This window comes from Schistocerca gregaria, chromosome 5, assembly GCF_023897955.1.
Source record: "Schistocerca gregaria isolate iqSchGreg1 chromosome 5, iqSchGreg1.2, whole genome shotgun sequence".
NCBI classification, from domain to species: Eukaryota; Metazoa; Arthropoda; class Insecta; order Orthoptera; family Acrididae; genus Schistocerca; species Schistocerca gregaria.
The window spans coordinates 509552151-509624239 of record NC_064924.1 but is presented as its reverse complement, the minus strand read 5'-3'; the positions used below and the strand labels follow the sequence as shown (position 1 = coordinate 509624239).

The 72089-nt window shown below is 42.4% G+C and overlaps 1 protein-coding gene across 1 annotated transcript; it reads left to right on the top strand.

The window, feature by feature from the left end:
* Positions 1-26955: 26955 nt before the first annotated feature.
* Positions 26956-64173, top strand: LOC126273397 (translation initiation factor IF-2-like). Its single transcript, XM_049976950.1, has 3 exons — positions 26956-27128; positions 27385-27628; positions 63898-64173. The coding sequence occupies exons 1-3, from the start codon at positions 26956-26958 to the stop codon at positions 64171-64173; spliced, it is 693 nt and encodes a 230-aa protein (XP_049832907.1).
* Positions 64174-72089: the final 7916 nt, after the last annotated feature.

Below are 72089 nucleotides of genomic sequence, written 5' to 3'. Positions count from 1 at the left end.
ATTGATACTGTTATAAACAAGTCAAAGAAAGTGTTATCTCAAGACGAGATTTCCGTCCTTGCAAAAGGAGGAAATTACGCTACAACACCTGTGAAAGTACCACTGAAAGATATTATCGCGAATATAGAAGCAGGTATACGGAATATCCCTAAGGCAACCGCGAATGCAATTCGGATTGAAACCACTAGAGTTTTAAGCCACAGCAGACCTCTAGAAAGTAATTTAGCAAAACGTGAGAGGAAGCCTCTTAAGGATTTGAATGCAAATGAAGAAATTGTGGTTCTTCCTGCAGATAAAGGGAACGCTACTGTTGTTATGAATACAGAAGATTACCGAAGAAAAATTTTGTACCTTTTAACGTCAGGACAGTATAAAAAACTTGCGAGAGATCCTGCAGCCGGTGTACTCAGGAAAACTAATAATTTGATTAAGTCATCTACCTCTATCCAAAAAGAAGATAAAAGAACTTTGTTGAAAAGTGAAGCTATGTGTCCCCGATTGTATGGTGTACCTAAAATTCACAAAATAGATTTTCCTTTAAGACCCATAGTCAGTGCCATCAATTCTCCCACTTATGAAATAGCAAGATATTTAACAACTTGTTTACAACCATTTATTGGAAAAACAGACTCATATATAAAAGACTCGCGTCATTTTATTGAAAAACTAGAGGGACTAACTCTGGCCCATGAAGATATTCTTGTAAGTTTTGACATTGTGTCCTTATTCACAATGATTCCTGTTAACGAAGTTATGATTTTCATAGCGGATATTTTTCCAGAAGACTTGACTGTTCTTTTTAGACATTGTCTCACATCAAGTCAGTTCCAGTGGGATAATGAATTTTATGAACAACTTGATGGAGTAGCAATGGGTAATCCATTAGGCCCTGCGATTGCCAATCTTTACATGGAGAGATTTGAACAATCAGCTCTAGAAAAAGCTAATAACAAACCATCTCGTAGGTATCGATATGTAGATGACACATTTGTGGTTTGGCCCCATGGCAGAAAGGCCTTGGACGATTTCTTTGATTATTTAAATAAAATTCACCCAAAAATACAGTTTACCATGGAAATAGAAAAGGATAACAGAATATCTTTCTTGGATGTCTTAGTTATGAGACGGTCTAATAGAAGCTTGGAATATAAAGTTTTTCGGAAAGCAACACATACGGACAGATATTTACACAAACATTCTAATCATCATCCACAACAAAAAAGAGGTGTCATAAAAAGTCTTGTCGATCGAGCGCAACGGATATGTACACCTGAACATTTGGATGCTGAAGTGAGACGTCTGAAGCAGGCTTCCGAAAAAAGCGGCTACTCAAAAAAAAGAGATAAATAGAATTTGGCGTCCAAGGAACAGAAGACCAAATGATAAGAATGAACCACAACGACAGAAAAATACAGTAGTTCTCTCTTTTATTAAAAAAGTAACATATCGGATCGGTAAGATTTTACGAAAACATGACATAACACCGGTCTTTAAACCAACAAAGAAAATAAGTCAAGTACTACGATCTGTGAAGGATAAACGCCCTCCTCTGTCGACATGTGGTGTGTATAAAATTCCATGTACCTGTGGGAAAGTTTATATTGGTACTACCAAAAGAAGCGTAAATACGCGACTGAAAGAGCATAAAAGTCTTTGTCGACTTGGAAAAAGAGAAAAATCAGCTGTAGCGGAACATGCTCTTCAACCAGGAAACCACCAAGTGAAGTTTTCGGATACCGAAGTTTTATCTACAACGTTAAATTACTATCCACGCCTATACAGAGAAGCTATTGAAATTTATAAACATCACGATAATTTTAATAGGGAAGAGGAGGCTATGAAACTCAGCGATATATGGACAGTGGCTCTACAAAATTGCTAACAATTTTTATCTTGACAAGGTGGTAATCGATAGTCAACCTTATCTTTGCTATGGATTATCACTATTCATCACGTGTCACCTGAACCACGCCCCCCTTTCTCACTATATATAAGTCGCTCTCAGACACCCGGCCAGTCAGTCGCCAAGACTCAGCGGAGCAGCGCCTCTGAGGAAGTCCAGCGCAGTCCTGGACGAAACGTAAGGAGCAGAAAAAGTTCTTGGACCACGACCTCACATCCCGGAAAGTATATCAACAGCCATGTCACCCGGTCGTGAAAGCCTTCATTCACAACTATAAATGTTCTGTTCTAAAATCAGTAATTATTGTAGACGACAGATAATTATGCTGAATAAGGTTTCTCGTGAAAGGACATATCAAATAAGCGAGAAGTGATCTTACAATATTCAGTTAAAAATACAAACATAAACAAATCCTTATGAAATGGATTAATGTTACATTCAGAAAGCTACGAGAATGTAAAGAAAATCATCAAACCATATTTTAACTAGAGGTACACAAAAACTAAGTCAATTTCGTAGTCACAATACTTGAAATATTCACCATCTGAAAACAGTTCAGAGTTCAACATGATGATTTACAAATTATCACACACGATACAAAGTATGGTAATTCATGCGCTGTCTATTATCAATTCCACAATACAAGCGGTCAGAGTTAGATTCCTACACTTGAGCGCATTCAGACTTCTCGATATTTAAAGTCCCTTCAAAAGATAAAGTATCGTATTGGCCATTCCCAGTCCACAATCAATCACATACACAGTCAAATATCACTCGGTAACTGCACGTAGGTCTGTCTTCTTCCAGCACAAACACAAAAGTGTCCAAAACCGCTCCCATGAGCTCTTCGGTCTAGGGGGCACAGTATTCACTTAACTGCCACAGTTGTCCACCACTGTCTGCTTGGCTGAAGGCCGTCCCAGTCAAAAACACATCTAATGAAATTATGTGGCTCAACGAGGCCACTTCCCAGACCAAACTAACACATTGCCACAATATTAAAATAATAAACCTCGTACACATTTTTTATGCTCAGATCATTTACAATAAATACAAGCAATAGCTGGTTCATAAATAAATTAGCAAGCATTTTTGTGCAAATGTGCTCTCCGTAAATGACAACAGATTGTCGTTAAACATCTTTGAGCATTTATTATGCCTTTTTGACAAAAGCGTCTTTCGGTTCCGATTGCAGTTTTGGTGTCCACTAATTCATGCAACGGTCCACTTTTAAATTAGCACAGCTTTTATATCACTTGTAATCAGTCTCCAAATAAAGTTACTGTGAAAACAGTAAACTGTTCATTAAATAACTGCACACATATGACAATATGTGATATATTTATACTGTATTCATTTGCTGTGTAAATGCGAAGAATAAAAAGTTCTGACGAACATTTGCATAATAAAACGATATGAAAACGTAGTAAATCAAGAAATAAAATAGATACATAACTTTCAGACATGATGGCTATAGTGCAATGCTATCATATGAGATATCATAAGCTGAAATTGCATGAAGCGTTTGAAAGTTAGCTCAGAGGTTCATTGGGAAAATGTTTATTCGCTATGAAATATTAACTTCTGCAGTTTTAAAGATATTGAAATGTTGTTATGTTACTGGATGTGCCTAATTTTTCTGAGTTTGTAGATGTATTTAGATTTGCTGTAATACTTGACTGTGAATTATTATAGATTCATTGAGGGGTAAAAGAGCTTGTCTACCAGTCCGCCATTTCTTGGAGCATTGTCTCCTGCACAAAGGTCATGCGAGCAACTGCTGTCCAAATCCCCAGCTTTGGGATTTACCCATTTACGGCTAAGCGCTCCTTTTTTCTGCACGTGAGCCCACCTGCGGCCGCAACGCTATGCCCTTGTCCCGGCAAACTACAATCAACCAAGCAAGCACTGAGTTCCCGTCAGCCATAGGTGGACGAACAACTCGCCTACATACTCAAAACATTACAGTACGTACGCTGAGCAGTTGCATATTTTGAGAAAAAGCAAAGGACTGTCCGTAATGAAGTAGAAACTGTTGCTGCTTAAATATTCCGAAGAGAGACTTTCGAGGGAAAGAGAAGCTTGCAACTGGCAGAAGCGTTACTCTCACATAATTACCATTCCATCGGTAGGCCCCTTGGATATGGTGTCCATGGGCTGGATATCACTCTCTGGAGCCGCATGTGTGTGTTCAATCGAAACACATTCTGATTTATTCTACAATGTTTGACTTATTAGCGACGATCGCTTCTAGGTATTGATACTGTCGTAGAATGCCTATGGCTGGCGTCCAACAGTGCACTAACTCATCTTTCGATAAAACCTTCAGTGATGAAACTTCATCTGAGAAACGTAAGTGATGCTCACAAGTGAACGGAGCCACAAGAGGCTGGGGTCAAACAATTTCATTCCTTTTATAGCTTCGGTCCAAGAAAAGTGACGTAAGGAGTCATCCCTTCCACCGTGTCCTGATTCCACAGGCTTAAAGGACTCCACCGGCGTCCCTTTCTACAGAAACAGCGGCGGTAGACTTGCTTCTTAATCTTGATTAACAAAATAAAAATAGACGGCGTGGCAACGGAGACACATTTGTTAAGGATCTTGGCCCCGGTTTTTTAAACTGGAACAGAAGGAGATTCTGACGCGTCGAAAGATTTGATGATAGGTGACGTCACGGTGATACAGTCTGGGCTAAATAAAAGTGGCCTGTAGAATAGAGTTACAGGATACAAAGAAACAGAGCAGAGGAAAGGAAATTCAGGACTGGTCTGACTATAATAGATGTTGAAAGTGGCCACCATTCATCTCTTGGCACTTTTGGGTCTCGGTCTGCACGTTGTTGAAGGCGGATCGAAGCCTGACAGCTGGAGATGATGCAGTCTTATCTGAAATATTCTGTTGGAGTCCTTGAAGAGTATGAGGGTTGGTGCAGTACATCTTGGACGTTAGGGCTCCCCACAGAAAGTAATCGTGCACTGAAGGATCAGGTGACCTGGGTGGCCAGCTAGGGCCGCAACCAGATTGGCCACTGTGACAAATCTGTCAGGCGTGAATATTGTATAAATGTGCTCCAAGGTTCCGCCAGTTGCCGCATCTTGTTGGAAAAATCGGTAGGTATTTTCCCCCTCTGTTGATGCATACATTCAGGTCCAGTCGTATCCACTCGCCTGAGCCACTTTTATTTGCCCCCTCTGTATTATTGCCTTAACTAGTTTGACTCCGAGCCTAGGAGTACATTGTTATAAAAAAGGGTATTTATCTATGCGTCTGTATAAATGTTTCCTTACACGCTGTTGTTAAAATATATGTTACAGATAAAAAAGAAAGAGCGCCGCTGCAAAATCGCGAACAGATTGCCTGCATCTCGAGCGGTACAGCATGCGACTGTCGACAACTAAAAGATGATCCGGCGGCCATTCTTCATAGTAAACTAATATTCAAATGTGGTTGTAACAATTTAGATTTGCTTCAATGCTTTAAAAAGGTTTCGTGGCTGAATGCGAATTAATGGTTGACCTTTGGGTACTCATGGGTCCGGGTAGGTTCTGTTCATATTTGCCTGGATGTCCAGGCATAGTCGTGAGCTAGCTTGCACGGGTGATAAATCAGCCGTAGGCAGATTGGCTGACAGGAAATACTGTGGCTTCTCGGGTTTCTCCACCGGTTAAATACGGTAGAGCAGGTCCCGATTATCATCGTTAGATTTGGTGTTGAATACGTGACAGCACTGCTAATACAGAGACATCTTGTGAAGCAGCAGTACTGAAAGAGGCGTATACTAATTGCAAGATTATTGCGGCATTCTGCTGAAGTGTTGTATCTTGACGAAGTTGATAGTTTGATCCAAGGATTTGTTGAAATCGGTCTGCTATCTCAGAACATCTTATGGCTAGTGGTCCTGTCCCGTACCGTCTAAGGTGACCGAGTGGTTGCTAAATTTGTGTTATGGTTGTCTGCACTGAGCTAGATATTGACTCTTTCCCAGAAAATTTTATTTTAAAAAGGAATTTCGCTTTTTCCATACAGCGTTCACGTTGCGCGAAAGTTTTCATACACTCCTGGAAATGGAAAAAAGAACACATTGACACCGGTGTGTCAGACCCACCATACTTGCCCCGGACACTGCGAGAGGGCTGTACAAGCAATGATCACACGCACAGCACAGCGGACACACCAGGAACCGCGGTGTTGGCCGTCGAATGGCGCTAGCTGCGCAGCATTTGTGCACCGCCGCCGTCAGTGTCAGCCAGTTTGCCGTGGCATACGTAGCTCCATCGCAGCCTCTAACACTGGTAGCATGCCGCGACAGCGTGGACTTGAACCGTATGTGCAGTTGACGGACTTTGAGCGAGGGTGTATAGTGGGCATGCGGGAGGCCGGGTGGACGTACCGCCGAATTGCTCAACACGTGGGGTGTGAGGTCTTCACAGTACATCGATGTTGTCGCCAGTGGTCGGCAGAAGGTGCACGTGCCCGTCGACCTGGGACCGGACCGCAGCGACGCACGGATGCACGCCAAGACCGTAGGATCCTACGCAGTGCCGTAGGTGACCGCACCGCCACTTCCCAGCAAATTAGGTACACTGTTGCTCCTGGGGTATCGGCGAGGACCATTCGCAACCGTCTCCATGAAGCTGGGCTACGGTCCCGCACACCGTTAGGCCGTCTTCCGCTCACGCCCCAACATCGTGCAGCCCGCCTCCTGTGGTGTCGCGACAGGCGTGAATGGAGGGACGAATGGAGACGTGTCGTCTTCAGCGATGAGAGTCGCTTCTGCCTTGGTGCCAATGATGGTCGTATGCGTGTTTAGCGCCGTGCAGGTGAGCGCCACAATCAGGACTGCATACGACCGAGGCACACAGGGTCAACACCCGGCATCATGGTGTGGGGAGCGATCTCCTACACTGGCCGTACACCTCTGGTGATCGTCGAGGGGACACTGAATAGTGCACGGTACATCCAAACCGTCATCGAACCCATCGTTCTACCATTCCTAGACCGACAAGGGAACTTGCTGTTCCAACAGGACAATGCACGTCCGCATGTATCCCGTGCCACCCAACGTGCTCTAGAAGGTGTAAGTCAGTTATCCTGGCCGGCAAGATCTCCGGATCTGTCCCTCATTGAGCATGTTTGGGACTGGATGAAGCGTCGTCTAATGCGGTCTGCACGTCCAGCACGAACGCTGGTCTAACTGAGGCGCCAGGTGGAAATGGCATGGCAAGCCGTTCCACAGGACTACATCCAGCATCTCTAAGATCGTCTCCATGGGAGAATAGCAGCCTGCATTCCTGCGAAAGGTGGATATACACTGTACTAGTGCCGACATTGTGCATGCTCTGTTGCCTGTGTCTATGTGCCTGTGGTTCTGTCAGTGTGATCATGTGATGTATCTGACCCCAGGAATGTGTCAATAATGTTTCCCCTTCCTGGGACAATGAATTCACGGTGTTCTTATTTCAATTTCCAGGAGTGTAGATCTTTCTCTGAATCGTTCAGAATTGTACCGCAAACGAGCCATTAATGCGAGATTCGTGCAAAATTATCACATTATCTCTCAATTACAGAACTATTGTGACATGTGGCTATTCATTAAGGAAACGTTAGTGGGAAGCACTTGCCAACACTTGAAGAGGCAGAATATTGATATGGTTGTGTAACCTCAATGCCTAAAATGGAGGTGACGCCTAGATTTTTTGTTGTTGCATATTTTATCTTCATTATCTTTGATGTTTTAGGAGTTTAGCTTTGCTGGGCTCTTTCACAGCCGATGACAAACTGATGAAAAGAGCGAAAAAAGGATCAAATAAATATTTCATGGGTCAAAAAATTAAATATCACTTCTCATCTCCTCGTTTGAAGTAAACAGAATTGTCCCCTAATTAATATTGAGTCCACAAGAAAGAAATAAAAACGAAATAATATTTTAAAAGAGACATAAAGACATCACGAAGATATTAGTAATTTTATGTAAGCTGCATTAGAGGGCAATGCGCCAAAGATACAATTTACCTGTTTTACAGCATTCTGCGTGGTAACGATCATTTGCCTGTTATTTGAAAAAAGAAATGAAAATGGAAGTAATTAATTTGTGGAGATGAAATATCTAAATTCTGTTACAGTAATTTTTATATAAAATGCTTAAGAGTAATTTTCATGATAGGAAAAGAAACAAAGAGAAATAGTAGTTTGTAACTGATAAACAACAAAAAGAAGACTAATATTATATCTGTGCTTTGGAGGTTAACCAGATCTCTGCTTGGAGCTAGCAGATTTTACGCAATGAAAGAAAGAAGGCATATCGTTCGTAAACATATTTCGGTAAACTGCAAGTAACAGAATATTAGATATCTTAAAATTTGAGAAAATATTCACCATTTCAAGCAGGATACTGAATATTTTGTGAGTAATAACGAGAAATGATTACATTCTCTGTACAAGTCAGCGACATAGTGGATGTCCCACTGCCCTTACAGAATTGTACATCAGTTACTGATTCATGGTATAGTTGGAATACTTTATACGAAGACTATCCACGCTACATTAATAGTGTAGTAGAGCAAAGCGTTAAAAAGACGTGATTTACGATTTAATGAACAACTGTAGAACTACGTAACCATATGCTAGGTATTCACAGGCTGTAAGAGAAATTAAGAGATATTAAAAAACCAGTAATGTTTTTCAGGAATACTGAAGGCATTTGATAAGTTTATTCAAGTATTAACAAATGAATACATTATGGATTTTACCTATTAGTATGATAAAGGTGTTGTTTTGGTTTGAATTCTTGAGTCTGCATCGGATGAAATTCTAGACTTCATTTTAGAAATGTAAACTCGTACCCTTACATGTAAACCCTTAACGTTGCTTGGATCTTTGTATCACGCACAAGCCTACCTCAGTCAGATGCGAAATTGCGTAATGTTGCATGTATGTGATTAAAACAAATACAGAAAAGGAACCAAATATACTCGACACAAACAGAGGAACAGCTGTCCATTTACGTACACTATCGTTAAATGCTTGCGAAATGTTTCTAGACAGTAATACATTCAGCACAGTGCATAGAATGTCGTCAGCGTGTATTCAGATAATATTGAAGTGCTCCTACATTCTGTGAATAAGTTATTACTTTGTGGGACGGCACAGGGAGTTAGCACTGGTGCAGTGATAAATTTTAGAGGCACTCCAGTACTTATTTTGTTGAACACTGTCAAAGACATAGCTGAAAAAAGATTACTTCTACAATTCCATTTCGTATTATTCCGTTGGAATGCAATAACCATCAGGAAAACTGTTGTTGCATGCGTACCTTGGCATGATCTAGAACGACAAAGCTTTTGTAATCAGTGATCTTTCGTAATTTCTTAAACAAGTGAATGTACATATAATAACTTAACAGAAATCAGTCAGTTTGCGGTTCCTTACGATCATGGTGAAATATCCTGTCAGATGGTACTTCTTGCAAAATTAACATAAGAGTTCTTAACTAAAAGAGTAAATCATATTTTAATATGGATGATCAGTTCCACATCATTCCACAACAGATTCCTGAATTGAGAAGAGTGAAAGAGCAGGGAAAATTACTGAATATACCACCTGGAAGCGAAAGAACTACAGGAAATAGTGGCTGTCATTGAAGGAAGGAAAATGAGCCATGTAATGAAATTGGGTACAAATAAAATAAAGGTCCTTTAGCTATGAGAAAATAAAGAGTGAAGAAAATGCTAAATGGAGAAACATTAGAACATTAACAAGATTTAAATACCAAAGAATAAAACAGAAGGTGTCTGAAACTACAACACAGAAATTAAAAGCATGACAGCAATGGAGAAATAATCATTTTGTTAAAAAATTGTTCAAATGGCTCTGAGCACTATGGGACTCACCATCTTAGGTCATAAGTCCAATAGAACTACTTAAACCTAACTAACCTAAGGACATCAAACACACCCATGCCCGAGGCAGGATTCGAACCTGCGACCGTAGCAGTCCCGTGGTTCCGGACTGCAGCGCTAGAACCGCACGGCCACCGCGGCCGGCTAATCATTTTGTAAAGAAAAGTGAGTTTTCTACAGTAATGTGGACAAATAGCTAGGGAGTGACTTGTAGAGTGTTCTACACTGCGTGTTCTGCTGTATAGTAGTAAAACGTGGGCGATGGGGAAGAAAGACAGAACAAGGTTGCAGGCATTTGAGATGTGAACATGGCCGACAATGGAAAAAAGCTAGGATAGAAGGGGACAAAAATGTGGGGTACCGAGAAGAGTAGGAGAGCAAATACAATAAGCGAAAAAATTAAAAGAAGGGGAATGAACTGGATAGAGTACGTTTTACTGAAGGAGAGCGATGTATAAAAACAGTTTTAGAAGTATATATGCAAGTGAACAGGGGGTAGCGAATAAGGTACTTTAGGGGCCGGACGATGTGCTGCAAGCCTGCATATACCGCATAATTAAGGAGGAATAGATGTACCTCCTGAAACGGAGTCATAAGGGACCTGATAACATACAAGAAAAGTGAAGACGTTGATGATCCGCATATTGTCGTCAATTACTCCTTAAAATCGTCGTCTGCCATTATTCTCCGCTTTACACATAAGAAGGAGGTTTCAAAGTAGTAAGAGGTTCAGTCTTTGCTGCTTGACATGATGCTACAGTCAGTCTACAATGAAGAGCGATTGGAGAGTACCCTTCCTATTTACCCCATAACGTCACAACAAACACATACAGGCTATTCGCAAAGTTATAGAGACCATACCACAGCGCGCCTTTTAAATTAGTAGCGACACAGTGACCGGACATGTCCCGGTGGTGATTATTTATCACTAAATATGTTAACAATCCACCCCCTCCCTTGAACCATGGACCTTACCCATTGTGAGGTGGCTTGCGTGCTTAAGCGACACAGATAGCCGTTCCGCAGGTGCAACTACAACACAGAGATATTTGTTGAGAAGTCAGACAAACTTGTGACTCCTAAAGAGGGGCAGCAGCCTTTTCAGCAGTTGCAGGGTCAACAGTCTCTTGGATTACCTGGCCTTGTAACATCAACCAAAACGACCTTGTTGTGCTAGTACTGCGAACGGTTGAAAGCAAGGCGAAACTACAGTTGTAATTTATCCCTAGGGAATGCATCTCTACTGTATGTTTAAATGAGGATGACGTCCTCTTGGGTAAAATATTCCGGAGGTAAAAAATAGTCCCCCATTCGGATCGCCAGGAGGGGACTGTCCAGGAGGATGTCGCCATCAGGAGAAACAAAACTCGCATTATAAGGACCGGAGCGGGAAATGTTAAATCCCTTAATAGGGCAGGCAGGTTAGAAAATTTAAAAAGGGATATGGGTACATGAAGTCAGATATAGTGGGAACTGGTGGAATTCATTCGTAGGGGGAACAGGACTTCCGCTCAGTTGAATACAAGGCTACAAACACAAAGTCAAATAGGGGTAATGCAGTAGTAGGTTTAATAATAAGTAAGAAGATAGGAATGCGTGTACCTACTATTAACAGCATAGTGAACATATTATAATAGCCAAGATAGACATGGATCCCACACCTATCACGGTAGTACAAGTCTATAGGCCAACTAACTCTGCCTATGGTGAAGGGATAAGAGAAATGTACGATGAGATAGAAGAAATTATTCAGACAGATGAAGGAGACGAAAATTTGATTTTGATGGGAGACTGGAATTCAATAGTAGGAAAAGAAAGCGAAGGAAAAATAGTAGGTATTTACTGGGTGAAGAAATGCAGGAGGAAGCCGCCTGGTAGAATTTTGCAAACAGTATAATTTAATCATCGCTAACGTTCGGTTTAAGATCATAAAAGACGGCTGCACATGTGGAAGAGACCTGTGGACATGGGGAGATTTCAGATCTATTATACAATGGTTAGACAGAGATTTAGGAAAGAGATATTACACTGTAATACATTTCCAGGGGCAGAAGTGGACTCTGGCCACAGATTATTGGTTATGAACTGTACATTAAAACTGGAGAACATGGAAAAGGGTAGAAAATTAAGGAGATGGGACCTGGCTAATTTGAAAAAACCTGCGGTAGTAGAGAGTTTCAGAGGGAGCATTAGACAACAGCTGACTAGAACAGGAGTATTTGACGGATGGGTAGAGATGAAATATGAAGGAAGTAGAGGATCTAATAGGTAAAAAGACAAGTCCTAGTGGAAATAGTAGAGTCCTTCAATAACATAAGAGATACTGAGTTTAACTGATGAAAGGTGAAAATTTAAAAAGCAACAAATGAAACAGGTGTAAGGGAGTAAAAACTTCTAAACAATGAAACTGACAGGAAGTGCAAAATGGCTAAGTGGGAATGTCTAGACCACAAATGTAGAGATTTAGAAGCCTATTTCATTACGGGAGTGATAGGTACGGCGTATAGAAAGATTAAAGATGCCTTTGGGGAAAAGAAAAGTAGCTGTGTGAGTATGGAGAGCTCAGATGGAAAACCAATAATAAACAAAGAGGGAAAACTAAAAGATGGAAGTAGTAATAGAAGGTCAGTACAAGGGAAATGGAAATGAAGGCAGTACTATAGAAAGGAAAGAGGACTGCAAGAAGACATTAATTGAGCACTGAAAGAAATAAGTGGCAACAAGGCCTCCACCCCACCCTTACAGCAAAGCTGTACGTCGACGATGTTCTACCACAAGTTTTGTTGCCTTTCATGGCAAGCCATCCTGGGCTTACATTTCAGCAAGATAACGTCCATCCTCACTTTTTGATAGTTTCTACTCCTCGTTGTGTCCATGCTTGCTGTATCCTACCTTGGTCAGCAAGGTTTCAGGATCTCTTCCCGATTCAGAACGTTTGGAGTATTATCTACAGGTCCCTCCAAACAGCTCTGGGTATTGACGAACTAACGCAACAACTGGACAGAGTTTGACACGACACGTCCCCTCCTCACCTCCCCCCTCCCCCATTCATTAACTATGGACTTTGTGTTGGTGGGGTTGCTTGTGTGTCTCAGCAATACAGGCAGCCTTTCTGTAGGTAGAACCACAACAAAGGGGTGTCTGTCGAGAGACTAGACAAACATGTGGTTCCTGAAGAGGGGAAGCAGCCTTTTCAGTAGTTTCAGGAGCAGCAGTATGAGTGATTGATGATCTGGCCTTGTAACATTAACTAAAGTGGATTTGGTGTGATAATACTCTGAATGGCTGGAAGCAATGGGAAACTACAGCCATAATTTTTCCGATGACATGTAACTCTACGATGTGGTTAAATGATGATAGCAATCTCATAAGCAAAATATTCTGGAGATAAAATTGTCCCTCATTTGGACCTCTGGGTGGAGACTACTAAGGAGGATGCCTGACCATGAAAAACAAAACTTACGTTCTGCTTGTCAGAGTGTGGAATGTTAAATTCCTTAATCAGGTTGATAGGTTAGAAAATTTATAAAGAAAAGTAGATAAGGTGAAGTTAGATATAGCCGGAGTTAGCGAAGTTCAGTGGTAGGAGGAACAGTACTTTTGGTCAGGGGAATACACAGTCATAAATACAGAATTAAATAGATGTATTGTAGGAGCAGTTTTAGAAATGAATAACAAAATTGGAATGCTGGTAAGCTACAATGAACGGCATAGTGAACGCATCATTGCAGCCAAGAGTAGTACAAGTTTATGAGCCAACTAGCCCTGTAGATGAAGAAGAGACTGGTGAAATGTATGATGAGGTAAAAGAAACTATCCAAATAGTTAAGGCAGACGAAAATTTAATTGTAATAAGGGAACAGCTCAGATGGAAAACCAATACTAAGTAAAGAGTGAAAGCTGTAATAAACGGTCTGTACAAGCGAAATAGACATGAAGGCAGTGCTAGAGAAAAGAAAGAGGACTACAAGAAGAATTTGACACAGCGCTGAAGGAACTAAGTGGCAACAAGATTCCTGGACTAGTTAAAATTACTGAAAGCCTTGAGAGGGCAAGCCATGACAAAACTGTTCCATCATTTGTCTATATGTATGAGACGCGCGAAACACTCTCAGATTTCAAGAATGTAACTATCCCGTTTCCAAAGAAAACAGGTGTTAACAGATTAAACTATCAGTTTAATAAGTCATGGTGGCAAAATGCTAACACGAAGTCTTTACAGAAGAATGGAAACATTGGTACTATCCGATCTCAAGTAAGATCATTCCGGATTCTAGAGAAATGTAGTAACACGGGTGGTAATGCTGACCTTAAGATACTCTTTGACGATAGGTTACAGAAAGACAAACTTACGTTTACATCGTTTGCGGACTTAGAAAAATCTTTTGACAGAGTTGACTGGAACACTCTCCTTCAGATTCTGAAGGTAGAAGGGATAAAATACAGGGAGCGAGAGGCTAGTTAGAACTTGTGCAGAAACCAGATGACAGTTATAGGAACCGAGGCGCATGTAAAGGAAGCAGTGTTTGACAAGGGAGTGAGACAGTGCCGTAGCATATCCCTGATGTTCTTAAATCTGTAAATTGACGAAGTAGTAAACATAACCAAAGAAAAATTTTAGTAGGAATTAAAGTTCTTAGAAAAGAAATCACATGAAACTATATGGTTCCAGAGACCTTTCCAAGCCGCAAACATCTATGATGTACACTTTATATGGAGACTGAAACTATTCATGAAAATTTATAACAAGGACATTATTCGAAACCGGGATTTGTGTTCACTAGGCAGATGCGCTAACCACTAAGCCACCCTAGCCAACTAGCTCTGCATCCCTGCATGAACTACCTTCTCAGCCTAAATTCCCATTCAGGCCTCAGCCCATCTAGTGTTCCCCACAGATTGAAACAGCACTGCGGAAGCTCTGCGACTGTACTGGAATAGCAACTCAAAACTGAATGAAACGGGGGATCCTGCACGAAACCCAGGTGCAGGTGCTTTATTCAAATGAAACTATGTGGTCCAGGAGACTTTTTCAAGTTTCTAAACTATATATGCAGACTGAAGACATCCATGGACAACGTTATCTAGGCAACTTGCAACCGGTAGTAGGTTCTGGGATAGTCGCTTGGTAACATACACTAGCAGAGAATCCGACGTTGCGTAGGTATGCATTTATTCGAATCTTCTATTTGTCCATCTCCTCCTTCCCTTCCTCTCTCTATCCAACTCCTCCTTCACCCCCTCTCTGTCCATCTCCGCCATCCCCTCTTTCTGTCCACTAATTACATCACCCACTTTATTTCCATCTTCCTCTGCCCTCTCTCTGTCCACCTTCTCCTCACCACTAACTGTACCCAGTTCTTCCTTCTCCCTAGCTGCTTGTCCGTATCTCCTCCCCTTCTATCCCGCGTTATGGCTTTCATGCAATAGGAGGCTGATGGTTATTGTCACCGGAGTATTTCTTTCGTGAGTGTAATTAATACGTGTACCGAATTTGTTTGAAACCGTCCCAGAGATGTAGGATGATTTTTTTTATCCATGGCTTTGTCCACGTGTGCACATGTCAAACAAATTTCGATTATGTGTAACATATTTTATTCGCATTTGTACACATATTTCCGCTGTATCTCTAGCGAGTATTTCACTGCAGTTTCGTTTTCATGCAGATCAATTTTTATGACGTAATACAGTCTAAGATAAAAAAGAGAAACAACTCACCACGAAGCAGTTATCCGAATGGCACGGAAATTGGCAGATTGTACACGTACGGACAAACATACGATTATAGTTTCAGAAAAAGTGGATGACATATTACGGATAAGGTACTTCAGAAATTGAGCAGACCATTAACACGTTGGTGTACCTCTGACCCTTATGCAAGCAGTTATTCGCGTAGGAATTGATTTATAGAGTGGTTGGCTGTCCTTCTGAAAGATGTTGTTGTTGATCTTGTGGTCTTCAAACCGAAATCTTGTCTGATGCCGCTCTCCTCGCTTATCTATTCTGTGCAAAGCCTCTTCGTGTCTGAATAACAGCTGCAATTTACCACTTTCAGAATCTGCGTACTGTATTATCTCTTGCTATACCTCTACGATTTTTACTCTCCATCCGCCCACACTTCCTTCCAATGATAACCTCATGATCCCTTGATGTCTCAGAATGTGTCTTATCAACCGATCCCTTCTTTCAAGTCAAATTGGGCCACAAATTAGTTGTCTCCCGAATTCTATTCAATACCAACACATTAATTACATGATCTCCCCATCTAACCTTCAGCATATTTCTGTAGCACCACATTTGAATAGCCTCTATTCTTTTATTTCGAAACTGTTTGTCCTCCATGTTTCACTTCCAACCAAGGCTGCACTCCGACAAGTACCTCCAGAAAAGAGTTCCTAATACTGAAATCTATATTCTATGTATACAAATTTCTCTTCTTCCGACACTCTTTTCTTGCCATTGCTAGTCTACAGCTTATATCCTCTCTACTTCAGCCCTCATCAATTATTTTGTTACTCAACTAGCAAAACTCATCTACCACTTTTAGGGTCTCGTTGTCTCATCAGATGACATCAGCATCGCCTGATTTAATTTTACTACATTCCATTATCCTTGTTTTGCTTGTGTTGATGTTCATCCTATATCCTCCTCTCAAGTCAATGTGATTTCCGTACACCTGCTCTTCCACGTCCTTTGCTGTGTCTGACAGAATTACAGTGCCATCGGGAACCTCATAGTTTCTGATGTATATAGGCAGTATTAAGCTACGAATAAAAATCTGCACCAAGGCCATGATTCGAACCTAGGTCACCTACTCACAAGGCAGGTGCACTGACCGCTACTCCAACCCAGCACAGTGGCTTTGCAGAACTGCACAGACTACCGTAGCACAACTGCTTCCTCAGTCCCAATTCCCATTCTCACCTCAGACCATCTTGTATTCAAGCAGCATTGCAGAGGCCCTCCAACTTCACTGGAGTAGCACCTCAGCATCGAGTGAAACGGGGGTTTGTGCCGGAAACGCAGGCATAGGTGATTCAATGAAATGAAACTATGTGATTCTAGAGACCTTTTCAAGTCTCAAACGTGTATGATTGTATACACAGGCTGAAGTGACAAATGAAAATTTGTAACAAGGCCAGGATTCGAAACCAGGGATTACCAGGTGGGCTGAGGTGTGAATGGCAGTTTGTATTGAGGAGGAAGGAATGCCAGGGTAGCCCATGCAGGTGTGCAGACCCACTGTGCCAGGGTGGTGTAGTGGTTACTGTAACTGCCTAGAGAGCAGGAGGGCTGGGTTCCAATCCTGGACATAATCTTATGCTACTAGTTTAATACAATGAAACACGTATTACATTTGGAAAGTGTGTGTCTTCAGGCAGCACAACTAACGCACTTCATTCGTTCAGTATTTGAGAGCCAGAGCACTTAGCCACTTCCAACAAACTTTACACAGCATTCAAAACTTCTACAGAACTTTTTCTCGGTGACATCCCCCACAAACTGACGGAACGGGAAAAGGTTATCGCTTACTACATTTCGCTGTTCATACAGTAAAACATCAGCATCACACATGACGCTTAAATTTATTACTTCGTTATTACCTACACTATTCCCAGCACAAGTGGCAGACAATATCCACATACACCACTGTACGTAATTGCGCAATTGTATCATTTTATGAGATATAGTTTAAGGGATATGACGTCAAAGACATTTAAATCCGTGAAATACTAGCTTCTATTCAAACAGCCCTCTGTGAAATATCAACACCAAGCGTGACGTTTTAATTTATTACTTTTTTAGTAATAACTCTTTTCGCAACACATTTTTCAGACAGTGTCTACATACTGCTTGATACTGTGATGATGCAATAAACTTTCAGGGATGATAGAGGAGGGTAAATGTATCATTTTGTGGTAAGGGACCAAGGTGTGGGAACGACCGAGTCGAAAGCTGTAAGCGAGAGAAGTTCTCATACCTCTGATAGTGGATTTCTTCTGACGCAGGCGCTTTTTTTCTTTACAGACTTTGGGAGGAGTGTGAGCGGACAAGCTGCGGGCTGAGATTAGAGCGGCAGTTCCCCGGCGCAGAGCACGTGGCTGGCGGTTGCTACGGGGCCGTGGCGAGCGGCTGGCGATTACGGGGCTATGGAAAAACTCGAGCCGGAGATAGGCAGGGCCGCGTATGGCCGTGTTTTCGTGCTTGGAGGAATTTATATTCCAGAGGAAAATTGATAAAAACAAAACTAAGACTGAAACAGAGGTGCGATTTGGCACTCATAGATAGAAAAATATGTAAAGCTAAATTACCTAGACGCGACACGAAAATATATAATAGTTTAAAAGCTATTGTAAATTTATGAAAGTTCAAAAGTTAGCATCTCAGCAATGCTTTGGACGATTAATATAAACAAAGTGTCTATGGATGCAGCTAGTAGAGCTGCATCGATCAATCATAACCGATTTAGCAGAAGCTGTACCATTATTTAATGAGAGGTCGAAATATAGGATTCGACTGAGAGAAACGGTGTTTTTGGTAATAAGTAAATTTAAAGAGACGAAACTAGTGGCAGCGTTCTGAAGTTTAAAGAGGTAGATTAGTAATTAAGTACGTATTTTTATTTGTTTATTTATGTTTAGTATCAAAATCCGGGAAAAGAAATCTCACTCCAAAAGGAAATTATTTGTAAAGAAACGGTGACAGATACAGAAAATTGGACCTTAAATTGTCATTTCCCGGAAATTTTCCATACTTTTCAATGCATCATATGTGTTTTTGTGGTTAGGTTTAGAATATTCGTAATTCTTTTTGTTAAACATTGTTTTGAGTTAGGCAGTCGTTTTGAGGGTACATAGGGCGGTCGTCTTCCATCTTTGACGACAGCTGGTTCTGAGCGAGGCTGAGAGCCGGACGTGCCGCTCATCTGGACGTAGCAGCGGGTTGGTAGCCACGTTCGAAAGCGATCAAGTAGAATGCAATATAGTGGTTTAGGACAACAGACAAGATTGTATTTTGTGAATTGTGAACAGACTCTAGAGTGCCATTATCGCGACGTATGAATTGTATAGTGAGTTATTAACAGCCATCCTTATGTAAAATCGCCTCAAACTCCATTTTAAGTGTTTACTCACTATACTGAAGAAAAAAATAAACTACTTGTTCAAATTATAAATCAACGTGAGTGACTCAACATTTTTAAATTTCTTCGCAGGACCTGTCTGCAATGTTTTTTTAATATTTTATTTCAGCTTAAAAATTGAGTTTACGACAGGTGTGAGCTGGTACCCTATGCCGAAGATCGTAGCCAAACATTGAAACCAGTCACATCTCTGGACCACTCAGTTAATCTGAGAGTAGCAAATATATATATACTTTCGTGGCGTAGCAAGTGGGGGCTCGAGCCAAACTATTTGAACTTCAGTGTGTAGTACCCAGTACCGTCGTACGAGGTAATATGGAGTAAAACAAGGAAAAATTGTCTAGAGAACGTGGGTTCTAAAATCCGTACCCTAAGGGATACATACACTTACTTGTTCATGATTGCAGCTGTGAGGCACGGATCTCCTCAACAAGTGTTCACAGCTATTAGGGTATGCATTTTAGAGCACATGTTTACAACATAATATTTTATTGTTTTGCTCCGTACTAGCTCCTCCCAAAATATGGCATGGAAAGAGCTTGCGGTAGAAGAGGTCCACAGTCAGAATTGTCAGAACAATTTTCGGTTATAACTTTTGACTCAGTCATTTTCCGGACCAGTGTCCCTCACCTCAAATTGATGTAGTTATCCACCGCTATCATTTCTGAAAGTATGTATCTTCAACACGGAATCACCCTCGGAGTAACGAAATGTAACGTTCGTGTAATGTTATATCGTTGCTTAGCTCGAAGTTTAGGAGATGCGACGTCATAAATATAAAGATGCGCGAAAAACTGGGTTTCTCTTAAAATGCAGTGCAATTTACCTACACTATGTGATCAAAAGTATCCGGACACACCCAAAAGCATATGTTTTTTTATATATACACTCCTGGAAATTGAAATAAGAACACCGTGAATTCATTGTCCCAGGAAGGGGAAACTTTATTGACACATTCCTGGGGTCAGATACATCACATGATCACACTGACAGAACCACAGGCACATACACAAAGGCAACAGAGCATGCACAATGTCGGCACTAGTACAGTGTATATCCACTTTCGCAGCAATGCAGGCTGCTATTCTCCCATGGAGACGATCGTAGAGATGCTGGATGTAGTCCTGTGAAACGGCTTGCCATGCCATTTCCACCTGGCGCCTCAGTTGCTCAGTTGGACCAGCTTTCGTGCTGGACGTGCAGGCCGCGTGAGACGACGCTTCATCCAGTCCCAAACATGCTCAATGGGGGACAGATCCGGAGATCTTGCTGGCCAGGGTAGTTGACTTACACCTTCTAGAGCACGTTGGGTGGCACAGGATACATGCGGACGTGCATTGTCCTGTTGGACCAGCAAGTTCCCTTGCCGGTCTAGGAATGGTAGAACGATGGGTTCGATGACGGTTTGGATGTACCGTGCACTATTCAGTGTCCCCTCGACGATCACCAGAGGTGCACGGCCAGTGTAGGAGATCGCTCCCCACACCATGATGCCGGGTGTTGGCCCTGTGTGCCTCGGTCGTATGCAGTCCTGATTGTGGCGCTTACCTGCACGGCGCCAAACACGCATACGACCATCATTGGCACCAAGGCAGAAGCAACTCTCATCGCTGAAGACGACACGTCTCCATTCGTCCCTCCATTCACGCCTGTCGCGACACCACTGGAGGCGGGCTGCACGATGTTGGGGCGTGAGCGGAAGACGGCCTAACGGTGTGCGGGACCGTAGCCCAGCTTCATGGAGACGGTTGCGAATGGTCCTCGCCGATGCCCCAGGAGCAACAGTGTCCCTAATTTGCTGGCAAGTGGCGGTGCGGTCCCCTACGGCACTGCGTAGTATCCTACGGTCTTGGCGTCGCTGCGGTCCGGTCCCAGGTCGACGGGCACGTGCACCTTCCGCCGACCACTGGCGACAACATCGATGTACTGTGGAGACCTCACGCCCCACGTGTTGAGCAATTGGGCGGTACGTCTACCCGGCCTCCCGCATGCCCACTATACGCTCTCGCTCAAAGTCCGTCAACTGCACATACGGTTCACGTCCACGCTGTCGCGGCATGCTACCAGTGTTAAAGACTGCGATGGAGCTCCGTATGCCACGGCAAACTGGCTGACACTGACGGTGGCGGTGCACAAATGCTGCGCAGCTAGCGCCATTCGACGGCCAACACCGCGGTTCCTGGTGTGTCCGCTGTGCCGTGCGTGTGATCATTGCTTGTACAGCCCTCTCGCAGTGTCCGGAGCAAGTATGGTGGGTCTGACACACCGGTGTCAATGTGTTCTTTTTTCCATTTCCAGGAGTGTATTAAATGCATTGTGCTCCCGTCTACTGCCACGTACTCCGTATCAGCTTAGTAGTCATTAGACATCGTGAGAGAGTAAATTGGTTGCTCCGCGGAACTCACGGACCTCGAATGTGATCAGCGATTGGGTGGCACTTGTGTCATTCGTCTGTACGCCACATTTCCACACTCCTAAACATCCCTAGGTCCACTGTTTACGATGTGATATTGAGGTGGAAACGTGAAGGGACATGTACCGCACAAAAGCGTACAGGCCGACCTCGTCTGTTGACCTACAGAGAACGCCAACAATTGAAGAGATTCGTAATGTGTAATAGGCAGACATCTATCCAGACCCTCATACAGATATTCCAAAATGCATCAGGATCCAGTGCAAGTACTATGACAGTTAGGCGGTAGGTGAGAAAGCTTGGATTGCATGGTGGAGCGGCTGCTCATAGCCCACACATCACAGGAGCGTAACCATTGGACGATTGAACATTGGAAAAACGTTGTGTGGAGTGGCGAATCATCATACACAATGTGCGATCTAATGGCAGGCTGTGGGTATGGCGAATGCCCGATGAATGTCATCTGCCAGCGTGTGCAGTGGCAACAGTAAAACCAGAGGCGGTGGTGTTGTGGTGTGGTCGTGTTCTTCATGGAGGGGGCTTGCACCCCTTGTTGTTGTGCTTTGCACTATCACGACACAGGCCTACGTTGATGTTTTAATCACTTTCTTGCTTCCCACTGTTAAAGAGCAATTCGGGGACGCGACTGCATCTTTCAACACGATCGAGCACCTGTTCATAATGCAGGACATGTGGCGGAGTGCTTACACGGCAATAACAGCCGTGTGATGGACTAGCCTGCACAGATTCTGATCTGAATCCTATAGAACATCTTTGGGATGTTTTGGAACGCCGACTTCGTGCCAGACCTCACCGACCGACATCGATACCTAATCAGTGCAGCACTCCGTGGAGAATGGGCTGCCATTCCCCAAGAAACCTTCCATCACCTGATTGAACGTATCCCTGTGAGAGTTGAAGCTGCCATCGATGCTAGTGCCAACACCATATTGAATTCCAACATTACCGATGGAGGGTGCAACGAACCTGTAAGCTATTTTCAGCCAGGCGTCCGAGTACCTTTGATCACATAGTGTACGTACTCATACAGTGTTTCAAGTTTATAAAACTTCGCGACTTTCAGAAACTTTTCTACACTTTTAAACGCTTGCACGCTTAATGTAATGCATTCAACGGAAACTGAAGGGGATCACTGCTGGCAGCTGCGGTGGGACATTACGTGAATTCAGTGGCGAGGATTGAAAATACGTATCGCGCTGGGATTTGAACCCACGATCTGCTGTTTACCAGGCAAGAGCGTTAACCATGCGCCATTCAGCACACAGCGGCATCGCAACTGCTCGGTCTATTTCGGACGCCATCTTGAGTACTGCTCGAGCGTCTGGGATCCCTATCAGGTCGGATTGAGGGAGGACATAGAAGCAATTCAGAGGCGGGTTGCTAGATTTGTTACTGGTAGGTTTGGTCATCACGAGAGTGTTACGGAAATGCTTCAGGAACTCGGGTGAGAGTCTCTAGAGGGAAGGAGGCGTTCTTTTCGTGAATCGCTAATGAGGAAATTTAGAGAACCAGCATTTGAGGCTGACAGCAGTAGAATTTTACTGCCGCCAATTTACAATTCGCGGAAAGACCACAAGGATATGATAAGAGAGATTAGGGCTCGTACAGAGGCATATAGGCAGTCATTGTTCCCTCGTTATGTTTGGGAGTGGAACAGGGAGAGAAGATGCTAGTTGTGGTACGAAGTACCGTCCGCCACGCACCATATGGTTGATTGCGGAGTATGTGTGTAGATGTAGATACCGATCCAAATTCCTACGTATCGGCAGTCCCTGTTCGTTGCACTTACGTTCGCTACTATGATATTCCCGCAGGAGGTCAGATGTATTTGTGCGTCCTCACTGACGAAGGTGGATCCGTTGCCCAGCTAGGCTCATCAATTATACGCATGCGTGGTTTCTTATCTTTCGGGCCGGCCGAAGTGCCCATACGGTTCTAGACGCTGCAGTCTGGAACCGCGAGACCGCTACGATCGCAGGTTCGAATCCTGCCTCGGGCATGGATGTGTGTGATGTCCGTAGGTTAGTTAGGTTTAACTAGTTCTAAGTTCTAGGGGACTAATGACCTCAGAGGTCCCATAGTGCTCAGAGCCATTTGTTTTTCTTTCGAACGTGGCTGTGTTTACATGGAACGGACCGCGTTCTCTGATCCAACTGCTACTTGGAGAGCATTGGAACCCACCATTTGAACCCACTCACGTACGTTACGTTCCCAAACAACTATGGAGTTTTTACGGATGGCTGTGTGCCATATCACCGGGCCGCAATTGAACGCAACTGGTTTAATGAACATTTTGGACAGTTCGAGTGAACAGACATCACCCATTTATGTAATAAAACATTTAACACTTTAACTTGTTCGAAAAGTAATGAAACATTTGAAGCTGTTTAAGCTATTGGAGATCTGTTCTAAGAATCGATGGTTTAGTGATTAGTGACTAGCGCGAATAGAGTCATGTGAGTAATGAAGGTAGAGTGTACTGCTTTACGGCAGTTGCAGTGCTCTAACGGAAAGACCATATTCTGCACCCACAAGTGCTGTTCGCTCTTCAGTTTACAGAACAAAGATTACAGACTTCGGACCGCACTGAGGCGACGAATATCGTGGGATAGCGATATGCAGATACACAGATGGCGCTACTACGGCGTACAAAAGTCGCCGGAGAACCTGTCATCTATAGTCAAGTGATTCGTGTGGAAAGGTTTCTGTTGTGATTATTGCCGCACGACAGGAGTTAACAGATCCTGAACTCGGTATGGTACTTGAAGCTAGACGCAAGGGACATTCCACTTCGGAAATCGTTAGGCAGTTCAATATTCCTAGATCCACACTGTCAAGAATGTGCCGGGAATACCAGTTTTCTGCCATTACCTCTCATCACCAACGACGCAGTGGCCGACGGCCTCCACTTAACGACGGGGGGAGCAGTGTTTACGTAGAGTTTTCAGCGCAAATACAAGGAATACTGCGTGAAATTACGGCAGAAATAAATGTGGGACGTGTGACTAACGTATCCGTTAGGACAGTGCGGTGAAATTCGGCGTTAATGGGCCATGGCAGCAGACGACCTACGCGAGTGCCTTTGCTAACATCGCGACATCGCCTGAAGCGGCTCTAATAGGCTCGTGCCATTGTCGGTTGGATCCCAGACGGTTGTAAAACAGTGGCCTGGTCAGATGAGCCCCGACATCAGTTGGTATGAGCTGATGGTAGGGTTTGAGGGTGGCGCAGGCCCGACGAAGCCATGGATCCATATTGTTAACAAGGCACCGTGCGAACTGTAGAGTATAAATATCTATGGAGTGAGCATTCGAATGCGCAGAATGAGAAATCTGTCCGCAGTGTCTCCTGCTGCTGAAGTCACGTGCTACTCGTAAGGCGCATGTTAGTCCGTATAGCGCGTAGCGTATTTTGAGTGTTATTACTTCTCTAGAACAGATAGATCACCTGCAGAAGTATCCTGAAACTCTGTATATGCATTTTATAGATATCTTAACAATTTTATACCTGCAACTGATACAGTTTAAAAGCTGTCAAGAGCAAGGGTATTGTGCTTTTCCGTTACAGTGTCCTAGCTCGGCTCCACTATACTTACGTCTTTTAGGGTGCGCGCAAAGAAGTGACAGCCAACAATATCTTTTTAAGTATTCTATTGCACTAATTCATTTCCAAACCTCTCCCTATCAGAGCAATCTTCAGCGAAGTGCTTAGAGCACACTTTTGAATATTTTGTAGGGACGAAATTCTTTAGTTTTTTTTGTGGAGTTATGTTTAGTCTCTCTGTTCTTCTTTCAGGAAACTAGAATACAAAAATTATATAATGTAAGAAACTGTCTCATGCAGTAGTTCTTAGATACACACAAGGGTTTGAGTATATGAATGAACTGGAGGAAATTAGTCACACTGCCTTTCATAAATTTTATTTGCAGATGAACAAAGCACGAATATTTAAAGACCAACAGGCAGCTTAAACGCATGTGCAAATTTCTCTAACATTTCTCTCGTAAACACATGGGCAAAAAAAAAATGCAGAAATTTGCTCTACAATGCAAGACATTATAATACCGCGTCTTGATATTCTTAAGCACATAAACCACCTCACAACAGTATGATATTCACAATCCCAAATTTGTTCTACGTACCTATGAAAAGTAACTGTTCGTCCTCCTTCCACGTACTTCTCTTTACATCCGTAGCAACAACAGTACTGCACAATGGCTGTTATTACTAGTAAAACGTGTAGAAACGTATGTAAAAGCAGGTGAACACATGTGATATTCGAGATTCGCTGTTACCACAAATTGCAGACAAGCAGCGGCGTCCCATTACCACGTCTATAGTCCCATTTCTTGTTGAGAACATGCGCAGTAGGTTTTGCTCACTCCATAGCTATTTATACTCTAGGTTGCAGACTAGTGGTGTTTTCATAAAGATCTGGGCTGTGTTTACATGGAATGTACTGGATCCTGTGGTCCAACTGAACTGCATATGTCCAGCTACCTGGAAATCATTTACAGTATCAAGGACTTCAGGTTCTCAAACAACGATGGAATTCTTACCGATGACGGCAGCCAATGTGGCCGAGCGGTTCTAGGCACTTCAGTCTGGAACCGCACGAGTAGTACTGTCGCAGGTTCGAATCCTGCGTCGGGCATGGATGCGTGTGATGTCCTTAGGTTAGTTAGGTTTGAGTAGTTGTAAGTTCTAGGGGACTAATGACCTCAGAGGTTGAGTCCCATAGTGCTCAGAGCCATTTGAACCATTTCTGTACCGATGACAGCAAGTCACCAGGCCACAATTTGATGAACATTTTGCACAATCCAAGTAAATGATTCTGCCATCCAGATCGCCCGACATGAATCACGTCGAATATTCATGGGACATAATCGAGGGGCCAGTTCGTGTGCAAAATTGGGCAGCGGCAACACTATCCCAGTTAGAGGGCTATAGACACAGGATGGTTCAATATTTCTGCAGAGGACTTCCAACGACTTGTTGAGTCCACGCCAAGCCGGGGAAAAGAAAGAAGGTATGACGGAACACTAGAAGGTATCCCACGATTTCTTTTTTTTTTTTTTTTTGTCACCTCAGTGTGAAGAAAACCTTATTACGGCCATGGCCGCTGAAAGTAGAGCCTCATCAAAGCTTCCTATAATTTGTAATAATACTGTGTAACAGATTAGTTGAAACTCCAGATTACACTGGACTCGCATTCGGGAGGACGACGGTTCAATCCCGTGTCCGGCCATCCTGAGTTAGGTTTTCCGTGATGTCCCTCATTCGCCCCAGGCAAATGCTGGGATGCTTCCTTTGAAAAGACACGGCCGACTTCCTTCTCCGTTTTTCCCTAATCCGATGAGACCGATGACCTCGCTGCCTGGTCTCCTTCCCCAAACAACCCAACCCCCCAGCTCCGTATTAAGACACAATAACCGAAGTTCTCAGACATGCGAGGCAGGCGGCGTCTTGAGACTGTCAGCGCCGTCCGTAACCCGCTATTACACCGGCGCAGCAGGCGATACTGCAGGACACTCGGGCGTAATTTATTTTCCGTTTCAGGTCATTACGGCGCATTTAAATGTGGCCCACGGCGGGGCGGTGGCCTAATTTAAATTACCCCCCTGCCGGCTTCGCGTGTCGCCGGCGGAGCGACCTCTCTGCGGGCGACGGGAGGCGCACACTGCCGCCCTGCCGGCCCTCCGCCGTAAGACTTAATGCGTTATTCATGGCGCAGCCGGCGCGCTGGAAGTAGTAAATAAACAGATACTTTGCGAGGAGCACGTACGCGCTACGGCCAGATCGGCTAATTGGCGCTGGAGAATGGCTCGTCCTGGGCGGCGGCCGTGGACCGTGGTACGCTGGCGGTCGCGGGCGGGGAGGAGGGGGTAGGGACGAGCGCGCGCACACACACACACACACGCAGCTGGCACGCCCCCGCTAGGGAGGGCGGTTGCTGCGGCGGGCGCGTTGCATAATGCATGCGCCTTTACGACTTCCTTCCGGCTAGTGCGCGCCGCGGCGCCGGCTCTGGCTGTGGCGCCGCTGCCGGCCGGGCACTTGCTTACAGTCGACGCTCGCATCTCATTGGCCAGCGAGGCGTCGCGGCGGCACGGGCGCACCGGCCGCCGGAGACCGACTCTGCCGGAGGCAGCGAGGCGCGTATCGGCCGCGCCGCTGCGCCCGCCTGCGGTCGCACCGCACTGGTGACAATGTCATGGGTTGCCGCCACGCCTCACGGGGAGCGCCGCTCAGTGGGCCAAAATATTGAAAACGTGGCCAAAAAGGAAAAAAAAAGTTTAAAGATGGGGATTTTGGACCATCAGGTTGGCAGCAACTGATCTGCCGGCTGTCCGGACGACCAGATGTTCATTTGTTCGGTAATATCTCAAGTCAAATGTGTAAGGTGTCAGGCAAATCCAACACCTTACATGAAAACCCTGACATGATAAGCAAATCTACTAGTATGTCACATAGCTCCGAATAAATCGTGACATTAAATTAACCAAAGTAATACGAGTAACGAGTGAGCAAATGGAATACCACAGACTAACACAAGAATTCCTAAATGCATGTCGTACCTTCCCACCGTGACGCAGACGCAGTTCCGAGGGGAGAAACGAGGACAGAAGCCGAGAGCAGAACCGTGGGGAGGGGCTGGGCACCCACGCCGCGAGCCTACCTGTACAACTATACAACCCGCACGTTTTAGCGTCAGGCTTTTTCGCGTCTCAGGTATGTCAAGGACAACCCCCAGCCCATGTTAAAAGCTAGAGCCCTCCAGAAAAGCAGTATAGATCTTACGATAACACAAAAAGGGCCACTACCACCCGCAAGGTTTAGCGTGAGACTTTTTCGCGTGTCTGTTACATTAGGATCACTCCCCAGCCCATGTTAAAAGATAGAGCCCTCCAGAAGAGCAGTATAGATCTCACGATAACGCTAAAAGGACCACACTAGCTGCAGGTTTTAGCGTGAGACTTTTTAGCGTCTCTGTTACGTTGCAAACTTTAAAAACATTGCCCCACCACGAAAAGTATAACGTTTCCCATTGGATAGAAAGAATTTTTGTAGGCGGAGCTTAAGGTTAACATTGAGACCCTGATTGGTTAGATGAAAACACAGCCAGATAGTTTTTTATAAACCAACTTCGGTAAATTTTAGTAAGGAGAAGTTAGAGAGTTGGTTCCCAGACGGCGGGCTGGACGGCTGCTGCGCCGGCCGCTGCCGCCCTGACGCTGCTTAGACACCGACAAGGTAATGAACGCACGCGATGCCGCACTTTTTTGAGCGCATAAGGCTTCACTCACAACTGCAGAAGTCTCATCTGTTACACCCCTTTTTTGCGTTATACTAATGGTGATCGTTAATTAAAACTCATGGTGTTCACATTTGCCACTTGAAGAACAGATCTGAAACGCGATGATTTTTCTTTTATATAGTTATTGAGAAGCCACATCAGCCACTGTAATTTACGACAAGTTAGATAAGTTATTAAAGATAATTGAGGGTCACTGTAGACCATTTTTGATAGTTTTCTCTTTTGTGAAACTTAAATTAAACCTAGATTATAGATGTGATATGGCATAGGTCATCCTTCGATCGATTGTAGAACTTCGAAACCCATTTAGGGAATATTCGTTCACATTTTTGTTGAACGCTGTTGGTTTTTACCATCCTGTATTAAAACATTTCCTTTTATTAATAGTGCAATTTATAAACGATGTTTTGTGATTAGAATAAATTTCCAATGGTAAACTTAACTGCTTTTTCGACGTTATTTTACCAGCTAACTAAAAATAGGAAAGCCTTGAACCCTTTCCACTATATTTAGTTAGAATTAAGATTCTTTTACAGGGAGTGCAGTGGAGCTGACGCTGAGATCATTTAGTATTTGGTTATATCATCGCTAGTCTCACTGAACTCTTCTGAATTCTACATGTCATGTGTGGTCTGGCGTCTCCTTACCAGCAACAGGTCCCAGGTTCAAACTAGTTAATTCCCTAAAAAACACGCTCAGAGCGTCGTTGCGCGAAAGTGGTATGGAGACACGATATAGTACAATCAGACACCACCATGAATGTTTAGAAATGCAGCAGTTCATTGTTAGCGTGCGCGTAGCTGGCCAGTCGTGTTGTTGAAGGGAGTTATTTATGGTTTGTGCAAGTGAAACCAATACTTTCAATATGGAATGTATTCCAGGAGGTATGTACTGGTGAAAAAACACTTATATCACTATTAAATCATCAATTATGTACGTTTACATTTCAATTAATGGACTACAGGAAACTGAATGACAAAATCGTAAAATGCGTTTAAAAAATAGAGGTAAGTTACGAATTCCACGACATTCCGCTTTCTTTTGCGCTGTGTACGCAAGTATATATTATTACCTTTGTAAATTAAGCTTCAAATCATGCGAGTACTTGCGACTCTTGCTTTGAGCCACGTTTTAAGCGACACTTGCTAAATGTCATTGTTCAGACATCTTCAAAAATGACAGTTGAATCAATTAATTATGAGTTTTATTTGTACAATTTAAATTACAATCGACACGTAGAAGCATTGTAAAGAATAAAATAATTAGAAAAATGACGAAAAGAGTAACACAGATTTTTTTATAAAATTTCAGTTACATCTGATTCAGCGTATTCCAGAATCGGATTTTCGAGGAAATATATTTTTCTAATAACAAAAGAGTATTTTTCAAATGATTTGGAAGGGGTCATAGAACATTTGGAGAGGTCGTTGACATACAATTAAAATTCCCTATGATGTGAGGCCTACCATTTCGATTTTTTTGTCAAAGTTAAGAAGCAAATATAAGGAAGCAACTCGGCGACAAGAATATTTTTTTCAAGAAGGACGAAACCTGGTTAAATACAATAGTATAAATTCCGATTGATTCGAAACCTGCAAGTGTGACTAAATCAACAGGCCGACCTGCCACATAATTTGAAACATTATCTGATAGGTCTAAAAGAAGGAGAACTGAGGAGTTTCGTACGAAGTTCAGTCCCGTCGAATTATCGTTCGCCACCCAAGTGAGTCTTCGATCTTCGGGGCACCCAGATGCTGCGAAGATTGTGAAAGACGTCACACTCTCAAGTCCATCCAAGGTGAAAAAATACAAGGCAGGCTTGCGATTTTCAACATCATCGCCATCCTCATATGATGCAAATGAAGGTCTAGCACTCCTTTTCGACTTGAAATTGTCAAAAGAATCTTACCAGCATTTGAGAAATGGGGCTAAAGGAAAAGGCTTAAACACACTATATCCACCGTATTCAGCTGTTTTGGTAGCAAAAAACTTGCTGCCCGCCAGACGTAACCCTCACTTTTACCGAATCAAAAGCGGAGGTACGGTTGCAAGCTTTGTTGGACCACACTGTTCAACGTGTTCTACTGCTGAAACGAGACGATGTTTTACATATGAGCGATTCGGAAATGTCTAGTATGGCCCTTATTTGTAAGTGGAGCTTTGACGAAACCTCCGGGCAAAGCATGTATAAAATAAAGTTTTCAGATTCGAGTATTTCAGATGCAACTTTATTTTTCACTTCGCTTGTTCCACTGAAACTTGCAGGTGTAAATGAAGAAACTAAAGAAGAAAAGATCTTATGGATTAATCCGAAGCCGTTTCAACCCTCCTTTGCAGGCCACTGAAGTCAGAATTTACAAAGGAAACAGAGCAAATGTCTTCAAATGAGAAAGCGTATTACGACAAACAGATCGAACAATTCCAGTCATTCGAAACAGTTATTCATTGGAAAGACATTTCCATTAAATACAATTTAAGAATGACCATGGTAGATGGTAAAAGTGTGCAATGCTATCACCAACACGAAACTCTTCACGCCTGGATTCGATGTTTTGAATGTTGTATTCATTTGGCATACCAAATGAGAACGAAAAAGTGGCAGGCACGTAAAGCAGAAGATAAAGAGGAAAAAGCGGTACTGAAAGCCAAAAATCAAAAAGCTTTCAAATAGCACCTTGGAACTGTAATTGACATGCCGAAACAAGGGTTTGACAGTACGAATGACGGAAACACCGCTCGACGTTTTTTTGAAAACACTCCAACATCAGCACTGATAACTGGAGTTTCCGAAGAACTAATCCACCGTTTCGATATAATTTTGCAGACGATTTCGAGCGGACGTCAGATCGACGTTGAGAAGTTTCGAGCATACGCCTTAGCAACTGCCAGGCACTACGTGAAAGAATACCCCTGGTACAACATGCCAACAGCAGTCCATAGATTGTTGATTCACGGTCCAGACATTATTTCTTCGGCCATTTTACCCATCGGTCAACTATCGGAGGATGCTCAGGAATCAACCAATAAGTTGATAAAGCAATATCGCCTGAGTTTTTCTCGAAAGTTTTCAAGAGTTAAGACTATGGAAGACGTGTTCAGGAGATTGTTGGCAACGACAGACTCCCACGTTTTTTCCTTACGCGAATCTTCGCCGAAGAAACTGAAGAGTTTGTCGCCAGAAGCCGTTGCCATCTTAGTTCCTGTGGCGGAAGACTATGAAGATTCAGACGAAGATGCAGATAATGAGGAAACAGTGTTTGAGGATGATAACGATTCAGTTGAAGCAGAAGATGAAAAAGAATAAGAAAATGCTTGTAAATTAAGTTATAAAAAATTTACAAAATAAATAATTGTAATTAAACTGAAATAATTTTTTGTAATATTTTGTACCATCTTGTAACCTATATTTGGTCCTTTCTTCGAGGTTTCCACTTTTTTGGTTTATTTTTTAAGCATTAACTACAATAACCCCTAAATACTGACTTTTATATGAATAAAAATATATACATATAAATAAATAAAAAGACATAGATTTTGACCGCCATCTTAGATCCACAATTTTTAAGTTTTTTAAACTGTCATCATCAGTAACCTCGATAATTCCCTAAAAATTGCTTTTATACGTAAAAAATTATAGTAGTGTACATAGAGCCTGCCATCTTGGGTCTACCATTTTGTTTGTTTCATTTTTTGATATCATATTCTTAATCAGAAACTCCGTAAACCCTTACATACTAAGTTTGGTACAAATTGAACAACTGCTTATATTTTGACCAGCTTTTTGGGATTCTGACCCACTGTGCGCCGGCTCTGCGATCTGGAACGCACTGCCGCGGCTCTATATAAATGAGCTGGCTGACAATCTGAACAGCTCTCTTAGGTTTTTATCAGATGATGCTGTAGTTTACCTTCTAGTAAGGTCATCCGAAGACCAGTATCAGTTGCAAAGCGATCTAGAAGAGATTGCTGTATGGGGTGGCAGGTGGCAGTTGACGCTAAATAACGAATAGTGTGAGGTGATCCACATGAGGTCCAAAAGAAATCAGTTGGAATCCGATTACTCGATAAATAGTACAATTGTCAAGGCTGTCAATTCAACTAAGTACCTGTGTGTAACAATTACGAACAACTTCAGTTGGAAAGACCACATAGATGATATTGTGGGGAAGGTGAGCCAAAGGTTGCGTTTCATTGGCAGGACACTTTGAAGATGCAACAAGTCCACTAAAGAGACAGCTTACACTACACTCGTTCGTCCTCTGTTACAATATTGTTGCGCGGTGTGGGATCCTCACCAGGGGGCATTGACGGAGGACATCGAAAGGTTGCAAAAAAAGGGCAGCTCGTTTTGTATTATCACGTATTAGGGGACAGAGTGACGCAGATATGATACGCGAGTTGGGATGGAAGTCATTAAAGCAAAGACGTTTTTCGTCGCGGCGAGATCTATTTACGAAATTTCAGTCACCAACTTTCTCTTCCGAATGCGAAAATATTTTTTTGAGCCCAACCTACATAGGTAGGAATGATCATGAAAATAAAATAAGAGAAATCAAAGCTCGAACAGAAAGGTTTAGGTGCTCGTTCTTCGGGAGTGGAATGGTAGAGAGATTATGATTGTGGTTCGATGAACCCTCCGCCAAGCACTTAAATGTGAATTGCAGAGTAATCATGTAGATGTAGATGTAGACTGTCATGCGATATCCGGTTACTTACTACCTAACACTACTCACCAAAACTAACCGAAGTCTGTGATGTAAACCTGGGTGAACATTAATAGAACCGACAACCTGCAGAGATGGATTCCGAACTGGAAATCGAGGAAAATACACTCGTCGTTGATGTCGTGGTCTTCAGTCCAGAGACTGGTTTGATGCAGCTCTCCATGCTACCCTATCTTGTACAAGCTTCTTCATTTCCAAGTACCTAATGCAAGCCTGCCCGGTTGGCCGTGCGGTCTAAAGCCATCGGCACACGGACCGTGCCGTCGAACGTTAACGTTGAGCGTGCAAAGTTAAACGTGCGGTCGAACGCTCAGGAACAATGCGACTTGTGCATACGGTACGTGGGCACCAACGTGGTATACGCGATCGCAACGCACACCAGCGGCAGTTCAGGGTTGTTCCTAGTTCGTAAGTCACACTGATTACTCAACGGGCGCGCGTAAAATTCCCACGTTAGCTCTATTAAGACGCACATTTCCTTCATCGTCCACGAAAAGGAAAGTACCATGTCCATTCAATAAGGACACAGGCTTATAAAAGTTCCATTACAAACAGTGCGGTACAAATTAGGAATACTTCACTGCATAAGATAAACATTATTTCATCACTCCCAAATTTTAGTAAAACCCCAAGGTCAGTTTTACTTGATCACTGTTCCTACCAAGTAGCAGGATCTTTGCAACATGTCAATTACGAAGCGTAAAAGAAAAGGAGCAAAATATTTTTATACAAGTAGCGCAAGGTGTTCTGTAGATTAAGCCAATCGAACAGTCATCCCTCAAAAAAAGATGAGCTTATATTTACATAACATCAAATATTATAACTTATAGTTACATTAAACTAATAACAAAGTTTCAGAACCTAACACAAACGCGAATGTTAGGAAGAAAAAATTTGGATGTATAAATACGCGAACCACCGCCCACCAAAGACTCATTCTTGAAAAGAGACGCTGTTCATTACGCTAAAACAATATCACGCCTTTTGGTCTTAGCCATATTATATTAGTCGTGCTAAAAACGTTAATAGCAGGTAATTATGTTACTTACTGAAATTTAATTATAACAAATTGTACCAAGAACAATGCGTTTTGGGTGGATCTTCAGTGTGTCGCTGACTTCAAAAGCATACTCTCATATTAAGCAAGTTACAATAATTCTTTTGCCACGAATGTCATCTTCTCATTATTTTATTGGAACGAATAACACAACTAACAACGGGCTTTCCAGTAATTCTCAATTTGCTGGTGCTCAGAAACGGTATATATACATATAGGCTCGAAATGAATGCCAATGTGGCGCCTCACAACTCTGCACTGAAGGGAGACGGCGTGCGTTGGCGTAGGTGGCGTTGTGTCATCTCATTCGTCAACGCTCAGACGCACGCTCACAATATCTGACATGCCAGGGTCCCCGGCACGAATCCGCCCGGAGGATCTGTGTCGAGGTCCTGTGAACTGGCCAGTCTGTGGATGGTTTTTAGGTGGTTTTCCATCTGCCTCGGCGAGTGCGGGCTTGTTCCTCTTATTCCGCCACAGTTACACTATGTCGGCGATTGCTGCGCAAACAAGTTCTTCACGTACGCGTAAACCACCACTACTCTACCACGCAAACATAGGGGTTACAGTCGTCTGGTCTGAGACGTTCCCTGGGGGGCCCACCTGGGCAGAACTGCACAATAACCCTGGGTTCGGTGTGCGGCGGCGGGGGGGTGAAGTGGGGTGCGGGCCACTGCGGCTGCCGAAGGAACGGAGCCTATCCGTCGTTTCTAGGACTCCGGTTAACATACAATACATACAATACAATACATTCTTTAACCTACATCCTTCTGAATCTGCTTAGTGTTTTCATCTCTTGGTCTCCCTCTATGATTTTCACCCTCCATGCCGCAATCCAGTACTAACTTGGCGATCCATTGATCCTTCACAACATGTCCTATCAACCGATCCCTTCTTACAGTCAACTTGTACCACAAATTCCTCTTCTCCCAAATTCTATTCAGTACCTCCTCATTAGTCACGTGATCTATCCTTCTAATCTTCAGCATTCTTCCGTAGCACGATATTTTAAAAGCCTCTGTTCTCTTCTTCTCTAAACTACCCGTCCATGTTCCACGCCTATACACGGCTACACTCAATACAAATACCTTCAGAAGAGACTTCCTGACACCTAAACCTGCACTTCATGTTAGCAAACTTTTCTTCTTCAACAACGCTTTCCTTGGCGTTGCTAGTGTACATTTTATATCCTCTCTACTTCGACCATCATCAGTTATTTTTCTCCCCAAATAGCAAAACTCCTTTACTACTTTAAGTGCCTCATTCCCTAATCTAATTCCCTCAGCATCACCTGATTTAATTCGACTTCATTCCATTATCCTCGTTTTGCTTTTGTTGATGTTCATCTTATACCCTCCTTTCAAGACACTGTCCATTTCGTTCAACTGCTCTTCCAGGTCCTTTGCTGCCTCTGACAGAATCATAATGTCATCGGCAAACGTCAAAGTTTTTATTTCTTCTCCATGGATTTTAATTCCTAATCCAACTTTTTCTTTTCTTTCCTTTACTGCTTGCCCAGTGTACAGATTGAATAACATCGAGAATAGGTTATAATACTGTCTCATTCCCTTCCCAACCACTGATTCCCTTTAGTGCATCACGCCTTTAATAACTGCTATCTGGTTTTTGTACAAATTGTAAATAGCTAGCCAGCATCTCGTGGTCGTGCGGTAGCGTTCTCTCTTCCCACGCCCGGGTTCCCGGGTTCGATTCCCGGCGGGGTTAGGGATTTTCTCTGCCTCGTGATGGCTGGGTGTTGAGTGATGTCCTTAGGTTAGTTAGGTTTAAGTAGTTCTAAGTTCTAGGGGACTGATGACCATCGATGTTAAGTCCGATAGTGCTCAGAGCCATTTGAACCCATTTTTTGTAAATAGCTTTTCGTTCCCTGTATTTGACCCAAGCCACCTTCAGAATTTGAAAGAGAGTATTCCAGTCAACATTGTAAAAAGTTTTCTCTGAGTCTGTGAATGCTAGATACATACATTCACGTCCAGAAAAAAAAAAAACAGAATACCTTGAACGACTAGAGATAGAGCGTTGACTTTCACACGACATGTGCTTTGGTATGTTCAGCAGAAATGGTTAGCATTTCAATCATTTCGGTTCAGGTGTCCTGTTGCCTAGTAGGCACAGGGTCCGCCACGAGCCCTGGTAAGTGGTTCTAAGCATGACAGAATAGACGCGTATAAGGCGCTAATGGTGTCCTGTGGTACAGGCATCCATTCAGCAGTCACCTGGTTCCATAGTTCATCTGTGGTGGTTGGCATGGCTCACAGTGCTTCACCCTGTCCCATACGTTTGGGATTGTCGACAAGTCCGGTGATCAGGCGGTCCAGGGCAAAGGCTGACATCCCGTGACACCAAGATGGCACGTGTTCGTGCAGAAACATGTGGCCGTGCATTGTCTTGCTGAAAAATGACGCCTAGGGTGTTGTGCAGAAAGGGTATGGCTACACGTTGCAGAATGTCATTGACGTAGGTCACACTGGTTACAGTGCGCTCAACATAAACCAACTGTGATTTGTGGTTGTACCCAATACCACCCCAGACCGTAAGGCCTTGAGGTGCCGCTGTATGTATTGTTTGAATGCAGTCGCGGCGATGCCACTCTAATTTGCGGCCATCGTTTTCAGAGAAACAGGACTAGGTTTTGTCCAAAAACACTATCTAATGCCATTCCTGTTTTCAGTGACTTCGTTCCATGCAACATTGCTGTCTAGCATGTTACTGCACATTTTGCAAAGGAAGGCAGAGAAGTGGAAAACGCGCTTGTAACCCATGCCGTACTAGACGACGGCGGGCTGTCACCCCTGATAGTGTAAAATGTTGTACACTGTTCCACTGTTGCGACAGAGTAGAGGAGAACGCAGATCTTCCCTGCAATTCCGTTCGGATGAGGTGTCGCCTTCTTAGGGGTGGTCTCGAAGGTACGACCTAACCCATCTCGTCGCGTTCCCAAACCGTGCGTGGAGCGTTCCTCACACACCCATTCCACTGCCGAAACACTTCGTCCCACACGAGCAAAATTTTCAGGATGCATGCATCACATCCTCTTATACGAATAATGCGCCTAGATTCTAACTCAGTAACCACTGGTTACTGGCGGTGCGGTTCGCCCGTACGTCTGTTAGGCATCCTGCACGCCTGGTCAAGTTAATAGCAACGACGAAAGCCTCAGGTACATTTCATCGGTACTTGGTGTTGCAAAGCGATATCGATGCTGACCTTGAACCCGTGGGCCGACATGGTTCAAATGATAATCACTTTGCAGAATATATAATGCACATGTCTTGTGAATATGAACGACCTATCTCCAGTGGTTCAAGTTGTTCTGTTTTTTCTCAACATGAGTGTAGTTCTCAGGAACATGTGTCTGGAAATGAATGGTACAGTTACATTACATCCACGTCACAAAAGGTGTTCAAAATGGCCTCCATGGCGTTGGAGTAGCGGTTGTCATGCAGGGTATACATAATCGTACTTTGGCTTACACCATGTTGGCGAGCCACTTGCCAGCAGCTTGTACTAGCGTTAGTCTCGATGTCCTATAGTACCTGGTCCTCCATATCTGGTGTACGCACAGTCTGCCGCCTCCCCACACGTTCGTCTGTCTGAAAAGACTCGTGATCGCACAAATGCCCAAAAAGGGCTTGAAATGTTGTGTGATGGGTTTGGTGTACTGTGAGGGTACTTCTTTTAGTATAGCCGTGCTGTCTCTCGACCTTTTCCATCTGCTTCGTAGTACACAAATACCATCTCTGCTTGCTCCTGACATAGCCGGCCGGAGTGGCCGCGCAGTTCTAGGCGCTATAGTCTGGAACCGAACGACCGCTACGGTCGCAGGTTCGAATCCCGCCTCGGGCATGGATGTGTGTGATGTCCTTAGGTTAGTTAGGTTTAATTAGTTCTACGTTCTAGGCGACTGATGACCTCAGAAGTTAAGTCGCATAGTGCTCAGAGCCATTTTTTGCTCCTGACATTAATGCCGGACCATTCTGATGCTTACTGTACGCTGCGTCTAACGTTCTCGAGCAGCGTTCCGGGGCTTGACTTTTACGCCGGAACATATTTACATCCTCATAATTGCTTTACTAGCCTCACTTCTATGCAACTGGCACAAAATTTGAATGGATGTCACTCTTCGTGTGAAGAAAAACGTATCGTTTATGTCACGCAGCTCCTTCTTGGTGTTGTGATGTTATTTCCGTCCGCGTACCTAGCATTTGTCATGAATCCTGTTTATTACTTTATTTCTTACAGTCCAATTTATTAGGATCAGTATATTCACATTAGATTCTATAGTAATTACGAATAGCATTTTTGTGTTCCTGAGTTGGGACACTTGAGATACCAACGAACAGAAGAGTTCGAAGCACTCATCCTCAGAGCAAGTTTCTTATTCAGCTAAGATTTGCCACATGTGTGGATTTAGCCTTCTGACGTAAACGCCGGTAAGTGCAATTCGCAGTAAGATTTCCTATATAACAAATTATAGATAAGGAAGGGAGTCGTTTGTCAGAATATGTAACTCGAGTTTCCTTCCGCTCCGTACACGTATGCAAATATTTTGTCGTAAATTCAATTGACAGTCACATCCGATTTTAGTGATAATGTTCTCTGAAGATATTCTTCTAACGAAGAACGAACGTTGGACATAATATTGGCTCACACATTATCTCGAAAATGTGATCCACTGAGATAATGTAGCTTAATTCCGCTGTTTGAGCATATATAGGATGATTAGTGAAATTATCCAACTTGACCACAGTTATGGACACACTTGAATGTAGTACGTATTTTTTGTCGGTTTGTATATTTAGGGGACGTGGGTAATACGGCCTCCTGTAAATATTTATTTCCCATCTATAAGAATAACCTCCCCCCATGAACCATGGACCTTGCCGTTGGTGGGGAGGCTTGCGTGCCTCAGCGATACAGATAGCCATACCGAAGGTGCAACCACAACGGAGGGTATCTGTTGACTGCTGAAAGCAAGGGGAAACTACGGCCGTAATTTTTCCCGAGGGCATGAAGCTTTACTGTATGATTAAATGATGATGGCCTCCTCTTGGGTAAAATATTCCGTAGGTAAAACAGTCCCCCATTCGGATCTCCGGGCGGGGACTACTCAAGAGGATGTTATAAGGAGAAAGAAAACTGGCGATCTACGGATCGGAGCGTGGAATGTCAGATTACTCAATCGGGCAGGTAGGTTAGAAAATTTAAAAAGGGAAATGGATAGGTTAAAGTTAGATATAGAGGGAATAAGTGAAATTCGGTGGAAAGAGCAACAAGACTTCTGGTCAGGTGACTACAGGGTTATAAACACAAAATCAAATAGGGGTACTGCAGGAGTAGGTTTAATAATGAATAGGAAAATAGGAATGCGGGTAAGCTACTACAAACAGCATAGTGAACGCATTATTGTGGCCACGATAGATACGAAGCCCACACCTACTACAGTAGTACAAGTTTATATGCCAACTAACTCTGCAGATGACGAAGACATTGAAGAAATGTATGATGAAATAAAAGAAATTATTCAGATAGTGAAGGGTGACGAAAATTTAATAGTCATGGGTGACGGGAATTCGGTTGTAGGAAAAGGGAGAGAAGGAAACGTAGTAGGTGAATAAGGATTGGGGGAGAGAAATGAAAGAGGAAGCCGCCTGGTAGAATTTTGCACAGAGCACAAACTAACCATAGCTAAAACTTGGTGTAAGAATCATGAAAGAAGGTTGTATACATGGAAGAACTCTGGAGATACTAAAAGGTATCAGATAGATTATATACAGGTAAGATAGAGATTTAGGAACCAAGTTTTAAGTTGTAATACATTTCCAGGGGCAGATGTGGACTCTGGCCACAATCTATTGGTAATGACCTGTAGATTAAAACTGAAGAAACTGCAAAAATGTGGCAATTTAAGGAGATGGGACCTGGATAAACTGAAAGAACAAGAGGTTGTACAGAGTTTCAGGGAGAGCATAAGGGAACAATTGACAGTGATGGGGGAAAGAAATGCAGTAGAAGAAGAATGGGTAGCTTTGAGGAATGAACTAGTTGAGGCAGTGGAGGATCAAGTAGGTAAAAAGACGAGGGCTAGTATAAATCCTTGGGTAACAGAAGAAATATTAAATTTAATTGATGGAAGGAGAAAATATAAAAATGCAGTAAATGAAGCAGGCAAAAAGGAATACAAACGTCTCAAAAATGAGATCGACAGGAAGTGCAAAATGGCTAAGCAGGGATGGCTAGAGGACAAATGTAAGGATGTAGTGGCTTATCTCACTAGGGGTAAGATAGATACTGCCTACAGGAAAATTAAAGAGACCTTTGGAGATAAGAGAACCACTTGTATGAACATCAAGAGCTCAGATGGAAACCCAGTTCTAAGCAAAGAAGGGAAAGCAGAAAGGTGGAAGGAGTATATAGAGGGTCTATACTAGAGGACAATATTATGGCAATGGAGGAGGATGTGGATGAAGATGAGATGGGAGATGCGATACTGTGTGAAGAGTTTGACAGAGCATTGAAAGACCTGAGTCGAAACAAGGCTCCCGGAGTAGACAACATTCCATTGGAACTACTGACGGCCTTGGGAGACCCAGTCCGGACAAAACTTTACCGTCTGGTGAGCAAGGTATTTGAAACAGGCGAAATACCCTCAGACCTCAAGAAGAATATAATAATTCCAATCCCAAAGAAATCAGGTGTCGACAGATGTGAAAATTACCGAACAATCAGTCTAATAAGCCACAGCTGCAAAATACTAACACGAATTCTTTACAGACGAATGGAAAAACTAGTAGGAGCCGACCTCGGGGAAGATCTGTTTGGATTCCGTAGACATACTGGAACACGTGAGGTAATACTGACCTTACGACTTATCTTAGAAGAAAGATTAAGGATAGGCAAACCTGCATTTCTAGCATTTGTAGACTTAGAGAAAGCTTTTGACAATGTTGACTGGAATACTCTCTTTCAAATTCTAAAGGTGGCAGGGGTAAAATACAGGGAGCGAAAGGCTATTTACAATTTGTACAGAAACCAGATGCCAGTAATAAGAGTCGAGGAGCACGAAAGGTAAGCAGTGGTTGGGAAGGGAGTGAGACAGGGTTGTAGCCTCTCCCCGATGTTATTCAATCTGTATATTGAGCAAGCAGTAAAGGAAACAAAAGAAAAATTCGGAGTAGGTATTAAAATCCAGGGAGAAGAAATAAAAACTTTGACGTTCGCCGATGACATTGTAATTCTGTCAGAGACAGCAAAGGACTTGGAAGAGCAGTTGAACGGAATGGACAGTGTCTTGAAAGGAGGATAGAAGATGAACATCAACAAAAGCAAAACGAGGATAATTTAATGAAGTCAAATTAATTCCGGTGATGCTGAGGGAATTAGATGAGGAAATGAGACACTTAGAGTAAGAAAGGAGTTTTGCTATTTGGGGAGCAAAATAACTGATGATGGTCGAAGTAGAGAGGATATAAAATGTAGACTGGCAATGGCAAGGAAAGCGTTTCTGAAGAAGAAAATTCGTTAACATCGAGTATAGATTTAAGTGTCAGGAAGTCATTTCTGAAAGTATTTGTATGGAGTGTAGTCATTTATGGAAGTGAAACATGGAGAATAAATAGTTTGGACAAGAAGAGAATAGAAGCTTTCGAAATGTGGTGCTACAGAAGAATCCTAAAGATTAGATGGGTAGATCACATAACTAACGAGGAGGTATTGAATAGGATTGGGGAGAAGTGAAGTTTGTGGCACAACTTGACTAGAAGAAGGAATCGGTTGGTAGGACATGTCCTGAGGCATCAAGGGATCGCCAATTTAGTATTGGAGGGCAGCGTGGAGGGTAAAAATCGTAGGGGGAGACCAAGAGATGAATACACTAAGCAGATTCAGAAGGATGTAGGTTGCAGTAGGTACTGGGAGATGAAGAGGCTTGCACAGGATAGAGTGGCATGGAGAGCTGCATCAAACCAGTCTCAGGGCTGAAGAACACAGCAACAACAATATAAGAATAACGTCATGGAGGACGCCCAGCTCCAAGGCACAGTTCTGTGGCAGATGAATTTCAGGCGGATAATGTAATGAACTCTAGGAAGATCTTACATAAGACATGATTTGGAGGAGACTTTTTTGAAGGTGTTGTAGCTACGATTTCTACAGTTTCCGACACTACCACAGCAGCTGATGGTACTATCTGGAATACAGTATCAAATGGATTAGTGGGTGAAACGTGTATAGCAGCAGCGGACACGTTACGCTGTTAGCCTGCGTTTGAAGAAACAATCCACGAAGTCGTTAAAATTACCCTGTTGCTGAATTGGCTACAAATGTAGAGTTACATGCATGGTCTAAAGGTAATTGTGAATCCCAGTTCTTTGAGAAGCGTCTTCCTCCTGAACACATACGTATATTAACAGAAGTTCACAGTGATAATTTCCTACAAATTTTTCACGTTTACCACCGAAACAACCATTTAAAATTTTTTGCAGCGGACTCACTGGTACGAATATTTACCACGCTATAGCTAACCGTGGACTTACAAATACAGAATAAATTGAACAGTTTAATAACCATTCCAAAAGAGGACGTAATCACATGCATTATATTGTTATGCTGTATAAAACATTTTATGGTTAGGTACAATGAATCTGTGCGACAATGCCTGCGAAATAAGGATATATCGAAGTCAATTTGGCAGTGGGAAGCGTCTATGGGACCAAACTGCTTAGGTCATCGGTCCGTAAGCTTACACACTACTGAATCTAACTGAAACTGATTTACGCTAAGGAGAACACAACACACATCCCGAGGGAGGACTCGGGCCTCCGACGGGGAGAGCTGCGCAAACCGTTGCAAGGCGCCCCAGACCACGCGGCTACTCCGCACGGCATCGATGTCAATCAGAATCGTCACGTATTATCAATCAGGGCAGGTGGACTACGTACTAATTAACCATTGCTAATATATCTGCGAAGGGAGAAACGATGAACAGAGAGGAAGAATGAGGAAAGTAAGGAAGTAACAATGTGATTGGCGAATTAGGAGAAAATCAGGGGACTGATTAATTACAAAACATATAATAAATTAAGAAGAAGCTACTAAAAACAATGAAAGCGGAAGAAAATGGTCGTGCAGTGAGTAATAAATGTTGTCGTTTTAAAGAATTAATGGCGCTCTATGAAGGGAATCCGTCACACGGAATTCAGGACTCTACATTCAGACCCCTTCATCACCTGCTGTGCAAAAGTGGATATCCTCCACATACATCTACGTACCGACAAATAAGCGTGTTTCTTTCGTTTAAGATACATGCTGTGAATCTTGTGCTACAGCTAATATGAACTTACACTACCTGCAATGTTCTTGAACTGGACTAAACGTTCTGGTTTTAGAGAGTCTCCAACTGCTGTGTGGCTAATAACGGATAAATGTTTCATCTTCTGAGATAACGGCTTTACCTCAGTAAAAATTGTATACTGCTGCAAGACATGAAGCGATTCTCGCTGCTTATGACGTTACACTCGTGCACAGGGATGAGCGCGTGCACCAATGCGAACGAGGCGAATCAGGATCGTAAGAATTTGCGCTCGATTGCGTGTGTGACAAAATTTGTAAGTATAGGTTAGTAACACATGAATGTCAGATGTTAGCATATTTATGCACGAATCATTTTACAAAGTCACCTGACATATTTTATTTTGTCACTGCGCCAATCACAAAAGATATAAATAAATAAGAGGAGAGAATGAGAATAATCAGAGAATCAATAAAAATCTGCCAGAAAGTACATAATAAAAGGCTAGACTAGAACTACAACTAAATTTACTTGCGAGTAAGCTATGATGTAAGGTTTACGTAACGCAATAAGGGCAACAGTAGGTAGCGGTCAGAGCCTAACAGGTGACGTACAGTCCTTTGCGTACTGAAATGCGTCTGTCAGAGCTTTCGCTCATTTGTCTCATGTGATAACAATTTCTCCCACTCTGATAAAAAGAACGGATATGGAATTCAAGACGTAACAGAAGTAACTGCTTAAGGATAGTAACTACTACATCCTGCATACCATCTTGTAATTGTAGTTTATATACAGTTCCCAGTAGAGGTAAAGCACGAGAAGTTTTTTTAATCGTTACAGCGGTAAATGAGCTCCCAACTGGTACTAAATCCGGATGGCCAGCGCTCCTTTAGTGCAAGGGTATAGCCACGGGCAGCATGCGAAAACACGACTCTCTGTGGTCCCTAACAAAGTCGCGGGTAGCATCGGACGGTCCTTTTGTGTCTCTGGACAAAAGGTGGCTCATGTAGTTTGCGTTTACAAAGTCAATGCGGGAGGAACCTTCAAAGGACAGACACCAGTTACACTCCACCATTCACCTGAGACATGCTTTCCTCGTGCAGTGCTGGAAAAACTTGTGGAGTACAAATTTTGAGACTTGTTTGTTCACAGGCTCGTCACGATATAGCAGCGCCATGGTGTGCGGCTACTCGTCATTTTCGCACTTCTTCGGAGAAACTATAGCTGAGATATGGCTTTAGTGGCGCATCATGCCGGCTGTTGGAAAGCTCTCTCTCTCTCTCTCTCTCTCTCTCTCTCTCTCTCTCTCTCTGTCTCCCTCTCTCTTTCTCCCTCTCTCTCCCTTCCTCTCTCTCTCTCTCTCTCTCTCTCTCTCTCTCTCTCTCTCTCTCTCTCTCTCTTTCACTCTCTTTCATGCTAACTTGCAATGGGACATTTTTATTTTGTTCGGCAGAGGTTTCGAAGAGCTGATCTCTACTCACCCCACTGGTTGATCACTAGTTCACCATTTTGATTGGCTGAGGAAGTTTAGCTGAGGCTTCTTTCTCTCAAACTACTTCCTGGGGAGGGCAACCAAAATTATGAATAACACTAACAACACTCACCACTCAATAACCAATCAAATTATCATAGAAATGATAACGATTGGAAATAAAAAAAGATAAGGTATTTCCAAATGCCGCATAGCTGTATGAAGGTGCTTTACTCTCAGCTATTGGTTTCACATCAGTATGGACTCATCTTTCGGTTTATAATAATTATATTTCCATAATGTAGATGGACAGCTGCAGAGTCCCAACTTTCGGGAAGCTACACAAGTTAAGAGTCAAACCAGGTCGTGGGTTGCCATAATAAAATGGAGTGCACCATAAAAGATGCTAGTCGAAATGTACAAATCAAGACTGTTGAATGAGCCAGGCCGGACAACAGCCTGTAGGATATATTATTAGATGCGACAGACACCAGCTGTATAAATCCAACGTAAGTAAAACTTAAAATCCCGTGTGATGTAATGTACTTCCGCCGTATTACTAACAGGCGGATGTGATGTAAGCAGCCTGTGAAAGCTAGCAATTCACGCACATCACGAGGGATTTTAAGTTTTACTTAAATTGGTTTTATACAGCTGGTGCCTACCGAATCTTATAATATATCCTACCGGGAATTATCCGGCTTGGCTCATTCAGCAGTTTTGCTTTGTGCGTTTTGACAAGCATCTTTCAGGTGTATTCAATGCTATTATGAGAACCCTGTAGTGTGCTTTGACTCTTAACGTGAATGACTTCCTGAAATCTGGGACTCCGTAACTGTCCATCTACATTATAAGCGTCTATATTGATGTGAAACGTGTAGTTGCGAGTAAAGCGCTTTTATACAGCTATGCGGCTTTTGGAAACAGCTCTCATTTGTAACTTTCTAATTGTTATAATCTTTATGATAATTTTAATGCTTACTGAGTGTTCTTGTTGTTCGTCACAATGCTTTTTTTCTCAGGAGGCTCAGGAGGAACTTCACCTCCGACACCAGATGTGGACGAATGGGGGATCAGATTTCAATTGGCACAAGCGCTGACACTCAGGAGGGCGCTAATGCTGCCTTCACACTCTGTGGTCAGCTTTAGGTTTCGATACGATGTAGGACGTAGAATTTAGATACGAATACGCGTTCGTAATCCTACGGGTATTTTGACAGAAATGATTCAAACGGCTCTGAGCACTATGGGACTTAACTTCTGAGGTCATCAGTCCCCTACAACTTAGAACTACTTAAACCTAACTAACCTAAGGACATTACACACATCCATGCCCGAGGCCGGATTCGAACCTGCGACCGTAGCGGTCGAGCGGTTCCAGATTGTGGCGCCTAGAACCGCTCGGCCTGCCCGGCCGGCATTTTGACAGAGACACGAGGGTATTCAGTTACACATCAATGATTCCATCACTTTGTATGTCCGATTCGCGATTGGGTATCAACTAACCGAACAGTGTCCTCAGGTTTTCATAAAGTTTTTTCATGCAACAGTAAGTGCACGTCGTTATTTTCCTGCATGTCTGATTAACTTTCAGACAACATGACAGATGTAGTTGTTGCTGCACCACCGGTGAATTCAAATGTAGCCGAGATCGTCAGAGCTGCTAACTTTCATTCTTGTCTTTGCCGTTTCCATGCGGCTCATTCATATGCGTTAGACGTACTATCAAAGCAGTTCTTTAGCATGTAAATTAACGTTGTTGTTTCTCTGACATGTGTGAATATCTTGCACATGTCTTTTTTATTTGTGTGTTTATGTGAGTTATTAATTCAGTAAATCTGGAGTCACTGTATTTGTTCCGCAGCTAGATATTCCCTGCCCTCCATCATTTAAATAAGTAAAGGAAAACCGACACTCATGGCGCATTTGCGAGGGCTGTACAGCATTACGACTGCTTGGGATTTTGATCTTCAGTAGTTTGGGGAGGGGGGGGGGGGGGGGTGCGTTCTTCTTACCGATAGGCCAGACGTGATTAAGCATTAAACCTACCTCTTAAGTGGAAGCACACGTGAGCCAGCCTCTTGCAGACTTTTTCTTTGCACTCGTCAGAATAATGTGGTACGATACTTTAAATAATATTTTGTAAAAATTGTAAAAGAAATAAATATTTATATACACTTTTCAAAATTTCTACGATTGTAGTGAGAGATAGGAATTGGGGGATGCGGAGTCGGGGTGCCAGTGTTCATAAGCAAATAATGGTTTTGACATCTTAAGCAGGTAACTTACGAAAGGGGGTAATCAAACACAAAAAGTATGTACTAACAAAGGAAACTCCTCATCGCACCCCTCCCCCCTCAAATTTACCGATAAGCTGGCTTAGTGGATAGCCCTCAAAAACTAAACACAGATCAAGCTCGAAAAGAGGAAGAAGGTCTTCTGAACTGTGAAGCAAAATGGAAACAAGGAAAAGTCCAAGCTCAAGATGCGCAACATCAAGCATATTTGTAGAGCGGTTGCGTTGTGCACATGTAGTCACGACGTCAGAGTGTGAAGGGAGAGACCCGTTTTAAGATCTCCCTAGTGCCCTAGTTTTTCTTCTCTTTTTCGGTGAATTATTCATTGTCCGTCCGGTCATTGTCGTGTATCTTCGCTGCATAAAATTTTGTATCTAAATAGTGGTGTAACGTACGTTTACAACAGCTAGGTGTAAAGAAGGGACCTCAAGACGTACCGTACGTACCTCTTATGTATTCTATGCATGCACCACATGTTATGATTCTTGCGTTCCGTTTTGGAAGTTTTGACTCTTGAATTCCTTTGCTGCAACGTAGTTCACACCCGTTTATTGGTGTTACCTATTTCTGTGAGAGGTCTATGCGGTGTCTCACCTACTTTAACTATTAATCACATTTACTTGCGACGGTAATATATTCTTACCACATGACTCATATTCTATAACCAATGAATAGTTCGACAATTATCAAGATAGCAGAAGGAGGAGAGACACGTCAGTGACGGAGACAAAGTTCATAATTTTGTGAAAAAGGAAATAAGTGCAAGGAAGATCTGAACACGAATTACTGGCCTCGCAGTCCAACACTGAGACCTCACCACCACGACGCCTTGTTCATCCAGTGCTCTCGATGTTGCACATCTTGACCTTAGATTGTTCACTGTTCCTTTTTTTCTTCTTTTTCCACAGTTCAGGACACCTTCTTCCTGTTTTTATGCTTTATCGCCGTTCAGTTTTTGACGGACTGTCCACTGCGCCATTTTATCTCTAAACCTGAGGGACGTGCGATGGGGAATTTCCCTCATAAGAAAGGAAATTAATTATTTGCACATTATCTTCTTCGATAGCTACGCATATGTGATGTACAGCAATTTCTTCATGAAGTGTAACTGTTAGGGTTCAAGTCCTTTTGTAGAGTGCTGCACTGGAGAGGACAGTGCAAAGTGATCCATCAAAGCAGCAAACTTCGAGTGAGCAGTTCGCTGTGGGATTTCAAATGACGTCGTCTGAGAACTCGTTCTGACCATGCAGTAGTTTATCAAATTCGTTCCATCTTGAAATGTAAATCCCCAATTCCTATAAAATATCTTCCTTTTCCTCTTAACTGTCTCGAACAGAGCCTACATTACGATTTTTTTTGGGAAAACATGTGCCTGAAGCAGTTTTATTTGATAGGGTAAGAGTGCTCACTAATGCGTGTATAGAATCTTCTACCCGTTCGGACTATTAGTTCACATCACAAGCATGGCACTAAAAATATATACTCCCGACCGTTAGTATGCGTCGTTGCCGGTAGTTTGCATCTCGACTGAGCTAAAATATTATTTGACGTTCTAGAGGCGTTTTCAACATTATTCTTTCGACTTTATCAGGCAGCCTATATACAAATTTCATTGTAGTAACCTTCACTCTTTTCTGCTGATCTGCAGTTTGTGAAGTGCTCTCTTATCATAATTTTTTATATATGGGGGATGACTGGTTTTGGGTTACATTCTCCATTATGAAAAACGGCCTTAAAAGTTGTCTCTGACTGCTTTGTGGAGAAGTCCATACACCTGCAGATATTTAAGTGGAAATATTCATGTTTATGCCGTACAGGACGGCAGCAATCAACATTTACTATAACAACAGTGCGAGTAGGACACTGGAACATGCCGATGGCATGCTTGCAAATTTTATGGCGTAGAGTGAGTTCCAGAAATATCTGTCCTCGTGTCTCAAGAATTATTGTAAATTTAGTTTTTAGGTGTAAGAATTTTTTTCTGAGCTAGTTCACCGGACTGCGACTCATTGGCTTTAAAAAGAGTGAAGGAATTATCTACATATCTTTTGCAGTAGGCGATGCTATCTGTCAATTAGAATTTTTGTTTCAAGAAAAGTTACTCTAAGCTGTTAATGAAAATTTCGGTTAAGCTCCCCTCAATGCAGTTTCCCATGCCAGGCTCTTCATGTTATACTTGTTATTTAAAAAGAACAATTATATAATAAGTAATAAGAATGAAACATAACTCAGCATAGAATAGGAGATCGAGTTTTCTTTAATAATTCGTCTGTTCCATCAATCGTTAAAAGTTTTACATACACTGGATTAAAACTATAATCTCCCTTCGGATTGGGATGTCTGCCACATCATGTGCATAGGTACCAATATTATTAATACCGTAAGAAATATCCAACACAAAATGTTTCTTCAAAATTTTATCTATTCCTTTCTTAATGTTAACAGCCAATACTTTCCACTATCGACTGGACCGATTTACTCTCCTTATGTGATTTTATTTTCGAGCGCAATGATGGAGTAAGTGCAGTCATTACTTTTTAACCAACAATTTCCTTTTTCGTCAAAATAAAGTTTGGAATGTGAAATTTCTTAGTGTCATTTTTAATTTTATGATATCGGTTTGGCAAAGAAATTCCGTTTTTTTACACTAAACCACCAAAGAAACTGGTATAGGTATGCATACTCAAATAAAGAGATATTTAAACAGGCAGAATACGGTGCTGCTGTCGGCAACGCGTACATCAGACAACAAGTGTCTGGTGCAGCTGTTACATCAGTTACTACTGCTACAGTGGCAGGTTGTTAAGATTTAATTGAGTTTGAACTTGGTGTTACAGTCGGCGCACGAGCGGAAGGACACACCATTTCCGAGGTAGCGATGAAGTGGGAATTTTCCCGTACTACCATTTCACGAGTGTACCGTGACTGTCAGGAATCCGGTAAAACATCAAATCTCCGACATCGCTGCGGCCGGAAGAAGATCATGCAAGAACGGGACCAACGACGACTGAAGAGAATCGTTCAAAGTGACAGAAGTGCAACCCTTCCTCAAATTGCTGCAGATTTCAATTCTGGGTGATCAACAAGTGACATCATGCGTAGAATTCAATTAAACAGCATCGATGTGGAGTTTCGGAGCAGAAGGCTCAGTCGTGTACCCTTGATGAGTGCACAGCACAAACCATGGGCCTATCAACGCCGATAGTGGACTTTTGATGACAGGAAACACGTTGCCTGGTCGAACGAGTCTCGTTTCAAATTGTATCGAGCTGATAGACGTGTACGGGTCTGGAGACAACCTCATGAATTTATGGACCCTGCATGTCTGCAGGGGCTGTTCAAGCTGATGAAGGCTCTGTAATAGTGAAGAGCGCGTGCAGTGGCAGTGATATGTGACCCCTGATACGTCTGTGTACGACTCTGATGGGTGACACGTACGTAAGCATCCTGTCTCATCACCTGCATCCATTCATGCTCATTATCTATTCCGGCCGACTTGGGCAATACCAGTAGGACAATGCGACACACCACACATCCGGAATTACTACAGAGCGGTTCCACGAACACTCTTCTGATTTTAAACACTTTCGCTAGCCACCAAACTCCCCAGATGTGAACATTACTGAGCATATCTGGGAAGCCTTGGAACGTGCTGTTCAGAAGAGACCTCCAACCCCTCGTACTTTTACGGATCTATGGACAACCCTGCAGGATTCATGGCGTCACTTCCCTCCAGCCCTACTTGAGACATTATTCGAGCCCGTGCCACGTCGTGCTGCGGCACTTCTGCGTGCTTGCGGTTGCCCTACACGATGTGAGACAGGTGTACTACTTTCTATGGCTCTTCACTGTACTTTTAAATGAAATCTTTATTTTATATCAAAAGAAGTTTGCAGCGTTTATCAGTCTTTGTAACTGATACTCCCGCTTCACGTAATTTCTCTGTTCAGCTTCCGTATTATAGTATTTTCAAAAAATAATTATCGCAAATAATATGTGTGAAAATGGTAATGTTTTAATTCTGTTGACTGTTATGGAAAAACGTTCTCATTTATTCATTTTGTCTATTTCACTAGCTATTTTAATGTTTGCTATTGAGTTTTGATAGTAACTCTTTTCGGATTTGTCTGATTTTATGTTGCAGTCCCTTACTCAAAAACCTTTCTGCGTTGCTATTTAAACGAACATTAGATATATTTTCCACATGTTTATAAAAATTCGTAAACTTGGTGAGTTGTTTATGTAGGAATCTTTGTTTGGCACTCCTACCAGTAATTTACTCCATTTTGTTTCATTCCAGTTACTCAACATTTCTAGTTCTTGTAATTACTTTCGACTGTGTTGTGTATACCATCAACATGCGTCACTAGTAGGCTGATAGTAAGTGTAACATATCCTGACAGTATCTTCTCGTTAATTTATTATCGAGTTTGATATGCTTGTCTGAACTCGTAGTTCCAATTCGTTTCTTATTTTTTAAGCTGCCTTAACGTTATTGATTTATATGTTAGTTCAGGTGGGGATGATTTACAACTGTAAATAGCTTTTACAAAAATCAATTTTAACGTTGTTCCGTAATCGATTTAGCTTTATTTTCAAGAAATATTTAGTAACTCCATGTGGTTGTCACGTCACATATACTGGAGAAGTGACAGGTAAGTATAATTCAACAACAAAACGTAATTACTAGTTAGTAAGTCTGTAGAGAGAGGCATTACAATATACCCATTACATTAGATTACAGTCTACACGTACAGTAATTGGAGCGAATCACCAGATAAAGTCAAATCTAATTTTACGTTGTTCTCATCACTTTCACTACACACACTGCAGGAACACCCTTTCAGCTGATAAGAACCACTAGTACAGTTTTCAAGCCTTAGCACTTGTCCTTTTGCATAACTATGTGAGTCTCTCAGTACTGAAGATCTTGAGCTGAGAAAGAGGTCCCAAAGTTCAATATTCCAATAGAATGAAGTATATGGTGGAAGTATATTTGTGAAGTAAATTCACGTTCACCCCTACCCAAACAATCCTTCCGCACAAAGAATATAATATTTCAGAGGTATACTTCGTCTTCCGATTTAAATATGTTGGTTATATTTACCTCTTTCACCTCTTTCCGCAATTATTATTTCACAAACAAGATTCTGTTATGAGTGAAATGACAATTAGTACAGTAAAGTGCTTCACAATGCAGTATGATTTATGCGTATGGAAACTGTTAAAAAATCTCAACAGATGTAAATGATTAATCATGTAACAAATTTCAGAAGATGGCAAGAGATCTGCTGTGAAATGAATGAAAGATGGACGGGAAATTAATGAATGCCATGCAGTTCATTATGTACTTAAAAAAATTGGTTTTAGGCTACTTTATTGGAAACATGCCGTTGCCAGTATCGAATTGGTGTAGTTCATCATCAGAGAGCTTTTATGCTTTCGTAAAAATGCATGCTACTTATGTTTAATCGTGAGTTACAATAAACTGTCACTCAGAAATAGTTAGTTCCTACAGGTTTCCTCCAATGAATCTTGTATATATTGTAAACTATTTTCAGTCCCACAGACATTGGTTTTTACTATTGCAATCAAATGACAACGCTTACCATGTGTTCTGACTCACTTACAATAAGTAAATAAGTGATAAGTACACTTACAACGTGTGAATCAAAACATATGGTGCGCATTGCTAATTTGTTTTGCGGCCCAAAGAATGTGTTTTAACAATGAAAACCAACGAATGTGAATGAAAAAATACAAACAGTGCGAATACGATCCGTTAGAGGACAAATGTTCTGCAAGGATAATTCACGGCGACTTGCCAGTAAACAAATGTAACACCCTTTCGGCGAAAGCGTGATCTCCGTCTGATGACGAATTGTATCAATTCGATACCGGTAACGGTATTTTTCGAATAAAATGACTTAAAACTGGGAGTAGACATTAGGAGTGATTTAAAATGGAATGACCATGTAAAATTAATCGTCGGTGAACAGATGCCACACTGAGATTCATTGGAAGAATCCTAAGGAACTGCAATCCGAAAACAAAGGAAGTAGGTTACACTACACCTGTTCGCCCACTGTTTGAATACTGCTCACCGGTGTGGGATCCGTACCAGATAGGGTTGATAGAAGAGATAGAGAAGATAGAAGAGATAGAGAAGAGCCAACGGAGAGCAGTGCGCTTCGTTACTCGATCATTTAGTAATCGCGAAAGCATTATGGAGATGATAGATAAACTCCTGTGGAAAACTCTGCAAGAGAGATGCTCAGTAGCTCGGTACGGGCTTTTGTTGAAGTTTCGAGAACATACGTTCACCAAGGAACCAAGCAGTATATTGCTTCCTCCTACGTATATCTCGCGAAGACACCATGAGGATAAATTCAGAGAGATTAGAGTCCACACAGAGGCATACCGACAATCTTTCTTTCCACGAACAATAAGAGACTGGAATAGAAGAGAGAACCGATAGAGGTACTCAAAGTACTCTCTGCCACACACTGTCCGGTGACTTGCGGAGTATGGATGTAGATGTAGATATAGATATAGATGTAGATGTAGAAAACAATTTTGTGGCTCGTTGCTAGAGTATACCATCAACGTGTTTGACATAACATCCACTGGCTCCAGTTTTGCCATTATTTGACAGAACTGTACAAATCACTTAGTAGCGTAGGCACACCGGTGTGCAGTATTGAAGTACAAATGTATCTTTCGCATGATGTGTTTCACTGCCAAGTTATATACCTTGATGACACTTGGATATTGCGTACAAAGAACTGCTACAGTACAATACAGATGGTAACTGATCGAAATGCTCAATCAGACGAACAGAAAAGACACTTTTATTCAAAGGAAATAATTATTCGGAACACATGGCGATTTCATGACCGTCCCCTGGACATTATAAAAGCCAGGACATGATTCTTATTAGGGCGTGTGATCATTACAGACAGCAAAGCATGCTTTGCAACATCCTCTCACGCTGGCCATCCAGTCGATTACAAATACTGTGTAAGTAACGTATTTTTTCCTTGATTTTGGTTGTGGGGTATTACGTGAGCTTAAACACAGATTCCATTATTGTATGTTGAAGAATCGCCCAAAAAGTAAGTACCTACATTTCTAAATCAGTCTGTTATTATCTCGAAACGTTCTAGTACATAACAATAGGATCTGAAAAGCGTTGACACTTTATTAAAAGTTCTATAATCCTTTACAACTATTAGATTCCTTCTTTACAGTGTTTTACAGAAAATAGCACTGAGTTATAATATCGAAATGTGTTACAAATTGTGGAACTGTGATGTTTAAAAAACAAATAACGATTCGTCAAACAGCGAAATGAAAATAATCCCTTTATACCCAGAGAAAATTGGTTTTACTGTCAGTCTCAATGTAAATGATATACACAAGAGTCATTAGAGAATGACCACACATATCTTATTACGATAGTACCCGTGTTCTCCCTGCTACGAGCCTACGGGCTGCACACAAATGCCTTTTCTTCTCTTGGAGAAAATAAAGATGGTGAAGTAAACAGTAATCAAACTGCTGAATCTGGCTCCTGCTTATAAATTATTACTGATGATTAGACTACAAACACAGGTGTAAAGCCATCTTATAGTATATAACTGCAGTGAAGACACTGACTTAAATAAAACTTAAAAAAGGTGATAATGATAAGAAAATTACTTAGAATGATCATATTTTTGACGCCTCTCACTTCGACTCCTCTTCTGCACACTGACCAGTATCTGTTCTACAACTTGCATAATTGTGATTATTCAAAAGAGTACTGAAGTATATCGTAACATGGAGGGACCCTCTGACTCTATAGCAAGACAGGATGAATACACTACAGGAACACATAGTTGTTGAAATTCATCGCGGCATTACTCACACTTTAACGGAAATAAATATTTAAGGGGATGGATGCTACACTCAGCAACAACATAGAAACTGTACTGTTTTTTCTGCCGATTATTACCTTTGTGAGTGATACTGACAAAAACGTTTGTTTCTGTCTCCTATCAGTATTGGAAATTCAATCCAAAAATATCAAAGCATGAATCATCACCTGACGATCTACCAAAATTTGAAAGATGGAATACGCTCTCTGTGGTTTGAAACATAAAAAACAGTTGACAAAGACAATCAGAAAAATTTTAATGATGACAGCAAAAAATGGAGAAACGTTTTACGTCGTCTGTTAGATGTTTCATTAAATATAGCACAGTAAACCTTGCTTTCCGTGGTCATAGTGGACATATTTCATAGGAAGACAGAGGAAATTTCTCAGAACTTCTGCAGTTGATGGTGCAATATGATTCAGTATTGAAAGAGCATTGTTGAAAACTTGAAGGGTGCGCTGGTGGGTTGAAGAGAGTACCTCCATATTTTTCAAAAGGAATACAAAATGAATTTATTATTAATTTGGGTGAACATGTTAAGGAAACAAGTATTGCAAATGCAAAAAAGACTAAATATTTCGGAATAACTGTTGACAGCGCTCCCAGTGAAAGTAGAACTGACCAAACAAAGTATTTAGATGCACCTGTATAGAAGAAATACATCGCAGAACTTCGTGAACCCTTCCTAGGTTATGACAAAGCCGCGAAATGTCAGGTTTACATGGAAGAGCACAACGAAAAATTAGAAAAATCGATCCAAAACCTGTGTCTTGTTCTTGTGCTAATCCTTCCTCACATCTTTGTGGAGTTCTCGCATTCTCATGCGATCGCTCTAGCGTTAGCTGTTTAGGAACTGTACAGAAGTTATACTTATTCTCCTCGCCTTCTACGTATAGATGGTAACTATTTCCAGAAAGAAACAGGAAAAAGTTTGGAACGGTTGTCTGATACTCGCTAGAGTTCTCATTACAGTTATGTGGAAGTCACAAAAGAAAACTTGGAAACAATTGTGAGCACTCTGGAAGCTATGCAAGATCCAACCAAGGCAAATCTTGGTACTAGAACTGCAACAAGGTCGCTACTTCCTGCTGTAGGTGATTTTACCTTTTTGACCTAAACCACCTTGCAGCACATGATACTTGAGGAATCAAATGTAACCCAGTAATATGTACAGTCTCCAAAAAGGACTTTGGATAGAGGAATTGACAAATTAAAAACCATGAATGAGTTTTTAATGGCCGACCGAAGTACAGTTATAGACAATGGTGTTACTTTTGGCACTAAAAATACAATGACATGGACATTAATAGAGACCGACGAGGAAGAAGAAAGGCAATTTAAACAATTCCGTGTGAACTGACTCATGAAGCTGGATTATCCATTCAAGAAGAAGGTCGTCGATCGATGTTTGGACGCTTGTACCAATCCATACAAGAATTGCCACAGCGACACACGGCCATGAGGGAACTCACAAAAATGTTCCGAATTATTGAAACAAAATTTGTGATATAAGTTTCCAATGACGCTCTGGCTGTAGCACTAAAGAATGTGGTAGAAATTTACGTTGAGTTCGACAATAAGTAAGTGCTGCAAAACATTATTACATATCGTAGCGGTCTACTTGCAACCAATACGAGAGTGTACGTTGATGCTAACTGGACGCCCAAGAAATCGTTCAGTCTATAATTAAATGGAACATCAGTGAATCAATATCCTGTACATCACTTATAATTCGACGCTTCTGGACCATTCGTTTCTCAGTTGCATTATGCACGAATTTTTTTTTTCTAACTAAAATAGATAAAAAATTGTCTTCGCGCTACTATGAATCAAGAGCGACAAGCCAGTCTGCTAATTTCATCAATCGAAATAAAAGTTCCAAATGAAATAGATTTCAGCGTCGTAATAGAAATTCCCAATAAAATAAAGGCATGAAAACGCTATAATAATGTCACTATCTGGTACTAAAGTTACGAAACTAATTATGTTATAACTATACAACCTTTGCTGCCACACGTATGAAATGAAGGGTAATTTCCTTATTCTATTCTTTTTCTTTCTTTGCATAGTACTTCATTTTTGCTGTGCTAAATGATGATTCGTAGTTCCTAGTTTCTCACTTACACGAAATGTGTAATGGGTTGATACATAAGTTAGTAGCGTTTTTGTTTTGCATGCTGGTATTCCTGCTGCTATCGCTTCATTTTTCGATTGTTATTTTTTAGTTGTAGTTCATTGTTGCTATTTGAGTTTATATATTGTCATTTTTTATCTCGATGTAGTGCATGGAGCTGTGGACGCTAGAAGATGGATTGTTAAGTGGAGAAATAGGAACATATCTAACATATTCTTCTGTTTGACTTCAATACAGAGGTGACAGCGGCAGAGACAGCCGGAAATATTTGGGTCCTATAACGGGATAGTGCCGTTAGACAAAGCACGGCAATAAAATAATTTTCTCGTTTCGACGCTTAGTGGCTCTCCACGTTCAGAGAGACTGTCGAGGGTCTATCAAGATCGTTTAAATGCATTAATCTACGATGATGGAGACAGTGTACTCGAGAACTGACAAATGTGATGAACTGTGATCATTCCACCATTCTGCGACATTTGTATGAAATGGACCAGGTTAAAAAATTGTAGGTATGCTGTAAGCCAAAATCACAAAAACCAGCAGCTGGCCATATGTGCATCTCTCCAATCTCGTCATCAGTTGGCTAGTGAACAACAATCCCGTATCGTTACTGGTGACGAGAAATGTTCTCTTTGTTCTAACGTAAGGGAAAGGAATGAACGGCAGAGCCAAAAAAATACATCTGCAGTTCACTGTACGAATACCTGTCCGCAAACCACAGAAGGTAGCTTTCCATCTGGTGGAACAGCGATGGACTGCCGCCGCGAGATGTAGCGATCACTGCTGACATTTATTATCAACAACCAGGCGCAGCCAGCAACAACGACCAGGAAAACTACGCAGTGATGCTACTCCACTATAATGCTCCCGCATTCTGCTAGACAGGAGTTGGGCTGGAAATTCATTCCGCATCCACCTTATTGATCATGCGCCGTCAGATTTTCACCTTTTACATTCTCTATCGAACAACCTTCAAGGAACTTCCTTTCCGGAAGAAAATGCGCCCAGACATGTCTCGATGAATTCTTCGCCTCAAAACCACGTGATTTCTACAGTCGCGGAATCGAGAAGCAGGCTGTTGTAAACAGTGAAAGAGAATATATTATTTATGACTGAAGTCATTGTTACGTGTATTTCTTGCGTTTATTAAACTTACGAAAAAACGCTACGACCTTACGCACCAACCCACTAATAAAGTTTTGAGTACACCCATTATGAATATATGATATTTTTCTCAACCAGTGCATCTACAATATAACCTTTTAACAAAATTTATACTGTCAATACATCAGTTTCTAAGCCTCATTCAACTTCTCTGCCCCGGGTCACCTATGGGACTTCGTCGGCTCCCTCTGCCGTATTTTTATGGCAATTAGTTCTCGGTTTCTGCGATTGCCCTTTCTCTGAATTAATTGGATGACCGACCGCTCCACAGGTGGAAAGACACAACACAGTGCCACATTTGTGTGAAAGTAATCTGTGACTCTTCATATGTAAATCCCTGACGAAACAAATGCTTGTAGCTTGTGTAGGGAGGCATCTTGTCTCGATCCCTCACTCACTCTCTCCTGTCTTAACTTCTGATGTAGACCATCCTTTTATAGTACTCTCTGCGAACAGGCCTCCGGATACCCACTGGTGCGGCCGACCGCCGTGTCATCCTTGGCCGATAGGCGTCACTGCATGCCAACATGGAGGGGCATGTGGTCAGCACATCGCTCTCACGGCCATTGTCAGCTTTTGTGTCCGGAGCCGCTACTTCTCAATCAAGTAGTTCCCCAATTGTCCCCTAAAGAACCGAGTGTAACCCACTTGCCAACGAGATTTGGAGACTCAGGCGGTCTTACACCCAAGTACTAGCCAAGCCCGGCAACACTTAACTTCGGGGAACCGACGAGAACCGATGTTACCACTTCAGCAGGTCCATTGGACTAGCTTTGATTGTAAGTGCTGAATTTTTTTACGAATGTATATTTTGTAACAATGTATCAGCTTAGTTATGAAATAATACTATTCAACATAATTCATTGCATCCACCTTGTCCCAACCCGTATATCTATATTTCAGTCACAGCCTGAGACGAGGCAATGTGGAAGTCTTCGAAACGTAATGCCATTTTAGCAACCCTACACGCAAATTTGTACCGAACTATCAGTTTAATAAGTCACAACTGCAAAATACTGACACGAATTCATTACAGACGAATGGAAAATAGGTAGAAGCTGACCTAGAGGAAGATCATTTTGGATTCCGAAGAAATGTTGTAACATGTGAGGCAATACTGACCCTACGACTTACCTTAGAAGATAGATTAAGGACAAGCAAACCTACGTTTCTAGCGTTTCTAGACGTAGAGAAAGCTTTTGAAAATGTTGCCTGTAATAAGTTTTTTCAAACTCTGAAGGTGGCAGGGGTGAAATAAAGGGCGCGAAAGGCTATTTACAACTTGCACAGAAACCAGATGACAGTTATAAGAGTCGAGAGGCATGAAAGGGAAGTAGTGGTTGGGAAGGGAGTGAAACAGAATTGTAGCCTATCCCCCATGCTATTCAATCTATATATTGTGCAAACAGTAAAGGACACAAAAGAAAAATTCTGAGTAGGAATTAAAATTCATGGTGAAAAAATAAAAACTTTGAGGTTTTCGAATGACATTGTAATTCTGTCAGACACAGCAAAAGACCTGGAAGAGTAGTTGAGCGGAATGGACAGTGTCTCCAAAAGAGGATACAGGATGAACATCAACAAAAGCAAAACGAGAATAAAGGAATGTACTCTAATTAAAGCCACACGTGGTAGCCGCGCGGTCACAGGCCCTTGCCACGGTTCGCGCGGCTGCCTCCATCGGAGTTCGAGTCCTTTGCTATTTTGTGTGTTGTCCCTTGCATAAGGTAGTTTAGGTTAGATTAAGTAGTGTGTAAGCCTAGGGACCGATGACTTCAGCAGTTTGCTCTCACAGGAACTTATCACAAATTTCCAATTTCGTAATTAATTCAGGCGACGTTGAAGGAATTAGATTAGGAAATGAGACACTTCAAGTAGTAGATGAGTTTTGCTATTTAGGGAGAAAAATAACTGATGATGGCCGAAATTGAGAGGATGTAAAATGTAGACTGACAATGGCAAGGAAAGCGTTTCTGAAGAAGAGAAATTTGTTAACATCGAGTATAGATTTAAGTGTCAGATGTGGGCGAGCGGCTATAGGCTCTTCAGTCTGGAACCCCGCGACCGCTACGGTCGCAGGTTCGAATCCTGCCTCGGGCATGGATATGTGTGATGTCTTTAGGTTAGTTAGGCTTAAGTAGTTCTAAGTTCTAGGGGACTGATGACCTCAGTTATTAAGTCCCATAGTGCTAAGAGGCATTTGGACCAAGTTGCATCAAATCAGTCTCTGGACTTAAGACCACAACAACAACAGCATGAAAATTGGCATGATGAATCACAGAACCTGCCTTCATTGCCTTATCATGCTTTACGAAGTTCGATTACAATAAATTGTACACATTTTTAAACACGCCAGGTTTAGCGATTCAAACATTGATAACGATACACAGCCCTATTAATGAATGACAATAAAAATCAACTACACCGATTTTTATACATAGTCATAATTTTATTTCATTTTCTTTATCACAGTGTCTCGTCTTCCTTATACACTCACGTTCAGAAAAAAAAACAGAACACCTTGAACGACTAGAGGTAGGCCGTTCATATGCACAGGACATGTACATTAGTATGTTCTGCGGAAATTACTATCATTTCAGTCACTTCGGTTTAGCACCAGGCCCGCTATGGGCCCTGGTAACTTGTTCTTCGCAAGATGGCATCGACACGAAAACGAAGAGAATGGCGTCCTGTGGTATAGCCATTGATGTGGCATTCTCCTGATTCCCAAGTCCATCTGTGGTCGTTGGTATTGGATTGCCAACGTCGGTTCACCATATTCCACATGTTTTCGTTGGCAACAAGTGTGGTGATCTGCCGGGTCAAGAGTGAAGGCTGACGTCCTGTGACACCACTAAGGCAGTTTTCGTGCAGCAACATGTGGTCATGCACTGTCCTGGTGAAAAATGGCTCCCGAGGTGCTGTGCTGAAAGGGTACGGCAACGAATCGCAAGATGTCATTCACGTAAGTCACGTTGGCTACACGGCCTTGGACACGCACCAAATGTGATTTGTGGGTGTAACCTGTAGCAGCTCGCACCATACAGCACTGAGTTGGCGCTACATGTCTTGGGAAAATGCAGTTACTGAGTTGTCGCTTCCCTGTCTGCTGTTAACCAAAATGTGGTCGTCATTTTCAAACAAACAGAAACTGGATTCATACAAAAACAGTGTCTGCTGCCATTACTGTCCCCAGTGATGTCATTGCGTACACCATTGCCATCTAGTATGTTTCTGCACATTCGCAAAGGTAGGCAGAGAATAGGATGAGGTGCACATAGCCCGTGGCGTAATAAACGAAGACGGAGTGTCACCCCTGGCAGTCTACGAAGTGCTACTGTGTTCCACTCTCGCGCGTTCTACGGCCTTCTGTGAGCCATTCTGCACGCACCCGTAGCAATGCTGAAACACTTCGTTTGGCACGAGCAGCAGTTTCCAGGATTGATGTATCACATTTTCACATGCTAGTAATGCGCCCTCTTTTAAACTCACTGATTTGACTGTGTGGTTCGCACATCGTGCGAGGCATGCTGCACGTCTGCCAGAGTCACATGATCCATTACATTCTGTTTACAGCTACAACGAGAGCCACAGGCAGATTTTACCGGTAGGTGGATGATACGTGATTTCTTAGTCGTATCACCCTTGCACAGCATATCTTAAATAGGATAAAAGAGGAAGTGGGACGGAATCATGGTTGGTAGTCACACTTTATAATTAACATACTTTATTGGAATTACGCCTTTAAAAAATAATTTGAGAATTACAAATTGTGGAAGAGCCACTAGATAAAACTTTGAAAATACACTTAGAAATCAAACGTAGTCAGTACTCTAACTTTTTTTTTGTAAAACAAAATTGACAATTACAAATTGTGGACGAGCCATTAGATAAAAGAAAAGGGGGTAACTGAAAGACTTGAGAACTTCAAACTCCATGTAGGACTAAACCCAAAATAGGTGTAATGAAACAATTACAGATAAAGGGAGACTTAGTAACACTTGAGCACTAGTGCCAAACTAAGATGCCCGTACATAACATGATAGAGTCAATCAACTCAAAAAAACTACAACATAGACACTGATCGTAAAGAAATAAATGTTTACGTACTCAGACATGTTAATTCAAAAAATTACTAGAAAAAGCTGCACAAGGTACTCAGCCGATGCTATGCAATTTAAGGTTTAGCCAGTTGCGAGTCCGTAATTCTTAAGAAAACAAGTTCATATACAAACGCGTTACAAACAAAATATTTATCTCCCAGCTCAACGAGCCTTGACGGAAGAAAGATAAATACTTAACTTTGGAAGGGGATATGTGACCTACTCCGGTAGTCGCCAGGTTCTTGAACACTGCCAGGTCTAGACCTCGGATGACATTTCACTCCCCGCCAAGGCGCTCGCTTGCATTATTAAAAAAAAGGTTCAAATGGCCCTGAGCAATATGGGACTTAACATCTGAGGTCACCAGTCCCCTAGAATTGAGAACTACTTAAACCTCACTAACCTGAGGACATCACACATATCCATGTCCGAGGCAGGATTCGAACCTGCGACCGTAGCAGCCGCGTGGTTCCGGACTGAAGCACCTAGAACCGCTCGGCCGCAACGGCCCTCCCGCCGCGAAGGACACGAGATCTCAAGGATTACCCGTCGAATGCTAACAATCCACTCGCCTTGCCTGCGAAGCCGCCATATAAGACACGCGAAAAGAGCAAAGATAGCTTACCTCAAACACAATCGATCTCAACGATATATGAACAAAATAAGCCTGGCGCCAGCTCGCCACGGCTCAGTGGTGTTGTGTCGTGATATCGATGTTGACCTGGAATCCGAGGGCTGACATGAACCAAATGCTAATGTTCTCCAGAGCATTCTAATGCACATGTTCTCCGAATATGAAAGTCCTGTCTGTAATCGTTCAAGGTGTTGTCTTTTTTTCTGAACATGAGTACAATATTGCTGCTGCCATCAGTCCCATTAGTAAACCATTATTAAATTATTAACTCTGACTCGAAGCAGAAATATTATATGTCAGGCTCCATATATTTGGTATGGTGTTTTCGCACTGAGTTTAGCGCAGCTCCTCGTGCTTCGCAGTTAGCTCAGCCCAGATTCTGACGCAAGCAGAGACTCGTCTGGGGAGGCCCCGGCAGTATCGGTTCTCGCAGACACTACGCAGCAGCTCCCCCGGAAGTGCCAGCGCTGGGGACGGCTGCGGACGGGCCTCCTCTTGTTCGGCCGGCGGCGGCGGAATGCGATGCGCCCCCGCGGCCCGCCCCCGCGGCCGCCCCCGCCCCCTGCGCCGTAATGCACGCCACTTTACGACTTCCTTCCGGAGCCGTCGCGCCGCCATTGGCTGGCCTTCCCCGAAGGGACGCCGACCTACCACCCGATCCCAACTGATTCGATCGAACGTCACGAGAACAAACGGCGATCACTTCGTTCTCGTGTAATGTTGCTCCAGCGTTTCGCTGAACCCGAGTGTAGAATAACAGGAATTATTTCCGTCTGCTCTCAGGTGCCGTTGCTATTTAAACGGGTCAGCTAATTTATAGGATGTAGACAAATTTCCGCTACCAGTCACAATAAAAATTTATTTATTCGTCACACGACCTGTTTCGGGCTCGTGCCCATTCTCAGATGTTTACACATTCATGTACATATTTATATCGCTGGAGATGACTCTTTGAATGCAAATAAAATTATTTCCTGCTGAAAAAACAGATATAAGTGTAACAACTGTATGTGGCAAGGCAGCACTTATCGAAAATATTCAAAGAGTGATCTCCAGCAATGTAAACATGTACATGAATGTGTAAACACACGAGGAATGACACAAGCCGAAAACTGGTTGTGTGACAAATAAATTATGTTTTATTTGGACTAGTAGTGGAGATGTTTCTACACGCTATAAAGGAACAGTCACGGAGTTCAACAGCATCCACTACGGATAAAATTCACTCAACTAATTTACATTTAAGCCGAAGATGGTCTTTCCACAGTGTCGGTTATTTAACAAGCATTTTTATTCTGAAATCACAGTATCAAACAATTTGCCCGATATTATTTTAGAAATGCTAATGAACAATATTACATCTACGAGGGTAACCCCAAAAGTAAGGTCTCCTATTTTTTTATAGGTACGTAGATCTGTTTATTTCTACAATGAATTATATCAGTTTACAGCTTGAACATTTAGCTATTTGTCGACTTAATCACCATTTCCGTCGATGCATTTTTGTAGGCACTGTGGTAGTTTTGTATGCCCATGTCATACCAGCTCGCCGCCATGCTGTTATGAACCTCTTCTTTCACCTCGTCGTCGGTGCTGAATCGCTTTCCGGCCAAATGTTCTTTCAACCTAGGGAACCGGGTGCCAAGTCAGGACTGTAGGGTGGGTGGTTTATTAAGTTCCACTGAAACTGTTGCAGGAGAGCAACGGTTTGCCGAGCGATGTGTGGGCGAGCGTTGTCATGGAGACTGTGGACGCCCTTGCTCAATATTCTTCTTCTCTGGTTCTGAATTGCCCGTCTGAGATTTTTCAGAGTCTCACAGTACCTGTCAGCGTTAATTTCGGTCCCAGCGAAGCAGCTCCGACGATGAGGCAAAAGAAGAGGTTCATAACTTTCTCAACAGCATGGCGGCGAGCTGGTATGACATGGGCATACAAAAACTGGCACAGTGTCTACAAAAATGCATCGACAGAAACTGTGATTATGTCAGAAAATAGCTAAATGTTCAAGCTGTAAACTGATGTAAACCATTGCAGAAATAAACAGGTCTATGTACTTATTAAAAAAATATGAGACCTTACTTTTGGGATTACCCTCGTATAACGGCGGATTGTACTTGCAATTTTGCACAGCGTGATTAAAATGTAAAATTATATTTATCCTCGTTATCTTTTCAACACACACGTGAATTAATGACACTGGCTGCCAACAATCGGTGAGGATAGCTGAACGCCGGCCGCGGTGGTCTCGCGGTTCTAGGCGCGCAGTCCGGAACCGTGCGAGTGCTACGGTCGCAGGTTCGAATCCTGCCTCGGGCATGGATGTGTGTGATGTCCTTAGGTTAGTTAGGTTTAAGTAGTTCTAAGTTCTAGGGGACTAATGACCACAGCAGTTGAGTCCCATAGTGCTCAGAGCCATTTGAACCATTTTGATAGCTGAACAATGGTGCCGAACCGGGATTCGGTCCCGCATTGACCGGTCACCACAGCGTCATACTGATACAGTAGTCATCGCAACTGGACCGACTACTCTGGCACGCCTTCCTTTAGACTCAAATTCTGAACTTTTCAGCCCCTTGCCCATTCTCTTCATTACCCTCGTAATTTCGCTGATTCCCGTAAGAGTTCGAGAGGGTTGTGCATCCGCAATGAAGTGAACAACTGGTCGTGCTCGCCTTAATTATATACCGTGGTGTCTGTTCCTTCGACCAGGTCCGAAAACGGTGGCGGTCTGTGAGGCCGTCACCCAGTCGAAGTGCTCAGGCATGTCAGAAATAACAGACACCACATATGAGAAACTCATTTCCAGAAGCCACCAAGTTCTAAAAATTGAGAAATGAGATAATAGGTGGCAGCACTACTTAGAAACATTACCTATGTAATAAGAATTGTTATGTACGACAAAAAGCACCTAGTCTGTTATATATTAAACCTTAAGACTTGCTGTTTACGGCGAAGGGTACCAAATCCAGTCGCATTTTGTTTACAGGAAGTACCAGAGCCCGACAGCCAGTCTTGCTGGTCTTGGTAATGATGTCACAAGCAACATGATCGAAATCTGTTTACATGACACTGTATATTGTAAAGCTGTGTCTGACGTTTTTTATGTTCATTGTGAGTTATTAAGTTATGTAGTTTGATATATCAGATGAATGCTGTGAATCTCCAACAGGAAATCCAGGACCACGGTTACCAAACTTTACACAGTTTTCAGCCAAAAGGTACCAAATCCTTTTTATTGATGCAGTAACAAATAGACAAACAAACATTTAACAAGACTACTTTGCATAATGTGTCTCAACAGTTGTCTAAACGTAAGAACAAAGCTGTAAAACATATTCTAATGCTACTGTGGTTGTTAAACGGTTTTTGTCTCTTCTTACAAATGAGATTCTGATATATCGCTATAATTTTCCTGGAGAAGGGGGTGAGAAACGGCAGTTGTTGTGAAGACATGTGGTAACATGTCAAACCGTCTAGCTTTGAGTTCATATAAGAGTTCGTGTTCAAATAAAGCTTTGAGCCGGCCGGAGTGGCCGAGCGGTTCTAGGCGCTACAGTCTGGAACCGCGCGACCGCTGCGGTAGCAGGTTCGAATCCTGCCTCGGGCATGGATGTGTGTGATGTCCTTAGGTTAGTTAGATTTAAGTAGTTCTAAGTTCTAGGGGACTGATGACCTCAGAAGTTAAGTCGCATAGTGCTCAGAGCCATTTGAACCATTTTTTGGAAGCACTGAAATGCCGGTAAACACAATTGAAAATCCGTGGCTTATGTCACCAAATATTAACAGCGATGAATGACAATAAGTAATTTATTTCACGAAATGTTAAAACTGCTGAACAATGGGCTTTCACACACTATAAGCTGCTCGGAACCAGTACATGATGTGTTCAGGGCGACATTGGCTTCCAGCCATAACAGGCTGCGATGTGGGTATCTGAAGGGACTTTTCCGAACGAAAAAAGTAATTAAATGCCAGTTGTGAGTTTTCCTTTGTACGGTGCACACTTCGGCGGCCCCCTAGTCCGTCTGTGAGGCCGTCACCCAGTCGAAGTGCTCAGGCAAAGGTGTTAATATTGGTGACGCCACAAATTTCGAAAACCACAGTTTCTTATTTACCTTCGGACCCAATATAATGCTTTCAACGAACAGTTCTTGAACCAAATGTCTTACCCCCCAATCACTGATTCAGGTACGCTGCTGCCCCACTAACTTCAAAACCTACCTTTCACGCTCATTCATGCCTTATTCATCACCTTCTGCCGTAACTACATCCTACTGGCTCTCTCCAACCATAACATCGGTCGCCACATGTAATTGTCTTGCCAGCGTCCGTCAAAACTCTCCACCTTGCAACATCCGGTTTCTTCCCTCGTCCTTCCACCACCTCACTAACTTTTAGTTGCTACCTCCAATTCTACAGATCCCCACAGTCACATTCATCATTCCATCTCCATCATGGTCATAATTTCATGAACCACCGGCGTCACCGCTATAGCGCAGCCGCCTTTGCATTATTATCAGAGATTTTAACCTTTTTGTAAAATCGTGTAAAATATGTAAAAAAATTATAAGAAACTGGCCTCCAATGTGTCTGTCGATTGGCTATCGTGCTGCTTATCTGGAACGTTGCCCAAAAATGGTAGCGTCGTTTTTAAGTTACGCATGTCGAACACTTCACCAATTTTACTGTCGATACACTTCTACCTTTACACGTTCATACAAACTAGGTTGTTAGATGTATTGTTACAGAACCAGGCTGAAAATAGGGTGAGTAACTCCTTTATTCCACGTAACCGTATAAAAAGCTTTTACATCTACCATCACCAACTCTCCTTCTCTTTCAGTCATATTTGAACAGGTCAGCTCTACAACGAGTACAGTTCCGATATATACATTTATCGGCCTTAAAAAGGAATACTATACTGCTAAACATCTTTTGGTCGTGTAAGAAAATAGGAACACTGAAATTACAGTGGCATCATTAGAACGTATGTCTGAATATGATTTACTTTTTCATTCGTAGTCTCAGTGTGGATAACAAAACTTTCCCAAAAACCTGCTATGCAGAAAACGTCCTCGGCGAGCATCTCTTTCTTCCTAGCACTGGATCTCAGTGCCGCAATCTCCTCACTAAAGGTTGACGCCCTGTGACATCAGCGGTGATGTCAGCAACCGTCCGATCCCGTAGTTCCCTAATCGCCTATTTGCATTTAAAAAATGCAGGGAGCGTCACAAGGTAAAACTGCCTGTTACGGACTCGCCGCTATTGTGTGAAAGTGGCTACAGCCGCTAAGTCGTGTCGAATGTCATCACAAAATTACGGCTGTCACTTTTTATATCTCTGCTCGAAGACGGATTGTTACGCAGTCATTTAAGCCGAATAATAGTTCTTCAGGGCGAAATTTGATATTCAAAATGATGTTTTCTAATATTCAAACGTACATCATGCGGTGTTTCATAAGTTCATGTCGTGCTAGTTGAGATATCGATACGAAAAATGTAATGATCTAAAGTCCTCGTCATGACTGGGTGTTGTGTGATGTCCTTAGGTTAGTTAGGTTTAAGCAGTTCTAAGTGCTAGGGGACTGATAACCATAGATGTTAAGTCCCATAGTGCTCAGAGCCATTTGAACCATTTTTTTAATGATCTAAAGAGTTGAAACAAAACCCTAAAGACATTGTTTCACATATTTCTGAGTTCTCCTACATAATTTTGATAATAGTTGTGGTAGATAAAAGCTTCTTCATCCATACAGAATGTGAGCGAGCAGTCTTCCTGAAGAACGCTTGCAGTAAAAGGACAAGTATTCAATAAAAAAAATGACAAGTAAAGAGAAGAATATACAACTTCATGTTATATATATACAAAGATGGATTTTTTGAGATAGTAATTATTCCAACGCAAATGAAGCTGGGAGAGGTAACCGTCTAATATTATACAGGCTGTCCCAGGAGGAATGTTCAGTATTCAGGAACATGACAGGAAGTATCATATAAAGCAAAAAAGGTTGGGAAACGTGGTATAAAATGCATACCTTAAGAGCTGTGAGCACTTGTTTCACCTTTGCTGCTGTGAAACAAATCACTTCCACTGAAGATTTGTTCATAACTCTTAAGCAATATACACCGAATGAAAAAACAACAGCAACACCAATGAAGAGTTGTGTGACATAAACGAAACTTGGTAGATCTGTGTCTGAAAGATGATGCCTGTTCAGATTTCGGGCCAGCCACATCAGAGTGGTGCTAGTAACGCCAGTATGAGGATGCAACATCAGGTTTCCTTTAAACACTATAACTGTCGTCAGCGTTAGTTGCCTTTGAAACTGGAACTGGTGATTTGATGTTAGTCAAGAATGCCCTTAAAGTGACAATGACCACCATCTCAACACCTCACTGAGTTTGAACCAGGTTGCGTAATAGCACCAAGAGAAGCCGGACGTTCCTTTTGCGATACTGCAGAAAGGCTTGGCAGGAATGTAGTCATCGTACTGCAATCTGAAATCCAGTTTGTGGCCGCGCGGGGTAGCCGTGTGGTCTAGGCGCCTTGTAACGGTCCGTGCGGTTCCCGCAGTCGGAGGTTCGAGTCTTCCCTCGGGCATGGCTGTGCGTGTGTCGTCCTTAGCGTAAATTGGCTAAGTTTGATTAAGTAGTGTCTGAGCTTAGGGACCGATGACCTGAGCAGTTTGGTCCCATAAAACCATACCACAAATTTACAAAATTTTGTACTTTGCGCCACAGTGACACAACGAACTGTTAAAAATTAGTTGCTTCAAGGACAGCTCCCAGCCCGACACCCTGTAGTGTGCGTTCTACTGACCCCAAACCACAGTCATTTGCGATTTCACTGCTGGCAAGCGGGAACTCACTAGACGGCAGGGTGGTGCCCTGTTATGATTTCTGATGAAAGCTGCTTTTGGCTGGGTGCCAGTGATGGCCGTGTGTTGGGTGGAAGGAGGCTAGCTCAGGGGTTGCATCCAACCTGTCTGCGTGCTAGACACAACTGACCTACCCCTGGAGTTATGGTCGGAGGGTCGATTGCGTATGACAACAGAAGCATCCCACGCACCTTCACTGCAAATTTGTACGCCAGTCTGGTCACTGGAACTGATGCGCTGCCGATCATGAACAGCATTCCAGGTGGTGTTTTCGAACAGAATACCGCTGTCGTACCACAACATGCTCCACAGGGTTTCGACATGTTGCCTTGGGCTGCTCGATCACCAAATCTACGTCCAACGGAGCACGTATGGAACATCATCGGATAACGGCTCCAGAGTCAACCACAACCAGCAACAACGGCCCCTGTATTGACCGACCAAGTGCTTAAAAATGGAAATAAATCCCACCAAATGTGATCCGGTACCTGTACAACATAATGCGCGCAGGTTTGCATACTTGCATTCAATATTCTGACTGCTACACAGGGTACTAATGTACTAGCATTTCACACTTGTGATGACTTACATCTAGCTAACATTAGCCTGTGATTTTGCAATGTTAATAACGTAAATATGTTACCTGGTCAAATATATTTCCGAAATATGATTACATTAACTACATTTCGCTGTTGCGGTTTTTTTCCGTCGGTGTATTTTAGAGGCCTTGTTCACTAGACATCTTTGCTTCGAATGATCGTTCCTGTCATACCCCGGAATTCTGACCGCTCCGACTGCGACACACTGTATAAATCTGGCGAGGTCCATCGGCACCAACCGACCACCGTGTCATTCTCCGCCAATGCCGTCACTGATCAATTTCCCTACACGTATAGCGCAGGACAGTAGTAGTCTAATAGATAATGTATTTGTGCAGCAAGAGGATGTAGAACAAACACACTCTTTCCCTGTGGTAAATGGATTATCTGACCATGATGCACAACTGATTAACTTACAAAACCTAACAGGGTGTACACTTCAGAAACCATTAATTAAAAGTGTGAGGGTGCTCAACCCGGTATCTATAGACCACTTCAGAGAAAGTTTAGGAAAGGAAAACTGGGAAGATGTATATAATGCGCCAAATGCTAATTATAAATGCAGCATATTTCTTGATAAATTTATATCCCATTTTGAACATTGTTTTCCAAAGAGAATTACTAAATGTATCACCACAAACTTTTCAAAGAAACCTTGGATTACTACAGGCATTAAAGTGTCTTTAGAAAGAAAAAGAAAACTGTATGAGATAGCAAGAAGTAGTAAAGATTTAGAAGTAGTTTTACACCACAAAAATTATTGTAAAATAATGAGAAAAGTAACCACTGGGGTAGGTAGCATTACTGTTAAAGAGAACGAGATCATCTTAATCAACAGCACACAGGTAGCCAATGTATTTAAGAATCACTTCTTAAGTGTAGGAGAAAAAATTGGAGAGAATAGTTCAAAAGAAAAAGCCAGGCAGTACATGGAAGAGTCGGTTTTGAAAAACTTTAGTCAGATTAAGTTTCATTTAACAACCTCTTGTGAAATAAGGAAAATTATTAAATCTTTGAAAAATAAATGTTCTGTTGGAGTAGATGAGATCTCTAACAAGTTATTGAAACAATGTGGAGCAATTACAGCTGGTGTTTTGGGTCAAATATG

What these genes read in the sequence shown, in the direction of transcription:
- LOC126273397 (XM_049976950.1), top strand. Translation starts at nt 26,956, where the DNA reads ATGTGGCCCACGGCGGGGCGGTGGCCTAATTTAAATTACCCCCCTGCC. An exon ending in CAGCCGGCGCGCTGGAAGTA is followed by an intron (nt 27,129 to 27,384) that starts GTAAATAAACAG and finishes CCTTCCGGCTAG; the next exon opens with TGCGCGCCGCGGCGCCGGCT. An exon ending in CTCACGGGGAGCGCCGCTCA is followed by an intron (nt 27,629 to 63,897) that starts GTGGGCCAAAAT and finishes TGACGCAAGCAG; the next exon opens with AGACTCGTCTGGGGAGGCCC.